This window comes from Eurosta solidaginis, chromosome X (genome assembly GCF_040869045.1).
Source record: "Eurosta solidaginis isolate ZX-2024a chromosome X, ASM4086904v1, whole genome shotgun sequence".
Taxonomy (NCBI): domain Eukaryota; kingdom Metazoa; phylum Arthropoda; class Insecta; order Diptera; family Tephritidae; genus Eurosta; species Eurosta solidaginis.
In genome coordinates, this window is record NC_090324.1 from 133,873,077 (window position 1) to 133,945,165 (window position 72,089).

A 72,089-nucleotide genomic window follows, 5' to 3' on the forward strand; every position below is an offset into this window, starting at 1 on the left:
CATATATTATTAAAATATTTAGAGCATCAAAATCAATATAAAGGTAGAGCGCAAGAGTAGCATGAGACAAAATTTATAGCGACATTACTTTAACAACATGTTGCAAGCCATAAAAAAAATGTGTCACAAGGTGTATGATTATATTATGAAAACTATCACGATACTCTTTTGCTCAGAAATCGTCGCAAGTGGGATAGATTATACGTATAGATGCACGTAGAAATGTGCAGCGAGACTAGGTATACTATAAAAAGAATGTTATGCAAAAACAATTTGAGCACTTACATGGTTTTGGTCTCGATCGATGTCATCAGGCATCTGGTGAGGTAGTCGTGGACGAAGAGAGTGCTTATCTCTCTTAAGCTGTTGAAATTAAATATCACATTCTTTTTGTGTTTTGTTTTTCTCACTAAAACAAGTACTCTAACCCACTCTTACGATGTACATTTGTAAATATTATTTTACGCTATTTCATTTAGATTTTACTCTGAATACCGGTTTGGTTTTACGCCCGCCAGTGGTGTAGTGAAATTTATATATAAGAGGGAAGCATTGAATATTTGTTAGAAAAAAATATGTAAAAATATCTAAAAAGCTTTTAAGGTTTATGCTACATTTACCCTGCAAAAATCGTTGGATCATGTGGTCCACTGGAGTACTTACCATTATACTCCACTGTAATGCAGCAATGCACCAAATCATGTTCCACACGAACATATTGTAAGCTGATCATTGCTCGTTTTTGACGATTGTAATCACTACACGATGTTTATTGGACTGTGGGTACTCCACGGATTACTCTGATGTAATGCTGAGCTGGAGTATATGGTCCAGTCCTAGGACATCGCAATGTTAATTGGACCATATTTTTTGTATGAATTGTGGTTAATTTTGGAGCACTCGCTTGGTCCATAGCGAGTACTCCATACATGCATGCATGGAGTACTCGCGATTTTTGCAGGATATAGCGAAATTGTGAATGAAATGTTTGTTCTCCTTTTTTGTGTACTAATTAAATAAATTTGCTTTTCATTTCATATACCGTTTTGAATCGTTTGAAATTATTTGCTCTCATACATTTTAAGTCAGTGCAAATTGCAATAATTAATTTGACGAAATAAAAAAAAAGTTAAACCGAACCTTCTTATAACTTAGCTTTAAAAATGAAAAATTAGTAATATTTATCAATAATCAAAAAAAAAAAAAAATAAAAATGTCAATTTTATAATCAACAAGTAAGGAAGGCTAAGTTCGGGTGTAACCGAACATAACATACTCAGTTGAGAGCTATGGAGACAAAATAAGGAAAATCAATCTGGGGTAACCCTGGAATGTGGTTGTATAACATGTGTATCAAATGAAAGGTATTAAAGAGTATTTTAAGAGAGAATAGGCCATAGTTCTATGGATGAACGCCATTTAGGGATATCGCCATAAAGGTAGACCAGGGCTGACTCTAGAATTTGTTTGTACGATATGGGTATCAAATGAAAGGTGTTACTGAGCATTTTAAGAGGGAGTGGGCCTTAGGTCTATCGGTGGACGCCTTTTCGAGATGTCCCCATTAAGGTGGACCAGGGGTGATTCTATAATGTGTTTGTACAATATGGGTATCAAATGAAAGCTGTTAATGAGTATTTTGAAAAGGAGTGATCCTTAGTTCCATAGGTGGACGCCGTTTCGAGATATCGCCATAAAGGTGGACCAGGGGTGTCTCTAGAATGTGTTTGTACGATATGGGAATCAAATGAAAGGTGTTACTGAGCATTTTAAGAGGGAGTGGGCATTAGGTCTATAGGTGGACGCCTTTTCGAGATATAGCCATTAGGGTGGGCCAGGGGTGACTCTAGAATGTTTGTACGGTATGGGTATCAAACGAAAGGTGTTACTGAGCATTTTAAGAGGGAGTGGGCATGAGGTCTATAGGTGGACGCCTTTTCGAGATATCGTCATTAGGGTGGGCCAGGGGTGACTCTAGAATGTGTTTGTACGATATGTGCATCAAACGAAAGGTGTTACTGAGCATTTTAAGAGGGAGTGGGCATTAGGTCTATAGGTGGACGCCCTTTCGAGATATCGCCATTAGGGTGGGCCAGGGGTGACTCTAGAATGTTTGTACGATATGGGTATCAAACGAAAGGTGTTACTCAGCATTTTAAGAGGGAGTGGGCATTAGGTCTATAGGTGGACGCCTTTTCGAGATATCGCCATTAGGGTGGGCCAGGGGTGACTCTAGAATGTGTTTGTACGATATGGGTATCAAATGAAAGGTGGTAAGGAGTATTTTAAAAGGGAGTAATCCTTAGTTCTATAGGTGGACGCCTTTTCGAGATATCGCCATAAAGGTGGACCAAGGGTGACTCTAGAATGTTTGTACGATATGGGTATCAAACGAAAGGTGTTACTGAGCATTTTAAGAGGGAGTGGGCATTAGGTCTATAGGTGGACGCCTTTTCGAGATATCGCCATTAGGGTGGGCCAGGGTGACTCTAGAATGTGTTTGTACGATATGGGTATCAAATGAAAGGTGGTAATGAGTATTTTAAAAGGGAGTAATCCTTAGTTCTATAGGTGGACGCCTTTTCGAAATATCGCCATTAGGGTGGGCCAGGTGTGACTCTAGAATGTTTGTACGATATGGGTATCAAACGAAAGCTGTTACTGAGCATTTTAAGAGGGAGTGGGCATTAGGTCTATAGGTGGACGCCTTTTCGAGATATTGCCATTAGGGTGGGCCAGGGGTGACTCTAGAATGTTTGTACGATATGGGTATCAAACGAAAGCTGTTACTGAGCATTTTAAGAGGGAGTGGGCATTAGGTCTATAGGTGGACGCCTTTTCGAGATATCGCCATTAGGGTGGGACAGGGGTGACTCTGGTATGTTTTTGTACGATATGGATATCAAATTAAAGGTATTAATGAGGGTTTTAAAAGCGAGTGGCCCTTAGATGTATATGTGAAGGCGTTCTCGTGATATCCACCAAAATGTGGACCAGGTGATCCAGAAAATCATCTGTCGGGTACTGCTAATTTATTTATATATGCAATACCACTAACAGTATTCCTGCGATGAGTGCTCAGGAACCTACATACCAAATTTCATCAAGATAACTCAAAATTTACTCAAGTTATCGTGTTAACGGACGGACGGACGGACGGACGGACGGACATGGCTCAATCAAATTTTTTTCGATCCTGATTATTTTTATATATGGAAGTCTATATCTATCTCGATTCCTTTATATATGTACAACCAACCGTTATCCAATCAAACTTAATATACTCTGTGAGCTCTGCTCAACTGAGTATAAAAAAAAGATGAAAGAATAGTTTCTGTATAAGCAACCAAATACGCCAAGTAGAAACCAACACCAAATGGGCCAATCATAGATATATCAGCACCAGCCTGCAGCGCTTTCATGAATGCTTTTTGTACCAGATTGGGCAATTGTACCCAAATTGTTGATTAAATAAGTTTTTGTCATACCAATACCAGTATCAATAATGTTTAAAGTGCAAGCAGTTTTATGTGGAATGAGCTTAATGTACAACTATTTACCGCTGTCCAATTTTGTACGATTTGTGAGTGACTCGTAATATATTTTTATCCAAGACGTCGGATGTATTAGAAATCAATTCACGTAGGAAAATTTCTTTGTTCGAGTAGAATGTGTTAGGGATCAACGACATAAGATGAGCAATCCCAGCTTGGAAAATCTTCTGGAATCTTTATTCTTAAATTTTTTTATAAAACTGCACAAAATCCAATAAAAATTTCCTTCTTTTTTAAAACAGCAATCACTTGCAAAAATTTGCAAAATCACTTTGTATGCACTTAACCAGCACAATTAATTTCAAGCGTATTTTATTTCCCTCCAACTGCTTTCCTCCAATTCCAACTTAAAAAGGCAAGCCTCTCCCCAGCGGAAGTTCGAAGTTGTTCTTTCTCGTGCAGGTGGTTTGACATCTCTCCACTGTCAAGTTGACAAACTTCACAACTATTGCAGTGTCGTTATTAGAGTTACCATTAAATGCATAGAATGATACTACGCTTCAGAGTGGACTTTTACGGTTTCATAAGTCGCACTCACAATTTACACTACAGAGGGTTGAGCAGAAGAATAAGTAGGCATTTATCCTGGCATCCTGCTACATGGCCCATACTACGGAGTCACCACCGGTGGAGTGCAAACGGCTGCTACCAAAGGAAGGACGCAAGGAGCGGTTGGTCATACGAGCGGATGCAAATGAGCACCACAGTGATTGGGACGGAGGGGATACTAACGAGAGAGGCGAATCTCTGTTTTGTTACAAACTGCAAACCAATTTGCAGATAGTCAACAGGGAATTGCCCTACATATGTTGGCCCCCTTTCCAGCAATGTTCTTGATATTACATTTGGGACAACCCAGAGAGGTTGCCAAACTGGAAGGGTGAACGACTTCCTAATATAGACGCTTACGACTGCGTATAACAGAGCATGCCCTCTAAGGAGATTCAAAGCCGCCATTGTGGAGCGACCAGCTGAGTTTCCTTAGAAGACAGGTAAAATAAATGTTTAAGCTGGCAAAGGCTGCGGAAAGTAAAGAGTGACGGAACGAATATAGAGATCTGTTAAGGATCTGCAAGCGTGACATTTTCAGGGCGAAGAGAGTCTCATGGAATAATTTCTGTGCGGACATCGACTGCTCCAGCGAAACAGCTGTGGAGCGGCTTAAAATAATTTTCCATGGCTGAGTCATGTGCCGCTCTCTTGGAGAACTACTCGTGTAGATTTCCCACTAAAGGCGGGGAAGATCGGTCATATGTATTCCAAAGGCTACAGGCCCATTATCATATATTTAATATATATTTAATCTTGAAATTGTTACATTTCTTACAGACTAATTACAAATGTAGGCAAATACCAACTAACTTAACTGGTCATTAAGTAGTATTTTAAACCTATTTTCACAAAAGGAGAAATCCAAAACTGAAGAATTCGGAAGCAAATAAAACTCTTTAAGAGCTCTGACAACAGGAGCATTGGCAGCATAATTGGTCCTCGCCAGCCCCACACAAAATGTGGCATGATTTCTTAAACAAATATTAGGAATAAGAAAGAAAATACGTTCAAGTAAAAAGGGCAGTCCACCACCCCAGATATCAAATTAAAAATGAAAGTTAGAGATAAGAAGGTTCTCCTACAATTTAGTGTCTTAAGACCTATAAGCAAACATCTAGACTCATAAGCGGGAACTGGAAGCTCAAAATGGAGGGGTCGCAGAGCATACTTAATAAAGATTTTCTGAACTCTCTCCAATCGACCAATATGACAAGAATAATACGGACGCCAAATAAAAGCAGCATATTCTAGTTTCGAGCGTACCAGTGAAGTAAAGAGTGTCTTTAAAGTATACGGATCAGAGAAATCTGAACTGAAACGTTTGACAAAAGCCAGCATAGAGTACGACTTAGCTATGGTATAGTTAAGATGGCTATGAAAAGTAAACTTGGAATCAAAGATTACCCCAAGATCAGTGATCTTAGAAACAATATCTAGTTGTGAGTCACCAATAAAATATTAAGTAGGGATAAGAGTACGGGACTTGGAATAGGAGAATGGGAGCATTTTTTAATATTTAAGGGAAGCATATTTTTCTGACACCAAGCTACAACATTGTCAAGATCACTCTGAAGTTTCGCCGAGTCAGAGGAACACGTTATATTGCTAAAAATTTTCATGTCATCAGCATACAAGAGAAATTTAGAATATTTAAAACAAGTAGTAATATCATTGATGAACATCACAAAAAGAATCGGACGCAAAATACTTCCCCGAGGAACCCCAGAGGAGGCAATGAAAGAATACGAGGACACCCCATCAACTACAACTTCACAAGATCGATTAGAAAGATACGATTTAATCCAATTTAAAAAATTTGAATGGAAGCCAAAACTTTGAAACTTTGAAAACAAAATACGATGATTAACTTTATCAAACGCTTTCGAAAAATCAGTATACACGGTGTCAACTTGGGTGCGGTTTTGAGACAGTAGAAATTTTAGAAATAGGGCGATAATTTGCAATATAATTTTTATTGCCAGATTTAAAAACTGGCCTGATAAAGGAGATTTTCCATGCATCAATGAAGACGCCTTGCTCAAGGAATTTATTGAAAAGCAGCTAAATCGGGTAAGCGAGAGCTTCGCAGTTTTTAAAAAGGTGAGACGACAACCCATCATCATCAGTCTGTGACGACATTTTGATTTGACGTATCTCAAGTTTAATATCATCTAGAGAGAGTTAAAGAGCCCCAAAGCTTAGTGAAGTACCACTACCATCCAAGCCACTAAAAAAATCACCACTACTCAAGTCAGGGTCAGCCTCAAAATTCGTGCTGAAAAAATCTGCAAAAATATTTGCAACATATAAAGCCGAATCCGCTTGTGTAAAAAAAAAAAAAAATACAGCAGAGAGAATACTAGAACACGATCTCTTTGACTTCACATAACGCCAAAAAGCCTTCGGATTCACTTTAATATCGTCTTGAAATTTACTTATAAAATTCCGCTTCAAAACTTTGCTCAATGACTTAAAGTCTTTCAAATATTTTAAATACAATTCTTTGTAAGCAGGAGGCCTAGATTTTTTAAATTTTTTGAAAAGCTTGTTTCGCAAATTCTTCAGTTTTTTTCAACTCTTTTGTGAACCAAGGAATTTTGTAAACTTTTTTTTTACTCGGAATATGTTCATAACAAATGCAATTTAAATTATTCTTAAAAATATTAAAAAATCCGGTAGCTTCAACCTCAGCGGCATTAACAGCATTAACAGCATCAACATCGTAATTTTTAAAACAAAACTTGGAAAGTGAATCTTCTACGTAAGTATTAAACTCATAAAATTCCAAATGAAGAACAAGCGGTACATGATGGAGACCAGGAGTGAACAAAAGGTCTAGACATTCCTGGAGGCAAAAATTAATATTATCACTTAAAAATATGAGATCTAATATTCTAGTAAGACTGTTATTAAAACTGTTAATCTGACTAAGGTTACATATTAAGAAGCCGTCAATCAAATAGGTTTCAGCAAACGCATTTGAAGACTTAGGAAGAAGCCCCCGACTATTATTAAAAGTAGACCATTCTACATTACTGAGGTTGAAGTCGCCAAAAACGCAACCATTTTCATGACTAGATGCTAAGGCTAAAATACTATCAACATGCTCTTTATGAAGTAAATCGCTACTAGTAGGCGGTACATAAGAAGCACAAATTAAAAGTTTAGAAACTCCATGAACAGAAACGCAATGCATATCTAAAAGAGAATCAGCATTCGGCAATGGCACCAAAGTCTCTCGAAATTTTCGTCGAATCGCAATTAAAACGCCTCCTCTACACAGACAAGTTTTTAATGCATCGCGATCTTTACGAAAAACGCAGAATAAATTTTCATCGAAAAATTCACCATCCATAAAAGTGTCATTTAGCCAAGTCTCGACAATAACAAAGATGTCATAATCCAAGTTTGAACTAATCGTATAGAGTGAATCAGACTAGATTCTTAGGCCTGATAAGTTTTCAAAACAAATTTTAGATCCTTGACACGAATTGGTATAGTGGCTGTATTACAAGGTTCCCTACCCTTTAGAAATCGTGTATCGTTATGTGGGTGACCTCTCTACAATGCCGATTACAATTTCAGAAAAGTATGCCTGAGAGTAATAAACATCCGAATATTGTTCGGATATCGTTTACTTACTCCATTACCAGTAATGATGTAAGTAATCAGTTCTGTCCACAAAGCGGCCATGCTTATGGAAAAGTAATATTGATTGTAATTGATTCTGTATTGCATATTGAATTCGAAGTGTTGGAGAAGTATTGGATAACGTAATGCATACTTTCGCCGCTGGGTATTAACAATATAAGAGCGCGGAATTGGCATTTGCACTTGTGTGGCTTGTTGTTGTTGCAACGAAGACTCGTCTTTCTGAGAGGCAGCACACAAACCACAGATGTATATATTATCAGCATTATTAAGATGATTGAAATTGGCAGGCATGTTACCAACAACACAATTCATATGGTAAATTTCTCTGCAATCTTCGCACTGCACTGAAGTTTGAGCGCGCTCAACTCTGTGGCCACAGAAACAAGGCATAATAAATCAAAAGTTAAATTATGATAAGCACAGAAGAAAGGCAAACAAGAGTCAATGTCGTTGTTTGCTGGGTTGAAGCTTTTTTGGTCGATATGTATAAAAAAAAAAACAAACATTTGCTCACAAACTACACAATACACTTAATCGTTTCTTTACAAAAACAAAAGACAAAATAGGCAAGGAACAACAATGCAATGTAGTGTATAAAATTCAATGCAACGGTAACAACAACAATGCCTGCAATAAATGTTACATTGGCACAACGAAAAGAGCATTGAGAACGAGAATCACGAACATGAAATGGACGCAAAAATCAGAAAAACAAATACCGGGCTTTCTCAACACCTGACTGACAACGACCAAGAATTTTAGATGTTGAGAGAAGATGCAAAAGAAGGATGACAGTGGAAAGTCTCCGCATCCAACAACATATGACGAATGTCATGAATTTTAAAGAAGATATTAACAATACAAATAGCGCTTATACAGCAATAATAAAAAATGATAAAAACAAAAATAGAAAATAAGAAAAATTAATGTATCTATTGTCCTGAACCTGTGATATTATTGTGTTTGTACAACTAATTAAATTATTGTGAGTTATTGTTTTAATGTTGAATTTGAAATGTTTATTGAAAATAATGATTCGTTTTGTATTTTTCATGTTGTTTGTTTGAAAATAAAATAGACTTCCTGATGATGACGCGGATGCGTCGAAATGCATAGAAGACTCTTGGTTTTTTCTTTATACATATCGACCAAAATAACTCCAACCCAGCAAACAATTTCATAAAGAATTTGGTCCAATCAACATATAGAGTCAATGTCTCTAACACAATTTTTGATTGTTCAGAGGCAATAAATAAAAAAGTTAAAAACTCAAAAATTAAATTAAAAATAGAAGAAAAACTCAGAGCACGGAAAAACACAACCGTTCACGGCGACGTACTCGTTGCTGATATGATTAGCTTAACATAATTTCTACTCAAAACTTTTGAGAGGCTTATAGATGTGTACATAAAGTCCAACGTGGATGAAAGATTGCTCTCCACAACACATCATGCGTACACCAAAGGTAGTGTTGCATCTTCCTTTGCTAACTCATCGTCTCTTTCGCTACCTTCTATCCCTTAATGATCGGGAACTCAGTATAGGTATATGGTTTGGCATGCGCGAAGTTTTTCCAATGCTTGTTTGGATTCCCTGACACTTCTTGCTGAAATACTGTGTGAGATTATTAGCTTAACCGCCTGACTGTCAAAATATATATTGACGCGAATGCAGCTTAAGCACGCTTCCTCCAGAATTCCTTTTGCTTTCTACACGGCTATAATATCCGCCTGAAAGGCACTGCAGTAATATGGCAGCCTGTAAACTGTACTTATTTCTGGATAGACACAGTAAACAGCAGACTATATGAAAAACTTGATTGTGGCTCGGCTATTATAAAAGCACATAAACTTTCTTTTCGGCTTTCCCGTATGCCCATCGGTATTCATACCTTCAACCACGCATATATTGAAACATTTTTGCTAATTAACACATAGACCGACACATTCGGGTTGTGTATTGATCGCAATATTGCATGCGGAAACACACTGCATGATGCCAAAGCTACTAAAGGCTAAGGCCTACGCAACATATTGGCCGACACTGCTAACATTAGCAACATCATGACTTGTTGCCATTCTTTTAGAATTTGTAAAAATTTGGTTTCTCACACTGTGTCATGTTTAATAATAACAAACTTATTTGTACTATTTCTATTTTAGGCTTGCGGGAAGTACATATCGGCTACGGGGAATACACAAATTAATCAAAGCAACCAGCCAATGGATGGTACTTGTCTAGTGGAGGCTTCTTTCTAAGGCGGAACCAAGACAAACTACATTTTTGAAATTAAATAAATTAGGACGTTTATTAAGTATTTTACTTGCATAAATATAAACATACCAAGCCTATAGGCAGTAGCGCAACTAAAACCAATTTTTATAATTTGAACATGGTGAAAGTTGAACAAGTAAGGAAGTCTAAGTTCAGGCGAAACCGAACCTTATATACCCAGCTCTGTTCTCCTATATACAAGTTAGCACGCGCCAGTGGCCCTTATTGCAACGTTCTAACGGATGGCCAATACACGTGCACTGAGTCAGCAAATTATATTTCTCACAACATACAGCCATGCATGGCAATCTAACACCCTAATTCAAGGCCATAGTTAGTGACGGCGGATAATACGTATGCTATTTTATTCTCCAGACGCATTGTCAGCATAATTGCATTTCACACGGTTGTGAAATCAAGCCAAGGCACACTGCACCTGTGGGATGCGGCTGGTATGCAGATTCAAAACAACGGGCTGTAAACAGGTTACGCAACAATTGCAGCGCTGTCGTGATCAATGTTATAAAGGGGCGACCACGACATTAAGCGGGCAGTCGAGTTCGGGCCGGAAGAGTATTTCAACCTGTTTAGTTAAAACTAGTGTTTGGTTTTAACTGGTGTTTTAGTGTTAACAGTAATATACAAAATATACTTAGTCTCTACAAAGGTAAATCTTTCTGTTCTATGGTGGCAACATAAGGGAAAATCACCATGTAGGAAAATGAACCTAGGGTAACCCTGGAATGTGTTTGTATGACATGTGTATCAAATGAAAGGCATTAAAGAGTATTTTATGAGGGAGTGGGCCATAGTTCTATAGGTGGACGCCATTTAGGGATATAGCCGTAAAGGTGGATCAGGGTTGACTCTAGAATTTGTTTGTACAATATGGGCATCAAACGAAAGGTGTTCATGAGAGTTTAAAAGGGAGTGGTGGTTGTTGTATAGGTGGTCGTATTTTCGAGATATCGCCATAAAAGTGGACCAGGGGTGACTCTAGAATGTGTTTGTACGATATGGGTATCAAATTAAAGGTATTAATGAGGGTTTTGAAAGGGAGTGGTGGTTGTTGTATAGGTGGACGCCATTTCGAGATATCGCCATAAAGGTGGGCCAGGGGTGACCCTAGAATTTGTTTGTACAATATGGGCATCAAACGAAAGGTGTTAATGAGAGTTTTAAATGGGAGTGGTGGTTGTTGTATAGGTGGTCGTATTTTCGAGATATCGCCATAAAGGTGGACCAGGGGTGACCCTAGAATTTGTTTGTACAATATGGGTATCAAACGAAAGGTGTTAATGAGTATTTTAAAAGGGAGTGGGCCTTAGTTCTATAGGTGGACGCCGTTTCGAAATATCGCCATAAAGGTGGACCAGTGGTGACTCTAGAATGTGTTTGTACTATATGGGTATCAAATTAAAGGTATTAATGAGGGTTTTGAAAGGGAGTGGTGGTTGTTGTATAGGTGGTCGCCTTTTCGAGATATCGCCATAAAGGTGGGCCAGGGGTGACCCTAGAATTTGTTTGTACAATATGGGTATCAAAAGAATGGTGTTCATGAGTATTTTAAAAGTGAGTAATCCTTAGTTCCATAGGCGGACGCCGTTTCGAGATATCGCCATAAAGGTGGACTAGAGGTGACCCTAGAATTTGTTTGTACAATATGGGCATCAAACGAAAGGTGTTAATGAGTATTTTAAAAGGGAGTGGGCCTTAGTTCTATAGGTGGACGCCGTTTCGAAATATCTTCATAAAGGTGGACCAGGGGTGACTCTAGAATGTGTTTGTACGATATGGGTATCAAATTAAAGGTATTAATGAGAGTTTTAATAGGGAGTGGTGGTTGTTGTATAGGTCGCTTTTTCGAGATATCGCCATAAAGGTGGGCCAGGGGTGACTCTAGAATGTGTTTGTACGATATGGGTATCAAATTAAAGGTATTAATGAGGGTTTTGAAAGGGAGTGGTGGTTGTTGTATAGGTGGACGCCATTTCGAGATATCGCCATAAAGGTGGAACAGGGGTGACCGTAGAATTTGTTTGTACAATATGGGCATCAAACGAAAGGTGCTAATGAGTATTTTAAAAGGGAGTGGGCCTTAGTTCTATAGGTGGACGCCGTTTCGAAATATCGCCATAAAGGTGGACCAGGGGTGACTCTAGAATGTGTTTGTACGATATGGGTATCAAATTAAAGGTATTAATGAGAGTTTTAATAGGGAGTAGTGGTTGTTGTATAGGTCGCCTTTTCGAGATATCGCCATAAAGGTGGACCAGGGGTGACTCTAGAATGTGTTTGTACGATATGGGTATCAAATTAAAGGTATTAATGAGAGTTTTAATAGGGAGTAGTGGTTGTTGTATAGGTCGCCTTTTCGAGATATCGCCATAAAGGTGGACCAGGGGTGACCCTAGAATTTGTTTGTACAATATGGGTATCGAAAGAAAGGTGTTAATGAGTATTTTAAAAGTGAGTAATCCTTAGTTCCATAGGCAGACGCCGTTTCGAGATATCGCCATAAAGGTGGACCAGGGGTGACCCTAGAAATTGTTTGTACAATATGGGCATCAAACGAAAGGTGCTAATGAGTATTTTAAAAGGGAGTGGGCCTTAGTTCTATAGGTGGACGCCGTTTCGAAATATCGCCATAAAGGTGGACCAGGGGTGACTCTAGAATGTGTTTGTACGATATGGGTATCAAATTAAAGGTATTAATGGGAGTTTTAATAGGGAGTGGTGGTTGTTGTATAGGTGGTCGCCTTTTCGAGATATCGCCATAAAGGTGGGCCAGGGGTGACTCTAGAATGCGTTTGTACGATATGGGTATCAAATGAAAGGTTATAATGAGTATTTTAAAAGGGAGTAATCCTTAGTTCCATAGGTGGACGCCGTTTCGAGATATGGCCATAAAGGTGGGCCAGGGGTGACCCTAGAATTTGTTTGTACAATATGGGCATCAAACGAAAGGTGTTAATGAGTATTTTAAAAGGGAGTGGGCCTTAGTTCTATAGGTGGACGCCGTTTCGAAATATCGCCATAAAGGTGGACCAGGGGTGACTCTAGAATGTGTTTGTACGATATGGGTATCAAATGAAAGGTTATAATGAGTATTTTAAAAGGGAGTAATCCTTAGTTCCATAGGTGGACGCCGTTTCGAGATATGGCCATAAAGGTGGGCCAGGGGTGACCCTAGAATTTGTTTGTACAATATGGGCATCAAACGAAAGGTGTTAATGAGTATTTTAAAAGGGAGTGGGCCTTAGTTCTATAGGTGGACGCCGTTTCGAAATATCGCCATAAAGGTGGACCAGGGGTGACTCTAGAATGTGTTTGTACGATATGGGTATCAAATTAAAGGTATTAACGAGAGTTTTAAAAGGGAGTTCTGGTTGTTGTATAGGTGGTAGTATTTTCGAGATATCGCCATAAAGGTGGACCAGGGGTGACCCTAGAATTTGTTTGTACAATATGGGTATCAAAAGAAAGGTGTTAATGAGTATTTTAAAAGGGAGTAATCCTTAGTTCCATAGGTGGACGCCGTTTCGAGATATCGCCATAAAGGTGGAGCAGGGGTGGCCCTAGAATTTGTTTGTACAATACGAGTATCAAAATAAAGGTGTTAATGAGTATTTTAAAAGGGAGTAATCCTTAGTTCCATAAGAGGACGCCGTTTCGAGATATCGCCATAAAGGTGGGCCAGGGGTGACTCTAGAATTCGTTTGTGCAATATGGGTATCAAACGAAAGGAGTTAATTAGTATTTTAAAAGGGAGTGGGCCTTAGTTCTATGGGTGGACGCCTTTTCGAGGTATCGCAATAAAGGTGGACCAGGGGGACTCTAGACTTTGTTTGTACGATATGGGTATCAAATGAAAGGTGCTAATGAGTATTTTTAAAAGGGAGTGTGCCTTCGTTCTATAGGTGTTCGCCTTTTCGAGATATCGCCATAAAGGTGGACCAGGGGTGACTTTAGAATATGTTTGTACGATATGGGTATCAAATGAAAGGTGTTAATGAGTATTTTAAAAGGGCGTGGGGCTTAGTTCTATAGGTGGACGCCTTTTCGAGATATCGCCATAAAGGTGGACCAGGGGTGACTCTAGAATGAGTTTGTACGATGTAGGTATCAAATTGAAGGTATTAATGAGAGTTTTAAAAGGGAGTGGTGTGAAGGCGTTTTCCAGATATCGACCAAAATGTAGAACAGGGTGACCCAGAACATCATCTGTTGGATACCGCTAATTTATTTATATATGTAATACCTGCCAAGATTTTAAGGGTTTTTATTTCGCCCTGCAGAACTTTTTCATTTTCTTCTACTTAATATGGTAGGTGTCACAACCATTTTATAAAGTTTTTTCTTAAGTTATATTTCGCGTCAATAAAACAATCCAATTACCTTACCATGTTTCATCCCTTTTTTCGTATTTGGTATAGAATTATGGCATTTTTTTCTTTTTTCGTAATTTTCGATATCGAAAAAGTGGGCGTGGTCATGGTCGGATTTCGTTCATTTTTCATACCAAGATAAAGTGAGTTCAAGTAAGCACGTGAACTAAGTTCATTAAAGATATGTCGATTTTTGCTCAAGTTATCGTGTTAACGGCCATGCGGAAGGACAGACGGTGGACTGTGTATAAAAACTGGGCGTGGCATCAACCGATTTCGCCCATTTTCACAGAAAACAGTTAACGTCATAAAATCTATTTCCCTACCAAATTTCAAAAGGATTGGTTAATTTTTGTTCGACTTATGGCGTTAAAAGTATTCTAGACAAATTAAATGAAAAAGGGCGGAGCCACGCCCATTTTGAAATTTTCTTTTATTTTTGTATTTTGTTGCACCATATCATTACTGGAGTTGAATGTTGACATAATTTACTTATATACTGTAAAGATATTAAATTTTTTGTAAAAATTTTACTTAAAAAATTTTTTTTTTTAAAAGTGGGCGTGATCCTTCTCCGATTTTGCTAATTTTTATTAGGCGTACATATAGTAATAGGGGTAACGTTCCTGCCAAATTTTTATCATGATATCTTCAACGACTGCCAAATTACAGCTTGCAAAACTTTTAAATTACCTTCTTTTAAAAGTGGGCGGTGCCACGCCCATTGTCCAAAATTTTACTAATTTTCTATTCTGAGTCATAAGTTCAACTCATCCACCAAGTTCCGTCGCTTTAGCTGTCTTTTGTAATGAATTATCGCACTTTTTCGGTTTTTCGAAATTTTCGATATCGAAAAAGTTGGCGTGGTTATAGTCCGATATCGTTCATTTTAAATAGCGATCTGAGATGAGTGCTCAGGAACCTACATACCAAATTTCATCAAGATACCTCAAAATTTATTCAAGTTATCGTGTTAACGGACGGACGGACGGACGGACATGGCTCAATCAAATTTTTTTTCGATCCTGATTATTTTTATATATGGAAGTCTATATCTATCTCGATTCCTTTATATATGTACAACCAACCGTTATCCAATCAAACTTAATATACTCTGTGAGCTCTGCTCAACTGAGTATAAAAAAAACTGTGTAAAAATATTTTGAAAAAAGAAAAACTGTGTAAAAAATTTAAGGAAAAATTTTTTTGTCCAAGTTCCTCGGCATTACCTACCGCCATCATTACCTTCTAGTAAAAGTTCTTAAGAGAACCTGGACGCACTGCAACGTAATTCTGGTATAATACGAATGATTTATCTGATCACGTGAGTATTAAATAAAAAATATGAAGGTAAAGGAAAATAAAAATATTTTCCAAAAATATGGAAGATATAAGAACCAGAATGACGTATTTGACTGGAGCCGTAAATGCCCTTCTTCAGAAAATATATACGCTAGAAAGGCCAGTGGCCCGCGTCGATTCCGCTAGGTCCTTTTCTACAGCGGTCACTGCTCCAGTGGTTGAAGATGTGGTGGCTCGGCCACCCACTTCTGAGGTTGAGAGCAAATATATTAGTAGGCTCCGTGACTGTGTCAAGGAGCTACAAGTGTTTGACAGTAACCCCGTCCAGTATATTTCATGGGTTCACTCGGTGGAAGTCATCGTTTCAGACTTTGCGGTAGTGAAGGAAAGCCCACTCGAACACCAACTGCGACAACTAAAACAAAATGAAATGAGAATTGTTGAATTCTACGCCAAGGTGAATCATCAATTCTCTCTTAAGTTAGGTTGAACTGGCCGGTCCATGAGGACCTCACATAGACTGAATGAGTTCGTAGTGTTACCAGAAGTTTGTTTTAATGACCAAACTGAAAACCCTATCAAAAACCAGGACCTATGTTATGAAATGACTCCGTCCTCTTGACAAATACTAGAAGCTTTCTAGGATTTAAGCCACTTGCTGCTTCTAGATCTGACAGCTGTATCACTCCTAATAGCTGGTGTCTTAGCCTGGCAAGCACAGGGCACGAGCACAGAACGTGCTCGATCGTTTCCTCCTCCAACCTGCACTTCCTACATCTGCTATCACTGGCCACGCCTAATTTAAAGGCATGTGACGCCAGAAGGCAGTGTCCAGTCAGAATATCCGTCATGAGTCTACAGTCCTCTCATTTTAATGATAGAAGCAATTTCGTTAGTCTAAGGTTGTAAGACCTACACATAATCTTCGACACTTTACAATTCCGCGCTTGAACCCACGCCTTTCCCGCTTGGTCCATCATGTGCACCTCTCGCCTTCGCTTAATCTCGCCCAGACTAATTGGGACGTCTACGGAGCAAGATTCAAGGGATGCCCCTTTTTAGCTAGTTCATCCGCTTTTTCATTCCCATCTATTCCCATATGCCCTGGGACCCAATATAGATGTATGCTTCTCCCTGTGCCGATTCTCTCCAGATACTTCTTACACTCTAATACACATTTAGATGCTGTGCTCTGCGAGATTATTGCCTCAACTGCTGCTTGACTGTCAATATAAAAGTTAACACGGTTGCAGCTTGAGCTGTTCTCTTCCAGTGTTACTACTGCTTTGGTTACGGCTAATATTTCCGCTTGGAAAACGCTACAGTAATCCGGCAGCCTGTAGGATCTGTTTATTTCCGGATCAGCACAGTACACTGCAATCCCTACTCCTTCCGCTACTTTGGAACCATCTGTGTACACATGTATCGCCTCGTCCGCCATTTGAGCACCCTTGCGCCAACCGTCCACCTCTATTGTGGCCTTAGGATTCTCTCTTATTATTAATAAAAAAAACTGAATCCTACACGGAGGAGACTGTTACAGTTCTGGTAGAAACCTACCGTAATCGTTCCCTGGACGTTTTTATATGTGGGTTTAATGGGGAAATGTCGCGAATGTTTCTCATACGATGTCCTAAAGTGTTGCCAGAGGCATATTCAGCCTGTTTGGAAATCCAAAATGTGAATTTCCGCAATTTTTCTGTTCATGCGAACAATTTCAATAACCGGGTGGTTGTTCCTATTTACAATTTGCCAAGTATCTCCACATTTAGGAATAGGAGCAAGCTCCCCAGTTGCCCCCTAAACCTAGTTGGCGCAACCAGGAAAAGCATCCATATGTAAAGAGTGATCGTCCGTCAGGTCGGTTTGGAAATGCCAGCGCCCCACTACATTCGCCCGTAGAGAAAATGGACGTAGACGTTAACTACAAGAATCACCCAAATCCGTTTAAAAGAAGCGCAAATTCTGATAATCTACTACGAAAGCAACAAAGGCTATTCCATACTACACCTGAGGAGAGTGAGGAGAAAGACGTGGACCTGAAGGAATCATTAAGTGAAGACAACTCGGAGGATTTTCTGTCTTCCGATCATCTAGCTTACCATACCTAGAATATACCTTGCCCGATGGTCGTGTGCTAGATTTTCTTGTAGATACCGGCGCAAATAAGAATTTCATTAAAGATGCTATTGCAACGAAAGCAACTCCTGTTAAAAAATTATTCAATGTAGCTTCGGTAGGGGGTAGCGTGCCAATAAAAGATAGGGTAAAATTAAAATTATTTGAAAGTGTGGGTAACTCCACTGAATTTGGTTTGTTCGTTTTACCGACTCTTAGTGAATTCTGCGGAATCATTGGGGAAGATACTAGGCGTCATAATAGATAATAAGAATAACATCCTTAGTATAGATAATTACAAAATCCCCCTGAAGGGCAGAAAATCTCGCGATGTAAACTTTACATTAGGAAAGGACCTACCTCTTGATATCCATGGAAAGGTCAATTCTTGAAAAAGTACTCTGGACTTCTCGAACCACTTAACGGTTATGAGCTTGCAAACACAAACGTCCGGGCAGAAATACAAACATCAACCGCTGAACGCTGTAACTCTCGCTGATACTTACCGCATTCCCGATATAAACGCGAATATTTGTAGCCTTGGCCAAGCCAACTTCTGTACGACAATTGATTTGACTTCCGGATTTCACCAAATTCCTATGAAGGATTCGGACATCCCAAAGACAGCCCTCAAGAAGTACATCGGACAAATTTGTTACGTCTATACGGCGGCCTCCGTGGTGTGATGGTAGCGTGCTCCGCCTACCACACCGAATGCCCTGGGTTCACACCCCGGGCAAAGCAACATCAAAGTTTTAGAAATAAGGGTTTTCAATTAGAAGAAAATTTTTCTAAGCGGGGTCGCCCCTCGGCAGTGTTTGGCAAACACTCCTAGTGTATTTCTGCCATGAAAATCTCTCAGAGAAAACTCATCTGCCTCGCAGATGCCGTTCGGAGTCGCCATAAAACAAGTAGGTCCCGTCCCGCCAATTTGTAGGAAAAATTAAATTGGAAGAGAAGCTCGGCCTAAAATCTATTCGGAGGTTATCGCGCCTTACATTTATTTTTTTGATTTTTATATTGACGATATCATAGTATTTGGCTAGGATGCAGAGGAACACCTAGTTAATGTTGAGTAGATTTTTGCAACACTTTGGGAGGCAATTCTTAAAGTTAGTTTGGAAAAGCCATGCTTCTTTGAAAAAGAAGTCGAATTTCTTGGCTATGTTATTACTCCCTATGGAGTACGCGCTGAGCCAAAGAAGATGGAAGCTGTTAAAATGATTTCACCCCCGGAAAATTTTAAGGATTTAAATAGTTTCCTTGGTATGACCTCATACTATAGGAAATTCATTAAGGACTACGCCAAGGTCGCCAAGCCACTCACCAACCTCACTCGGGGGGAAAATGAGCAGGTGAAAGCAAACGCGTCAAAGAGAGTTGCAATTGAGGGGATGTGTGGAATAATGGTATAACTCAAGAATCAACCTTTTGAGAAAAGTGAAAAAACTTAACAATGCAGGTAAAAATAAATTTATAATAATCCTGCTTGGTAGGATTTTAGATAGTATGATTCTTTGATAAGTAAAAATAACAAATTTTATATATACATAATTTTATTAGAAAATGGATGATTTCCTTTTTTTTGAGTTATACCGTTATTCCATAGATCGAATATCAAATATTTTGATTGCGATACTTTATTAAAAAAATAGTAGATACATTAATAACCATTGTTAAATACATTATATTCTATTATTTAAATGTGCTTATAACTATTTGTTATTTCCGTTTGTTATTTTTGGCAATTTTTTTTTTACTACTTTTATCATTTTTAAACTTTTTCTATTTTTAACAATGGAGTTCTCTGTCCGCTTTGTCGTTTTTGAAACAACTTCAATTCTTTTATTTTTCAGTCATTTCTGGTCTACTACATTGAATATATTTTCATACCATTTCGATGCTCCACTACTGCAAAATTTTATTAGAGAGTTATACCGTTTTTCCATAAATGAAATTAATATATTTGTTAAATATCACCATTATTTTCTAAGATTAATATGGTATGTGTATGTAATCGTTTTCTTTTTATTTAGTTGATTTATGGAAAAACGGTGTAACTCGACTTATACCATTATTCCACACATCCCCTCAATTAAGCTTGATGAAAATGCTCTTAAAGCCTTCTACGATTTAAAGCAACTTCTGGTGTCTGCGATGTCCTTGCATTTCCAGATCTCAATAAACCTTTTAACCTGACAACAGACGCATCGAACTACGCCGTTGGCGCAGTACTTTCACAGGGAACAATAGGCGAGGATAAGCTACTTCTCGCGGTCCCTGTATAAAGCGGAGGAAAACTATGCAACGAATGAGAAAGAGCTCTTAGCTATCGTTTGGGCACTCGATAATCTACGCTCCAATTTGTAAGGCGCAAAAAAAATTAGAATTTACACTAATCACCAACCTTTAACATTTTCTATGAGTATTTAGACGGGGGACGAGTTTCGAGTGTATAGAAGAGCCTAATAGGGAATATAAAAGATACTTCATTACAATGTCTAGATATGCTAAGTGCCGGAGTTCCTTTACCTCTCCTTAAAAATTATCTTAATCCAAAAGTCATAAACGGGATTAAAATTCCAGAAGATGAGCTGAGTAACCTGCAAATGGTGTATATTAGGGTGGGTCGACTTGTATGAACGAAAGTTAACCGATATCGCGCCATCGATTTTTCGATAGGATTTGAGCTCAGGAAAAAAGTTCCACTACGCATACCCAAAAGAAAAATAATTTTCGAGCCTGTGAAATTTCATTTTTTTGACTTTTTTCAACTTTGGTTTTTAAGGTTTTTTTCATGACCTACTAAAAAAGTTTTCATATGTTTACCCTGTCCGACCCAAAAATGTCCGCTAAAAACGTTGGCGATAACAGTTTAACAAAAAACTATTTTTCATTATTTTACAATCAAATGAAAATTTCTTTAGCAGGTCATGAAAAAAACCTTAAAAATCAAAGTCGAATAAAAGTCGAAAAAATGAAATTTCTCAGGCTCGAAAATTATTTTTTTGGGTATGTGTAGTAGAACTTTTTTCCTGAGCCCAAATCCTATCAAAAAATCGATGGCGCGATATCGGTTAATAAATCGACCCAGTCTAGTGTATATTAATAATTTTAATAGATATAAAATTAGGATTACGCAACGAATTGTAGAGGACGTAACAATCAATGATAGGATTTTCAACATAATAGAACAGGAGCACAAGCGTGCTCATAGGAACGCTCGCGAAAATAGGGAACAATTTCTTTAGAAATTCTATTTTCCTGCAATGTCTAAACAAATAAGAGACATGTAAACTAAAGAAATATGATAGGCACCTAAACCATATGAGCAACCAACTCCTATTCCAAGTTATCCGTGCGAAATCTTGCACATCGATATTTTCGAAATTGAGCGACAAAAATATTTGAGTTGTATCGACAAATTTACTAAATTTGCTAAGCTCTTCCCAACCAAAAATATGTCATCTCCTCATTTGCGAATGAAACTAACGATCGCGCTGCATTATTTTACAATGCCACGAGCTTTGGTCATGGACAACGAACGCGGATTTTTGTCACCACGCCAACGCTGTGAAGTGAGGCCAATGGTCAGGTAGAGAGGCTACACTCTACCTTGATTGAAATATACCACAGCCTTTTCGTTGAATTTCCGAGATTAACACCTGAAGAAAGATTCGCAATAACTGTGAATAGGTACAATAACTCGATACATTCCGTAGTAAAGCGCAAGCCAGCTGATGTTTTTCTGAATAGGACAGCTAGGATAAATTAACAAGATCTAGCAAACTTCAGGGAGCGCACTAACGAGTGCATAAAGTCTCGTCTTCTACGCGAACAAGAAAGTAGAAACTTAAGAAATAATAAAATTCGCACGGAAAAAAAAAGGAAAAACGAAATGAAAAGGTAAAAACACCTGCAACAGAAAACGAGAGAAGTCAATTCTCAAAAATATAACCAAAATATAAGCCCTCTAGGCTTTCAAAAATACAAGAATCAAAGAATCATTTGAGAGAGAAACAATATCTCACAAAGAAAAGGCGCTAAAAGCCACACAAAAAAAAAAAAAAAAAAAAAAGGAAGCATTCCCCGAAATATACTAATACTAACAAAAAACTAAAACTAAGAACTAACTCATGCAAAAAAAAGAAAACAAAGACAACCTAATACCAACTTACTAAATTAATAACTGGAAACTAACTGTCAGAAAAATTCCACCTTTAACATCACTCCTGGTTCCTCGTAAAATCCTGTCAAACCCTTGCCGACCCGAACCCCACTCATTAGTTATAGCAGTAGGATTTAAGAAATACTCTACTTTACACTTGAAATGTTAATTACAATTTTCTTAAATCTAAAAACTACTTAAATTTTAAAATATAAGCAACATTATTAAAATGAAATTTGAAATTTACTTAAGCATATAAAAGTAAAACTTTGAAATGTTAGTTTTTCAATAGCAATAGTTGATTATGTATTTCACTAGTTATAAGAATTATCTGTATTCCGACTCCTAGAATCTGTGCATCCGCACAAGCCTATATGGTATTCGATCTCGAATCGCCCGTGGTAACCGTACGTGATGGGTACGGCTGGATAATCAATGGTTACTTCAAATTAATTCATGTGATAAACCTAGCCCGCTATGATGAAATAGCAAACCGCCTGCAATTTGATGTCAAGAAACTGGACGAAATCAAAGATTTCACAGATGTCCTTTTTTCACTAGGGTAAAATCCAAACCCAGCTCGAGGAGTTAAAAGGCCCAAGGGACAAGAGAGTTGAACGATAAACCAACTGGATAGGATCGACTTGGAAATGGATTGGTGGTTTTCCCCGACGCTTCCGATTGGGATGAGCTCCTACGAGCCCCAGGCCCGCTAGTGACCAGCAACAACCAACAATACAAGGTAAACTCTGAAATATTAAAAAAAACTTATGAGTTATTGCAGTTGTCAACGGCATCGTAACCCCCACAAATGACATAATTGGGCAGAATCACCTCATAAGGCTGTCATAAGAAATCTTTCAGAAAGTCATGATCCTGAAGGATGACATGAATGAACTGGTGCAGGCCTGCCAGATGGCTAAGACAGGTATTGTCAGCAGCAACCTACCAGATAAAGAAGAGATCAATGATCTTATAAGCGAAGTTGACGTCCTTCCATACAGAAATGTGATCGAAGCACTAGAAATCAGCGAACCTTTAATCTACACCAACGGCACGATGATACTCTGCGTCTTGTGGCCCAAACGATATTTAACCATCTTATCACCGGAGCGATTGTAAAGGACGGATAGCATAGACCTGAAGTACAGAACAATCTTAATCAACAAAGAGCAAACGTATGGCATCAATGATAGCTGCACCCACCTTACAAGCGCAATAGTATGCAAACAAAAAGCGCTGGACCTACTTCGAGAAGACGAAAGTTTGCCACGTCTGCTCAAAGGTGGTCGAGGTGATCAAGAAAGACACGATTCTCTTAGACAATTTCAATAACACTGTGTGGTCAGGCGATGCTCCCAATCACTTGAGCGGCTCTTACATCCTTCAACTGGACAATGAAACGATTCGTATTGGCGATAGACCCTACTGGAGTATGAGTAGTTCAGGCGTTCAAATACTTCACCCTCTGTGCTATCTACTATTGCGAATAAAAGCCTGGCAGTTAAGCTTAATCTTATTCATGAGATGACAATCGGCAATGTTAAGCTCTTGAGGTACCTAAGGGACAAAACAAATTGGCTCACAGCGTTGGAAACTTATATTTCTCACAACATACGGCCACGCATGGCAACTTAACCCCCTAATTCAAGGCTATAGTTAGTGACGGCGGACAATGCGTATGCTATTTCATTCTCCAGAGGCATTTTCACCATAATTGCATTTCAAACGGTTGTGAAATCAAGCCAAGGCAGTATGCACCTGTGGGAAGTGGCTGGCATGCTGATTCACAACAACGGGCTGTAAACAGGTTACGCAGCAATTGCAGCGCTGCCGTAATCAATGTTATAAAGTGGCGACCACGGTATTAAGCTGGCAATCGAGTTCGGGACGGAAGAGTATTTCAACCTGTTTAGTTTTAACTAGTGTTTGATTTTAACCGGTGTTTTAGTGTTAACAGTAAAATACAAAATATACTTAGTCCCTACAAAGTTAAATCTTTCTGTTTGTATTTATTTATTGGGCGAGTTGGCCCGACAAAATAACTTTTTTATTCATCAAGAACTATTGTCCTTTAACATACATATATAATAAAGACACATTTAAAGGAAATATCAACAAAGAATAAATGGTTAGAAAGCGAAATATACGTAAGAAGTTATAAAACAGTTAAAGTCATAGGAATAATGTTCTTACCATATCTTGTCAAAATTGGTCGCTTATTGCTCGACTAGGGTATTAAATGTTACGTACACTCAATACATATGTATGTACATTTCAGCTATTGACTGATCGATCACTTGCTGTTACTCTTGGACGTTTAGTATATTATTGATTTATGATAATCAGCAGCCGAAATCAGTCCAAGAAAGAAACCTATGACAAAAAAATAATTTGAGAGTTAAATAAACATTCTGAGGAAAAAAAAACCAAAAACGGTTTATTATGGGTGCTAATCAAAAATCATATGTAAACAAAAAGATCTTAAAACTCAAAATTTTAGAGTTTCGAGTTAGCCGCGGGACTAACAAGAAATCTTTGGAAAGGGTTTCCGATAAAACGATATTGTGACGCTGGTAATAAGCCCACCGACTCCTATGCCCATCTCCTAGCTTCTCATTTTACTAGCGAATTTTTCACCCTTTTATACCAATTCCGCGCCCAGTCGGACTGCTATTTCCCAAAAACAATTCATTTTCAACAATTTTTCCTTTACAAAATTCTATAGAGATGCGCCACAGTAGGCACTTTGGTCCATTTGGACCAAAAATGGTCCTTTCCAACCCTATTTGGTCCGCTGGTGCCTCTTTTTCAGTGTTGGTCCTTTTTAGGCAGTAGCCACGATTTTCGCAGTTTTCTTTCTTTTTCACTGATGCGAAAATTCAAAATATTTCTCATTAAATTTGCCACACATTCTTGTTTTACTGGTTAGATCTTTCCGTCGGTTATCAAACACTTTTCGTGATAGAGTTTGTCACTAGTAGAGCTAAAGGAACATATTTCAAATAAACAGGAATCTGTAAGAAATATGACAAAGAACTGAAAACTAGGTAAAAGAATAAAACTAAGTAAAAGAATGAAACTAAGTTGTTTAACATTAAGTGTACTTGCCATTGGAGGGTGGGGCCGTGTGTAGAAGTCCACGAAAGTGGGGAAAGCTTCTGACCGCCATTCACCTGGGAATGGCCAGAGCGATTCTTTTGCATGCGGTTCAAGCAGCTCACTACTGCCGGTCGCTTGCGGCCAAGTATCCTCTGGGTAGCCGCTAAACACCCGTTTAGCGGTGAGCTAATGTGAGAAGGCGACAACCTGGCTAGGCCACTCTGACATAATCGGTTTAAGGGCTAGCCGGGGGAGATTTCATCGGCAGCGTCTGTACACCTCTAGGTGCGGCTGCAAGCGGGCGTCTGCCTTGGAGCAAGCGGCTCGCTATATAAACGTGCCAAGTAATATTTTCACCCCCGCTGAGCGGGTTGTGCGCTGGGCTTGGGACCAGCCACGTAAAACCATACTCCAATGAAATATAACAACAAGCCTCGGATAAATACACTCTCTATTGATGACGACCATGGCAAACGTTTGAAGGACAATGAATTGAGGGCATGCACCTGGAACGTCCGCTCCCTGAATGGGATTGGTGCAGATGCCCGGCTGGTTGATGTCCTCGTCAAAGCAAAATCTGACATCACCGCCATCCAAGAAATGCGTTGGACGAAGCAAGGAAGAAAGAAGATCAAAAATTGTGACATATATTGGAGTGGCCATGCGAATAAGCGCAGTTTCGGCGTCGGATTCGTGGTGGGAGAGAGACTTTGTCGCCAAGTGCTGGCGTTCACGCCTGTGGACGAGCGTCTCGCCGCTATTCGAATAAAAGCAAAATGTTTAATATATCATTCATCTGCGCCCATGCGCCGACAGAGGAGAAAGACGATGAGGTGAAAGACACTTTTTATGAACAATTAGAATGCACATACGAGCGCTGCCCCCGTCATGATATAAAAGTCATGCTTGGCGATTTTAACGCCAGGGTGGGCAAAGAAGGTGTTTTTGGCCCTACAGTCGGAAAGTTCAGCCTACACAATGAAACTTCTCCTAACGGACTGAGGCTGATTGACTTTGCCGGTGCTCGAAACATGGTCATATCAAGCACGAGGTTCATGCATAAAAAGATACATCAAGCTACATGGCTGTCTCCTGATCGAAATACTCGAAATCAGATCGATCACGTTGTGATAGACGGACGGCATGCCTCCAGTGTTTTAGATGTGCGAACGATCCGAGGACCTAACATCGATTCGGACCATTATCTCGTTGCAGCCAAAATACGCACCCGCCTCAACGCGGCTAAAAACAAGGAACAAAAAACACAAGGAAAGCTAGACGTCGAAAAGCTTCAATCACAACAGACTGCCAATGATTTCGCAACTCGACTCTCACACCTGCTCTCTGAGGGCACAACTCATCCTGAAGGAATACAGGAGCAGTGGGAGCATATCTCCAAAGCACTTCATACTGCCGCCGAGGAAAAAATTGGTTACCGGCGGCCACGAAAAAACAGCTGGTATGATGAAGGATGCCGCGTTGCAACCGAAAGAAAAGACGCTGCCTACAGGGTTACGTTAAAAGCGATCGCGACAAGAGGAGTGTGAAAGGCGTGAGTGCGAGGAGCTTGAGCTGCTAGCCACCAGGAATAACGCCCGAAAATTCTACCAAAAAATACGGCGACAGACGGAAGGTTTTAAGACCGGGGCAAACTCCTCTAGGAATGAAAACGGCGACCTTGTAACTGATGTCCAGAGAGTGCTTAGATTATGGAGGGAACACTTCTCTGCTCTCCTAAATAGAGGCAGCAATTCACCGCGCAGAGACGAAGAACCCGATCCCGCAATCGATGATGATGGAATATATGTCCCCCCGCCCGATTATGACGAAGTTAGAATAGCAATAACCAGATTGAAAAACAACAAGGCCGTGGGCGCTGATTGATTGCCTGCGGAGCTATTCAAGTTCGGCGGCGAGGAGTTGGTAAGGCGCATGCAGCAGCTTCTTAGCAAAATATGGGCGGACGAAAGCATGCCCGACGGTTGGAATCTAAGTGTTCTTTGCCCAGTCCACAAGAAGGGGGATACTGCAAAATGCACCAACTATCGTGGAATCAGCCTTCTTAATATCGCATATAAGGTCCTTTCAAGTGTATTGTGCGAAAGATTGAAGCCCACCGTGAACCGGCTGATTGGACCTTATCAGTGCGGCTTCAGACCTGGTAAATCTACCATCGAACAGATTTTCACAATGCGCCAAGTCTTGGAAAAAACCCGTGAAAAGAGAATCGACACACATCACCTCTTCGTCGACTTTAAAGCCGCCTTCGACAGCACGAAAAGGAGCTGCCTATATGCCGCTATGTCTGAATTTGGTTTCCCCGCAAAACTTATACGGCTGTGCAAAATTACGTTGAGCAACACCATCAGCTCAGTCAGAATTGGGAAGGACCTCTCCGAGCCGTTCGAAACTAAACGAGGTTTCAGACAGGGTGACCCCCTATCGTGCGATTTCTTTAATTTGATGCTGGAGAAAATTATACTAGCTGCAGAACTTAACCGCACTGGAACAATATACTATAAAAGCGTGCAATTACTGGCATATGCTGATGACATTGATATCATCGGCCTAAACACCCGCGCTGTTAGTTCTGCTTACTCCAAGCTGGAAAAAGAAGCGGTAAAGATGGGTTTGATGGTGAATGAGGACAAAACGAAGTACCTGCTGTCATCGAGCAAAGAGTCAGCGCATATGCGCCTTGGAAACCACGCTACTGTTGACAGCCATAATTTCGAATTAGTAAAAGACTTCGTTTATTTGGGAACCAGCATCAACATTAGCAACAACATCAGCACTGAAATCCAGCGAAGAATCAATCTTGCCAATAAATGCTACTTTGGACTAGGTAGGCAATTGAAAAGTAAAGTCCTCTCTCGGCGAACGAAAATCATACTCTACAAGTCACTTATCGTACCCGTCCTGCTATATGGGGCAGAAGCATGGACCATGACAACAGCAGATGAAGCGGCTTTGGGAGTGTTCGAGAGAAAAGTTCTTCGAAAGATTTATGGACCTCTACGCGTTGGCGATGGCGAGTACCGAAGAAGATTTAATGATGAGCTGTACGAGCTATACGCAGACATCAACATAGTCCAGCGAATTAAAACGCAGCGGCTGCGCTGGCTAGGCCATGTTATGCGAATGAAAGATGATGCTCCGGCCAAGAAAGTGTTTCTATCGGAACCCGCCTATGGAAGCAGAGGTAGAGGGCGGCCCCCACTCCGTTGGAAGGACCAGGTGGAAAACGATTTAAACTCCCTTGGTGTGACCAATTGGCGCCGGTTGGCGGAGCGAAGGAGCGACTGGCGCGCCTTGTTGGACGGCCATAACCGTTTAGACGGTTAAGCGCCAATTAAGTAAGTAAGTAAGTAAGTACTTGCCATTCACTTAATTTATGTTCAAGCATACCGAGAGATATTGAGAGTTTGTAAAGGACAACGTGCCAAACAAAGATGAATACTTTTAAAATTATTGACAACAAAAATTCTATGCAAAAATTTTTAAAGCGATAGTTTTCGTTTGGAAAGTCGATATTTAAATCTTGCTCATCCAGCTCAAATGAGCTCAATTATTTCAAGGAATTCCAGGACTGTTGTGGTGTTAAAGACACTTAGGTCTTGGCACAAGAAATACTTTTACTGGAAGTAAGACAGAAATAATTTTGGAAAGCGATAACTTTATAAACGTAGAACGAATTGCGGTTAAAAAATGTATTTTTTTATTCAACTTTTGAAGCAAATGCAAACGAGATTTCTAGATTCATTCTAGAAGTGTTTTGTGTAAAAATATTTCCCGTGGGTTCTTGCAGAATCCCATAAACTTCAATAACAACACTGTTTACTAGTTTCTATTACCTAATTACATATAATCCAGTTCTGTTATTGCACAGTTGAAACTTTTAAGACGCTTGATTTTTAATCTGAGGCCTCGGGCTAGATTCAGTAAATGTGAGTTCAAAACTTACACATACTGAATTTAGGCTCCGGTATGAAGTTTAAATGTTTAAGGAAAAACTTAGCATCTATAAAAATAGCATTAACATAATTAGTTACTTTTGCGATTTGCTGAGTTTGCCACAACGCAATTTTTTGAACCGTTCCTTACTAAGACCTAACAGCGCTATACCTACATTTTATTTTATTGCAATCAAGTAAAACGTTTGGTGAAAGATATAGACTTATCCTAGAAATGTAAAAATATTATACCTAAATAATTAATGTAGTATTTGTATGTTTCCAATAATTCTTTTCTATTTATTGAAGTATTACACTCAGCTGATGATATCTATTCTGTAGGTCAGCAGTTTTTGATTTCGACGCAAATGGCACATATCAATTTGGTTTTGTTTTCTGAACTAGCTTTTTTTCAGTCACAAAATAGTGACACCGTGCTCGTTTCTTGGGCGGCTTCGGGCACTGTAGTTGTGAGCTCCTGGACTGTGGGTCAGCATTATTCATGTCCAGGTCATTCAATCCACTTGGAGTGATTTCTCCTGTACCATGCTTCCGAGAGGCCATGTACGGTTTTGCAAAATCAAGCGCAAGGTCGCGTAAAAATATCTTACGTCGACTCTTTTTTTGGGCATCCACCCAATCCTCATTTATACTCATCCATTTTATTAAGGCATTTAAGGCCGAAATATCGACTATATTGGAAAACACAGCCATTGGCCAACGATTAGTTTTTCTTTTACAGCTGTAAGAGGTCGCCTTTAGTTTTGTTGTAGTACTCGTTTACTTCCGGCAATTTTTTAGGTAGATTTCCCGTATTGATAGTGTGATGCATTGTGCTCCGTACAACAGTGCATTTGTCTTTTCATCCAACATATGAAACTAACGTAGTATTCTGCGTGAAAGCGAAGTTAGATGTATATAAACGGAAGTTTTTTGCAGAAATACTACGTTTGTTCTTCCGCATTGTTCCTACCATTGTTAAATTTTTATGAAGAAGTTTCTGGCCAAGCTCAAATGAGCTAAAAAAATTGTCAATTGTAACATTGTGATCTTTCAATCCAGTTACAAGGTCCAGTACAACGCGCTGTCCTTGATTCCTCTCCGGCTGATTTCCTGGCAGTTTGCCCAAGCGTGGTTGCATGTTCCATACAGAGCAAGATTTTGAACATGCTAGCATCCTAAATTTGATACCATACCTTTCCAGCTTGTCGGCATATACTGAGGAAAACTGCATCTTCCATGGAATCCTAAAAGCTGCTAATCGATGGTAACACATTCGCTGGGATTATAATACATTGGCAGCAACTCTATCCATTTGTCCCACAAGTTGCGAATTGGCGTAAATTTGTCGGAGAGGTTTCGACGGGAAGTTGGGTCATCAAACCGTATTTATTTATTTATTTATTATTTAAAGTCGACGACAAACTTGAAATGGTCGACTGCATATTATAAAAGATGTGTAAATATACAACTCAAAATTTAAGATATATCGAGATTTCAACAATGTTATATTACAAACAAAGATATATTATTGAACATTACAGTTTAATTTCAGAATATAATTATAAGAAATATGAGCAGAAATAAAATCTTATACCGAGATTTTATACTGGCGGAATGCATCAGATTCCGCTCAGCATGATTTCGAAATGCAGTGGATTCCAATCTTGCCGTTGGAATGCAACAAGATTCCAATCTGTATGTCATGGGAATCCGCCAGAATCAAGAGTAGTGTAATGAGGATACGCCATCACAGGGCATAAAAAAGTAACATGACTTGCGTTGTTGGAATGCACCGGATTCCAATCCTGATCCATAAGATTATACTGCCGGAATGCATACGATTCCGGTCAGTGACTCATGAAAAGGCATGTTTTTAACTTTGTTGGAATGCACTAGATTCCAATCAACACAGTACTGTCTTGTTCCTTCTTAATGATACACGTTGATAAATGTTCCTCCATCCTTATACGAAATCGCGGAAGAAATAAATGCCGGCATATTAAATTAGCTTGTATCTCTTAGATTAGATAGGCAAGTATTGCATTACGTAAAGTGGCAAAAGTGCATTCAAGACTGATACAGCTATACATGTAGTGCGGGCACCAGATAAGAAGAGGATTATTTTTAGCAAAGTTTCGACGAAAAAGGGGTAAATAAAAAGGAACAAAGTGTCTGGATACTCTAGGGGGAACCGCAAAAAACAAGCGGCTGAGAAGGTCCGAAAAAACCATTTTTTCCAATAATGAGCTTATGGATGAAGAATACCCTCAGTAATATTGTCCGATTTTCCAGAGTGGGTAAGTTAATAAGAAGTCTACTTCTGTATGGAGGAAGGTGGAGACTTGAGTCCCAATTAAGGCCGCGCAATGCGAATATCAAAAATTGCTTTTGAATTGACTCAAGGCGCTTTATATGCTTTTGAGAAACAGGGCAATAAACGCTTGAGCAATACTCGAGTATTGGACGAACCAGCGATGTGTAAAGAACCTTAGTGAGGTACGGATCATCGAACTCTTTAGCCCATCTTTTAACAAATCCAAGTACACCCAACGCTTTGTTGGCAATAGATGAAATATGCATGTTAAAATTCGGATCAAAAAGGACACCTATATCATTTGCAATAGATATACGCTCCAAAGGCGTACCATCTATTACATAAGTTGTCAATACTGGCTTCACTCGGTGAAATGTCATATGCTGACATTTAGAGCAATTTAAAGCTAGTAAATTTGTTGGGCACCAACATTGGAACGAGTCCAGTTCGGCCTGAAGAAGATCCAATGAACTCAAATCGGTAGGAAAGTAAGTGTAGCAAAGTTTTACATCATCCGCATACATTATTGTATGGGAATATAATATTGTCTGTGGCAAGTCATTAAGGAAAAGGTAAAGAGCAAAGGCCCTAGATGACTTCCTTGGGGTACACCGGAGGAAACTCCGAACGATTCCGACAGATTGTACTTGAACAGGACTTTTTGGGTCCGGTTAGGAAGATAGCTTTTCAGCCACATTAATAGGTGAAAGGGAAAGCCCAGTAAATCAAGCTTATGAATAAGTAACTCGTGGTTGACGGTATCAAATGCTTTGCTGAAGTAAGTGTAGATGACATCCGTTTGCTTGTTCGCTACAAATCCTTCCATAACTATAGAGGTGAATACAATCTATCTGGTTGACCTTTGACGAATGAAACCGTGTTGGCATGTAGGTAAAAGACTGGAGCACTGATATTGGAGTTGACTGGTAACAATCTGTTCAAAGACTTTAAGAATGGCTGAAAGTTTAGCAATACCCCTATAGTTTTCAACTTTTGACCTACTACCTTTTTTAAGCAGGGGTATAATGAAATACTGTTTTCAAACTGGCGGGAATGACGCAGATCCCAGAGATAGCTCAAATAATTTTAAAATAGGCTTATACATGTTTTCAGCGCAGTACTTAAGCACGCAACTAGGGGCACCGTCTTGTCCCGGAGAAAAGGTGGGCTTCAAAGATTGAAGACTCTGAAGAACAATATCACTATCAATAGGAGAATTAATAATGGAATTCGAGTTATATAAGCGATATGGATATTGACCTGAATGAAAACCGCTGGAGGAATAGGTGGACCTAACGAACTCTGAAAATAGCTCTGCAACATTGTCATCAGTGCAAGCTTTTTACATCCAAAGGTAAATGAGGAAGGATACCCAGAAGTTTTCCGCTTTGAATTTACGAAACTGTAAAAATTTTTTGGATTTTTAAAAAATTGGGCTTTACAAAAACTTAAGTAATTTTTATAACAAAGCTGATTAAGACGATGAAAGTTAGAGCGAGCTATTGGATATTTAGAGAGGTGTGCAGATGCTCCAGATTTCTTGAATCTCTTACAAAGCCTAGATTTAATGTTATTAAGTCTGATAAGTTGCCTTGAAAACCAAGGGGGCTTATTCGAACATAGGGTATAGCGAGTAGGAATACAGGTATCAAAGAAGCCATCAAGCGTACTGTAAAATATATGCCAAATCGACATCAGTGCAGGCATAGAGATCCGACCAATCCTGGGAAGCCAACAGATCATTGAGCATAATGAAATTCGCTTTGTAGAAGCATCTAGATCGGGGACGAGACTGTACTTGAATCCTACGGGGTAGGCTGATATCAAGTGATATCTCTAGCGTAGGGTAAAGAGGGTAGGAAGGGATAAAGGTGGGATTGGCGTAAGGGCAGTACCCACCGAGCCATCCACAAATACTAAATCCAGCATTTTATTTCCACTATTTCGAACATTGTTAATCTGTAAAAGAGATGAGTCTAACAAGCAATTGAGAAACTCATGTTGAGCAGTTGGAGGTAAGAAGTTTGAATCACTTATATTAACCCAATTAACTGTTGGCCAGTTTAAGTCACCAACAACAATAAGTCGATCGTTATCTCCTAACTATGAATGCAAATCGCAGGTGGCCGGGATATGACTAGCATAAACATCTATATCCGAACGAGGTGGTGTGTACGAACAGCAAACAATTACGCTATAGCTACCGAATGAAAGCCTAACTGCAATGAATTCGATATGAGAGATATTTTCCAGCGAAATCAACTCAGATGATAGGTTAAAATCAACAGCAATAAGGACACATCCCGCTCTAGGAACGCGGTTACGCCGATAAACAGCATATTTATTTAAAACAAGTAAAGAAGGTTAATTTCGGGTGTAACCGAACATTACATACTCAGTTGAGAGCTATGGTGACAACATAAGGGAAAATAACCATGTAGGAAAATGAACCGAGGGAAACCCTGGAATGTGTTTGTATGGCATGTCTATCAAATGAAAGGCACTAAAGAGTATTTTATGAGGGAGTGGGCCATAGTTCTATAGGTGGACGCCATTTAGGGATATCGCCATAAAGATGGATTAGGGTTGACTCTAGAATTTGTTAGCACGATATGGGTATCAAATTAAAGGTATTAATGAGGGTTTAAAAAGGGAGTGGTGGTAGTTGTATAGGACACATCCCGCTCTAGGAATGCGGTCACGCCGATAAACAGCATATTTATTTGAAACAAGTAAAGAAGGTTAAGTTCGGGTGTAACCGAACATTACATACTCAGTTGAGAGCTATGGTGACAACATAAGGGAAAATAACCATGTTGGAAAATGAACCGAGGGAAACCCTGGAATGTGTCTGTATGACATGTCTATCAAATGAAAGGCACTAAAGAGTATTTTATGAGGGAGTGGGCCATAGTTCTATAGGTGGACGCCATTTAGGGATATCGCCATAAAGGTGGACCAGGGGTGACTCTAGAATGCGTTTGTACAATATGGGTATCAAACGAAGGGTGTTAATGAGTATTTTAAAAGGGAGTAATCCTTAGTTCCATAGGTGGACGCCGTTTCGAGATATCGCCATAAAGGTGGGCCATGGGTGACCCTAGAATTTGTTTGTACAATATGGGTTTCAAAAGAAAGGTGTTAATGAGTATTTTAAAAGGGAGTAATCCTTAGTTCCATAGGTGGACACCGTTTCGAGATATCGCCATTAAGGTGGACCAGGGGTGACCCTAGAATTTGTTTGTACGATATGGGTATCAAATTAAAGGTATTAATGAAGGTTTTAAAAGGGAGTGGTGGTAGTTGGGTTTTTTATTTCGCACTGCAGAACTTTTTCATTTTCTTCTACTTAATATGGTAGGTGTCACAATCATTTTACAAAGTTTTTTCTAAAGTTATATTTCGCGTCAATAAACAATCCAATTACCATGTTTCATACCTTTTTTCGTATTTGGTATAGAATTATGGGATTTTTTCGTAATTTTCGATATCGAAACAGTGGGCGTGGTCATAGTCGGATTTCGTTAATTTTTTATACGAAGATAAAGTGAGTTCAGATAAGTACGTGAACTAAGTTCAGTAAAGATATGTCGATTTTTGCTCAAGTTATCGTGTTAAGGGCCATGCGGAAGGACAGACGGACGACTGTGTATAAAAACTGGGTGTGGCTTCAACCGATTTCGCCCATTTTCACAAAAAAGAGTTAACGTCATAAAATCTATTCCCCTACCAAATTTCAAAAGGATTGGTAAATTTTTGTTCGACTTATGGCATTAAAGTATCCTAGACAAATTAAATGAAGAAGGGCGGAGCCACGCCCATTTTCACATTTTCTTTTATTTTTGTATTTTGTTGCATCATATCATTACTGGAGTTGAGCGTTGACATAATTTACTTATCTACTGTAAAGATATTAAATTTTTTGTTAAAATTTTAGTTAAAAAAATTTTTTTTTAAAGTGGGCGTGGTCCTTCTCCGATTTCGCTAATTTTTATTAAGCGTACATATAGTAATAGGAGTAACGTTCCTGCCAAATTTCATCATGATATCTTCAACGGCTGCCAAAGTACAGTTTGCAAAACTTCTAAATTACCTTCTTTTAAAATGGGGTGGTGCCACGCCCATTGTCCAAAAATTTAAAAATTTTCTATTCTGCGTCATACGTTCAACTCACCTACCAAGTTTCATCGCTTTATCCGTCTTTGGTAATGAATTATCGCACTTTTTCAATTTATCGAAATTTTCGATATCGAAAAAGTGGGCGTGGTCATTGTCGGATTTCGGCCATTTTTTATACCAATACAAAGTGAGTTCAGATAATTACGTGAGCTGAGTTTAGAAAAGATATATCGATTTTTGCTCAAGTTATCGTGTTAGCGGCCGAGCGGAAGGACAGACGGTCGACCGTGTATAAAAACTGGGCGTGGCTTCAACCGATTTCGCCCTTTTTCACAGAAAACCGTTATCGCCCTAGAATCCTAGTCCCTCCCAAATTTCACAAGGATTGGTAAATTTTTGTTCGACTTATGGCATTAAAAGTATCCTAGTCAAATTAAATTAAAAAAGAGCGGAGCCACCCCCATTTTGAAAATTTCTTTTATTTTTGTATTTTGTTGCACCCTATCATTACTGAAGTTGAATGTTGACATAGTTTACTTATATACTGTAAAAGTATTAACTTTATTTTACATTTGACTTAAAAAAATTTTTTTTTTTAAGTGGGCGTGGTCATTCTCCGACTTTGCTAATTTTTATTAAACATACATATAGAAATAGCGGTAACGTTCCTGCCAAATTTCATCATGATATATTCAACGACTGCCAAAGTACAGTTTGCAAAAGTTTTAAATTACCTTCTTTTAAAAGTGGGCGGTGCCAGTCCCATTGTCCAAAATTTTACTAATTTTTTATTCTGCGTTATAAGTTCAACTCACCTACCAAGTTTCATCGCTTTATCCTTCTTTGTTAATGAATTATCGCACTTTTTCGGTTTTTCGAAGTTTTCGATATCGAAAAAGTGGGCGTGGTTATAGTCCGATATCGTTAATTTTAAATAGCGATCTGAGATGTGTCCTCAGGAACTACATACCTAATTTCATCAAGATACCTCAAAGTTTACTCAAGTTATCGTGTTAACGGACGGACGGACGGACGGATATATATTCACTGTCGCTTTCAGAGGAATCGGTCAGACGAACATGAAGATTACCTTCTTCAGGGTCATACTCTGTATCACTTTGACTAAATACCTCATCATTATCGCTTTGATCATTGTCACTATTTAGAAAACTCGCAATTTGTTCCGCAGTAAGACGCAAAATTTTTATACTCACTTGAGCAGAGCTCACAGAGTATATTAACTTTGATTGGATAACGGTTGGTTGTACAGGTATAAAGGAATCGAGATAGATATAGACTTCCATATATCAAAATCATCAGAATCGAAAAAAAATTTGATTGAGCCATGTCCGTCCGTTAACACGATAACTTGAATACATTTTGAGGTATCTTGATGAAATTTGGTATGCAGGTTCCTGAGGACTCATCTCAGATCGCTATTTAAAATTAACGATATCGCACTATAACCACGCCCACTTTTTCGATATCGAAAATTTCGAAAAACCGAAAAAGTGCGATAATTCATTAACAAAGACGGATAAAGCGATGAAACTTGGTAGGTGAGTTGAACTTATGACGCAGAATAGAAAATTAGTAAAATTTTGGACAATGGGCGTGGCACCGCCCACTTTTAAAAGAAGGTAATTTAAAATTTTGCAAGCTGTAATTTCGCAGTCGTTGGAGATATCATGATCAAATTTGGCAGGAACGTTACCCCTATTACTATATGAATGCTTAAAAAAATTAGCAGAATTAAAACCAAATTTTAACAAAAAATTTAATATCTTTACAGTATATAAGTAACTTATGTCAAGATTTAACTCCAGTAATGATATGGTGCAACAAAGTACAAAAATAAAAGAAAATTTCAAAATGGGCGTGGCTCCGCCCTTTTTCATTTAATTTGCCTAGGATACTTTTAATGCCATAATTCGAACAAAAATTTACCAATCCTTGTGAAATTTGGTAAGGGCTGAGATTCTAGGACGATAACTTATTTCTATGAAATCGGCGAAATCGGTAAAAGCCACGCCCACTTTTTATACACAGTCGACCGTCTTGAGCAAAAATCGATATATCTTTACTAAACTCAATTTATATGAACTCAATTTGTATTGGTATAAAAAATGGACGAAATCCGACTATAACCACGCCCACTTTTTCGATATCGAAATTACGAAAAATGAAAAAAATGCCATAATTCTATACCAAATACGAAAAAAAGGGATGCAACATGGTAAATGGATTGGTTTATTGACGTAAAATATAACTTTTGAAAAAAACTTTGTAAAATGGGTGTGACACCTACCATATTAAGTAGAAGAAAATGAAAAAGTTCTGCAGGGCGAAATAAAAAAACATTGAAACCTTGGCAAGAATACTGTTCGTGGTATTACATATACAAATAAATTAGCGGTATCCGGCAGATGATGTTCTGGGTCACCCCGGTCCACATATCGGTCGATATCTGGAAAACGCCTTCGCATATACAACTACCACCACTCCCTTTTAAAACCCTCATTAATACCTTTAATTTGATACCCATATCGTACAAAGACATTATAGAGTCACCCATGGTCCACCTTTATGGCGATATCTGGAAAAGGTGTCCACCTATAGAACTAAGGCCCACTCCCTTTTGAAATACTCATTAACTCTTTTCGTTTGATACCCATATTGTACAAACGCATAGTAGAGTCACCCCTGGTCCACCTTTATGGCGATATCTCGAAAAGGCGTCGGCCTATAGAACTAAGCCACACGCCCTTTTAAAATACTCATTAACACCTTTCATTTGATACCCATATCGTACAAACATATTCTAGAGTCACCCCTGGTCCACCCTTATGGCGATATCTCGAAAAGGCGACAACCTATAGAACTAAGGCCCACTCCCTTTTAAAAAGACTCATTAACACCTTTCGTTTGATACCCATATCGTACAAACAAAGTCTAGAGTCACCCCTGGTCCACCTTTATGGCTATATCTCGAAAAGGCGTCCACCTATAGAACTAAGCCCCACGCTCTTTTAAAATACTCATTAACACCTTTCATTTGATACCCATATCGTACAAACATATTCTAGAGTCACCCCTGGTCCACCTTTATGGCGATATCTCGAAAAGACGACCACCTATAGAACTAAGGCCCACTCCCTTTTAAAAAGACTCATTAACACCTTTCATTTGATACCCATATTGTACAAACGCATTCTAGAGTCACCCCTGGTCCACCTTTATGGCGATATCTCGAAAAGGCGACCACCTATACAACTACCACCACTCCCTTTTGAAACCCTCATTAATACCTTTAATTTGATACTCATATCGTACAAACACATTCTAGAGTCACCGCTGGTCCACCTTTATGGCGATATCTCGAAAAGGCGTCCACCTATAGAACTAAGCCCCACGCACTTTTAAAATACCCATTAAAACCTTTCGTTTGATACCCATATTGTACAAACGCATTCTAGAGTCACCCCTGGTTCATCTTTATGGCGATATCTCGAAAAGACGTCCACCTATAGAACTAAGGCCCACTCCCTTTTCATTTGATACCCATATCGTACAAACAAATTCTAGGGTCACCCCTGGTCCACCTTTATGGTGATATCTGGAAACGGCGTCCACCTATAGAACTAAGCCCACGCCCTTTTAAAATACTCGTTACCACTTTTCATTTGATACCCATATCGTACAAACAAATTCTAGAGTCAGCCCTGGTCCACCTTTATGGCGATATCCCTTAATGGCCTCCACTTATAGGACTATGGCCCACTCCCTCAAAAAATACTCTTTAATACCTTCCATTTGATACACATGTTATACAAACACATTCCAGGGTTACCCTCGGTTCATTTTCCTACATGGTTATTTTCCCTTATGTTGTCACCATAGCTCTCAACAGAGTATGTAATGTTCGGTTACACCCAAACTTAACCTTCCTTACTTGTTATTTTTCTTTTATAAAATCTTTCGAAATTTCATGTTTTATCAATTGGCATTGAATGTCAGCTGTTCATAGAATCAGCTGATTTCATTAGAGTTACCAACAGTTCCTAAAAAATGTGTCTTCAATTGGGAATTTTCGTAAAAATAATAGTCTTTATTCAATGCTGAATAGATCGGAATGCAAATTTAGTACTGGTCGAAAATGACCCGAAGCGTAGAATTTTTAAGTATTTTTCTCAGGGCCACACCATTATGACTATCAATTCTATTTTTTATTAATTTCATTCATTTCAAATAATAATTAAAAGTCAAGAACTCTCAGGCTTCTAATTTTACAACTTATTGAGTTATAGCCACGTAAAGCAGCGTTTCGTGTCGTTTTCGACCCGAACGTAGGTCTACGGTTAATAAGCATACAAAAGGTGTGTAAATAATAAAGCTAAAACATTTGATGTACCAACATTCAAAAAATTAAGTGTTTGTGCATACAAATAAACATAAAAGTATAATTTTCAAATGGTATTGTGTTAAAATATATTTTGCTTGTTCAGTCCTACATATGTATATAACAGTGAAAACAGAAAATTAAAGGAGGAGTGCGATAAATGCCACAAATAAATAAAAGAGGAGCCAGGTATAGGTTTAGAGGATGTGTGTGGTAGAGTATACCATAAAACAATTGCATGTGCATCCATGGATGAATATAGGATAAACTGCTAGCAAGGCTGCCAATTTTTAAGATTTATCTGCGATGGGTATATGGACATATACATATTTCCAATGTAGATGATGCCCTTAGAGAAATACTTTCCATTTCCGAAGTTAATAAGGTAAATTTAAGGGAGCAAAATGGTGAATTCGAAAAAATTTTGAGTAAACACAAAAGAGTAAAGGTATGCGCATGCGTAAAGCATAGCGAAAGAGAGATGAAAAGAATTGTGGGTAATATAAACAGGGTGAACACGGAAAAATTTGAGTTGATATAAAATGTAGTCTTCTCAAAGCAAATAAAAAAATTCTTAATAAGATCAACACCCCAAAGAAAGCGTTAAATAAGCAAACGGAGGAGATTATAAAAGAGGTTAAAAAGGTTCAAAACTAAAAGAAAGCCCAAGTTTAAACAAGCCTTAGAGAAAACAAAAAACGGAATTGAATAAAATAGATCCAACCAATTTGATTATAGGTAGGGTAAAAAATAGAAACAATGGTACAATAATTATTATTGCGATGTCAGCTAGCGATAAGGATAAACTTAAGGATACACTAACAGAAAGGCTAGATAAAAGTAAACGCAACATAGCTGAACCGAAAATATATTTTCCACAGATCATGGTGACTAACATTAGTACTGAGCATGCTGAAGAGGAAATTGTTGGTAAGATCACCAACCGAAATGAGCGTTTACGAGATACTTATTATGTAATGAAACGTGTAAGAGTTATTTAATAAATTAAGGAAAACAGAGTTTCTTATGCCAATGCAGTTGTTGAGATTGAGAACAAATACTATGACGACGTAATGAAATGCAAGAAAATGAATAAAGGTTGGGACCACTGTCCAGTATACGAGGCTGAAACGGTAAAAACCATATAGCAGCTGCTTGTACACTTAAACAGAGGTGTAGTAAATGCATCGGGGAACATACATTCGACGACTATACAGAGTGTGTACGGTTAGGTTTAAATATTAATACAGAGCACAACATCATGAGTCATGAAAGTCCAGCTTATTTAAGGAAACTTAGAACTTAGATACCAAAACTGATCGGGGGATAAAAGCGTTTAATTTACATTGAATTTACCTAATATTTGTAGTTTTTTAGCCAACAAAGCAACGAAAGAAAATATCTACAATAGTACTAATAATGAATAATGAAAGTAAACAAGTAAGGAAGGCTAAGTTCGGGTGTAACCGAACATTACATACTCAGTTGAGAGCTATGGAGACAAAATAAGGAAAATCACCATGAAGGAAAATGAACCTAGGGAAACCCTGGAATGTGGTTGTATGACATGTGTATCAAATGGAAGGTATTAAAGAGTATTTTAAGAGAGAGTAGGCCATAGTTCTATGGATGGACGCCATTTAGGGATATCGCCATAAAGGTGGACCAGGGCTGACTCCAGAATTTGTTTGTACGATATGGGTATCGAATGAAAGGTGTTACTGAGCATTTTAAGAAGGAGTGGGCCTTAGGTCTATCGGTGAACGCCTATTCGAGATATCGCTATAAAGGTGGACCAGGGGCGACTCTAGAATATGTTTGTACGATATGGGTATCAAATGAAAGGCGTTAATGAGTATTTTAAAAGGGATTGATCCTTAGTTCCATAGGTGGACGCCGTTTCGAGATATCGCCATAAAGGTGGACCAGGGGTGACTCTAGAATGTGTTTGTACGATATGGGAATCAAATGAAAGGTGTTACTGAGCATTTTAAGAGGGAGCGGGCATTAGGTCTGTAGGTGGACGCCTTTTAGAAATATCGCCATTAGGGTGGGCCAGGGGTGACTCTAGGTTGTGTTTGTACGATGTGGGTATCAAATGAAAGGTGGTAATGAGTATTTTAAAACGGAGTAATCCTTAGTTCTATAGGTGGACGCCTTTTCGAGATGTCGCCATAAAGGTGGACCAGGGGTGACTCTAGAATGTGTTTGTACGATATGGGAATCAAATGAAAGGTGTTACTGAGCATTTTAAGAGGGAGCGGGCATTAGGTTTATAGGTGGACGCCTTTTCGAGATATCGCTATTAGGGTGACCCAGGGGTGACTCTAGAATGTGTTTGTACGATATGGGTATCAAACGAAAGTAATACTGAGCATTTTAAGAGGGAGTGGGCATTAGGTCTATAGGTGGACGCCTTTTCGAGATATCGCCATTAGGGTAGGCCAGGGGTGACTCTAGAATGTGTTTGTACGATATGGGTATCAAATGAAAGGTGGTAATGTGTATTTTAAAAGGGTGTAATCCCTAGTTCTATAGGTGGACGCCTTTTCTAGATATCGCCATAAAGGTGGACCAAGGGTGACTCTAGAATGTTTGCACGATATGGGTTTCAAACGAAAGGTGTTACTGAGCATTTTAAGAGGGAGTGGACATTAGGTCTACAGGTGGACGCGTTTTCGAGATATCGCCATTAGGGTGGGCCAGAAGTGACTCTAGAATGTGTTTGTACGATAAGGATATCAAATTAAAGGTATTAATGGGGGTTTTAAAAGCGAGTGGCCCTTAGATGTATATGGGAAGGCGTTTTCGCGGTATCGACCAAAATGTGGACCAGGGTGATCCAGAAAATCATATGGCGAGTACTGCTTATTTATTTATATACGCAATACCACGGACAGTATTCCTGCCAAGATTCCAAGGGCTGTTGATTTCGCCTTGTAGAACTTTTTCATTTTCTTCTACTTAATATGGTAGGTGTCACACCCATTTTACAAAGTTTTTTCTAAAGTTATATTTTGTGTCAATAAACCAATCCAATTACCATGTTTCATCCCTTTTTTCGTATTTTGTATAGAATTATGGCATTTTTTTCATTTTTCGTAATTTTCGATATCGATAAAGTGGGCGTGGTTATAGTCAGATTTCGGCCATTTTTATACCAAGATAAAGTGAGTTCAGGTAAGTACGTGGACTAAGTTTAATAAAGATATATCGGTTTTTGCTCAAGTTATCGTGTTAACGGCCGAGCGGAAGGACAGAATGTGGACTGTGTATAAAAACTGGGCGTGGCTTCCACCGATTTCGCCCATTTTCACAGAAAACAGTTATCGTCATAGAATCTATGCCCCTACCAAATTTAAGAAGGATTGGGAAATTTTTGTTCGACTTATGGCATTAAAAGTATTCTAGACAAACTAAACGCCCATTTTAAAATTTTCTTTTATTTTGGTATTTTGTTGCATCATATCATTACTGGAGTTGAATTTTGACTTAATTTACTTATATACAGTAAAGATATTAAATTTTTTGTTAAAATTTGACTTTTAAAAATTTTTTTTTAAAATGTGGACGTGTTCTTCATCCGATGTTGCTAATTTTTATTAAGCACATATATAGTAATAGTAGTAACGTTCCTGCCAAATTTCATCATGATATCTTCAACGACTGCCAAATTACAGCTTGCAAAACTTTTAAATTACCTTCTTGTAAAAGTGGGCGGTGCCACGCCCATTGTCCAAAATCTTACTAATTTTCTATTCTGCGTCATAACGTCAATCCACGTACCAAGTTTCATCGCTTTATCCGCCTTTGGCAATGAATTATCGAATTTTTTCGGTTTTTCGAAATTTTCGATATCGAAAAAGTGGGCGTGGTTATAGTCCGATATCGTTCATTTTAAAAGGCGATCTGAGATGAGTACCCAGGAATCTATGTACCAAATTTCATAAAGATACCTCAAAATTTACTCAAGTTATCGTGTTAACGGACAGACGGACGGACGGACGGACGGACGGACATGGCTCAATCAAATTTTTTTTCGGTCCTGATGATTTTGATATATGGAAGTCTATATCTATCTCGATTCCTTTATACCTGTACAACCAACCGTTATCCAATCAAAGTTAATATACTCTGTGAGCTCTGCTCAACTGAGTATAAAAATTCAATAGTGGCAAAAGATCTTAGACCGATCAATACGTTGCCGAATATCGAAAAAATTCTAGAAACAGTTAAAAAATCAGCTCGTGAGTTACTTGGAAATAAATAAAATACTAATTAAAGAACAATCCAGTTTCAGAGAAGGGCACTCTTACGAAATTGCTTTAAATTACGTAATATCGAGTTGGAAAGAAGAACTAAATCAAAAGGGAAGTATATAAGCGGTTTTACCGACTTAAAGAGAGCATTTGAAACAGAAATATAATGATTACAAAATTATAAAAGACTGGAATTAGGAGCAACGAGCTGCAGTGGTTTCGGAACTGTTTAGGTAACCGAAGACAAAAAATAGCCACTGAGTCGGTTGTCTCGGATGAGGTAAGGACAGAAATTGGATTGCCACAAGGATGGTTTTGTCTCCGGTTCTATTTAACAATATCAATTGAGAGATACAATTCATATGGCAACACTATGCACTTTTACTTACTCTAAATAAATACTTTTGCTTCAACAGATTATGGGACTTACATATTCTGCAAAAATATAAGTAATATTTTATAAACAAAGAAGTGCTGCTGCGTATTTTAGTGTTTTCTACGGAAATATTTTTACGATTTGAGGTTAAATTTGTAATGGGTATTGACAAAATAGAAAAGCTGAAGGGACGAGAAAATTACGATTCATGGAAATTTGCTGCAAAATCCCATCTTGTGCTTAAGGGTTACTGGCCATGCGTTGAGGGATCGGAGGGAGACTCCACTAAAAATCTGCATGCAATTTTAGCAATTGGGTTGCTAATCGAAGCATGCAATTATTCATATGTGCAAAATTGTACGACGGCAAAAGTAGCGTGGGATGCATTAGAAGCTGCATTTGAAGATAATGGCGTTTTACGGAGAATGGATCTACTATAACATATAATGCGTTTAGAATTGAAAGATTGTACATCAATGGAGGATTACGTCAACAAGGTGACTTGCACTCAGCAAAAGTTGGAAAAATCTGGCACAAAAATACCTGATGTTATTGTTGCCCATATTATGTTGAGTGGCTGGCCAGACGAATACAGCCCAATGTTTATGGCGCTTGCAAACAGTGGAAAAGAACTAACTACGGATTTGGTACGTACAAATTTCCTTCAAGAAATTAGACATGAACCAGCTGGCGGTGAAGCCATAGCACTTATTTCAAAGAAACAAAAACATTTATCGCAAAAGTCAAATTAAAAGCGAACAGTTGTCTGTTTTGAATACAATGTAAAAGGGCATTATGCTAATAAATATCCGAAAAAATCTAAAAAAAATAACAGAAAAACTCATTATTGGCTTCAACTTCCCTTGTGGCAAAAACCAAAAAAAAACGAGTGGCTAATAAATTCCGTCGCTTCGTCAATTATGACTATAAATTCAGATTATTTAACCGATATAAATTTACCAAAAACAAATAAAGTTGTTCTGGGAAATAATGGACGTTTAAAAGTGGAGTGTGCTGGTGATGTTAATATGGCAATTTCTACTGACGGAAAGTCAAAAATGAAGCACGTCACTGTTAAAGATGTTTCATACATACCAAATATTTGCGCAAACCTTATTTCTGTAATCCAGATGACCAAACAAGGTAAGACCAAAGACTCTCTAAATATAAGATGGTACATTGTAGAGTTCTAAAGCTTTGTGGAAATTGTGGGACGGCTGTACGAGGAATTCACCATACTTTTTGCTATGCTGTCCGCCTCAACATAGCTGATTTTTTAAGGCTGTTTAACTCTGGAATCTTTGCTGTAACCTATTTTGCTTTTGGAAAAATGACCTATTTGAAATAAGCTGGCTGAAAAATATTGGCATAACAGCTTAAGTTAAATCAACAATAGAAAATCTTGGAAAATTTGAGCAAACGTGGCAATTAAGCGCATTCGTTGAACGAAATTTTGACAATCTATTGATCATCACTAGGAAATTAGTTACATTCCATCAACTAAGCAGCACTTTAGCAATACTACTGTTTTTATTTGGCTGCTCAAACACACCCATATTAATTGGGGAATAAAACTAAAATATAAAACTCAAAAATGACTCTGGTTGTTATGTCCGCAGCATTTATTTATTTCAAAGTCACAGCAATAATAGCCAAAGCCATAATAATTTACACGGGTCATCAATTCTTTTCCTGATTCAAAAGCTGAAATACCAGCGCTACCGTCATCAGCTCAGTATCACCATTGCCAGTAGCGCCAATAACACCAAACTCGTGCCTGACACACAAAAATCGTTTCACTCAATAGCGCAAGTGAAATGTACTAAGCACTCATTAGGCTTTTTCGTATGCGACAAAAAAATTCTATATTGTACATAATTATATATTTAACATTAAAACTTTACACCTAAATTATTAAATCTTACAGTTTATATCTCAGTCCTAATTGTTCTAATAAAAGCGTGTGATAGCAAGAAAAGAAGGTCCTAAATGTTCTTAGTTATACCATTAAAATTTAACACGCTTTTTATTAGAACAATTAGGACTGTGATATAAACTTTAAGATTTAATAATTTAGGTGTAAAGTTTTAATGTTAAATATATAATTATGTACAATATAGAATTTTTTTGTCGCAGAAAAAAAGCCTAATTATCGTTAAAGGTTACAATGAACTTATAATGTGTTATATTTCTTTACAGTCAATTTATTTTTTACTTTTTAGTCAATTTTATTAACCAATAATAAAAGCTTATTTTTAAAAAAGTTTTTTTTCTTTAATTTTTAATATATATGTATTCACTTTAACAGTTTTTATACCCTGTCCATTTGTATGGCATAGTTAATCAAAAGGATTCTCTGGTTTCATGTTTTATAGTTCATTGCCAGTTTATTTAATAAAAAATGTTAGCAAATATGAATGTTGTTTACAAATTATTAGAAAAAAAATTGGTTTGATGTTTCTTATTTTCTACCGCATTCAATACAGCCTTTTCGCGCAGTGATTGTATCACATTAACTTTCCTCGGGCTAATTTTTTCAGCAGTTGCTCATGCTATAGCTTTGTTGAAAATTGTTACGGCTTCGGATGAACTTATGCGTTCTTGTTCATTTCCACTTGTAGCTTCAACTTCATCTTCGGAATCGTTTTCTTCTATAGCTTCAATATGATCCTCTTCAATCAAGTCGTCGTTTTTCCAGTCTCTTATTTCTTCTTCTGTGAAAGTAGCCTAATAAATATTTATTATTGTTATCGTATGCTTTTTTATTCACATCAAAACCATAACTACCTCAGGATTTAAGAGTTTCGGCAGCTTCTTTTTGCATACTTTTAGCTTCAGGTTCCATTTGGTTTTTCAAGAAACTAAGTGGAATGTCATCGTCGTCATCGTCTTTCAGGTTTGCAAAGTTTAAAATATTTGTCTAGCATTTCGCCAACTCTCCTGTCTCAATTTATTCCAAGCTCTATCCAAAAATGTTACAGCATCTCTCAAGCTACTTTTGTTTTTAATGATTCGATCAAATCGCAATCATCGGAAAAAATAGCTGCAAGAGAGAATTTCGGTAATGTAGCTTTGTTATTCTTATTGCGTTTTGATCCATTGGTTAAATCAAAGGAGTTACATTCGGCGGCATAAACATCACTCTAATTAAACCATCTTTGGATCTCAACGTGACCTCGTTTGGATGCGAAGGTGCATTGTCAAGCAAAAGTAACGCCTTTTGAGGTAGTCCTATATTTTTTAAATAAGTTTTCACCTATGTAATAAAAAAATTGGTTTTTTAAAGGGTGTTTAGTTTGTAGTCAAATATGAACTTGCGTGTGGTAGAAACGAAAAGTGAAACCAATTTTGGAACAGAGTTGATGTCATCCAGGCTGATTTTGAGCTTCGGTACTCCACTGGGCAGTTAAAGTGCCTAAATGCACGCGGATTTTTGGCTTTTCCAATGACAAGCATTTTAACCTTGTGTTTCCCAGTAGCATCCGCATACGCCAGAAATGCGATGCGCTGTTTTTCAGATTTGTTTCCCGATGCCTGCTTTTCCATTCTAGAAACCTATGATTTTCCCGGAAGGAGCTTCCAATATAACCCGGATTCATCTGCGTTGTAAATTTGTTCTGGGCATAGTTCAAGCTCCTGAATTTTAGCTTGTAACTGAGTTTTGAAAGGCTCCACTATCTCTGGTCGCGAGGATAGTTTTTCCCCTGAGATTTAAATCAATCTTATGCCATGCCGTTTTTTTTTTAAATTTTGTAGCCATCCATCGCTGGCAAAGAAGGTTGAGCCATTCTCGCTATATTTGGCATGTAACTCCTTAGCTTTCTTTTTCAAAATTAATCCATTTATAGGATAATCCTTGCTACGTTGTAATAAAAACCACTTGTAAAGCTTTTTTTTCAATTTTGGCAATTCTGAAGCGCGAAGCGTTTTACGTTTTCTAGGGCCCGATAGCGTGTTATTAACGCATTGCAAAATTTTGTTTTCATTTTTCACAATTCCACAAATTGTGGACTTGGCAGTGTTATATTTTTTGGATAGAGCTGTGATACTAACGCCATTCTTGGCCTCGTTAATTATTTCAGCCTTTTTTGCTAAACTCAAAACATTTAGTTTTCGTCCCATTATAAAACGCAAATAAATTTAATCTTAACTGCAAAATCCCGTGTACATATCACTGACAAATATCAATCAATTTAAAAGAAAAGTTCCGTAATTAGCAAGAAACCTAGCCAGTGCGGCGCCTTAGAATGAAACAAAAGACGCAAATAATGACAAAATATCGGCCGTTACAGCACATGCAAAACGACAGTTTCTCACATGTTTTTCCATGAAAAAAGAAAATAATTGTTCAAGTTTTAGATTAGCTACATTTTGTTCGAGTTTTAAATTAGTCAATGAAGAAAAAAAAATGTTGAAGTTTCCGAATGTTCGAGTTATCGGGTGTTCGAGATTTCGACATTTCGCGAGTACTTTGTTTTGCAAAGGCCAACTGCAAACAAATCATTATGACGCAGACATCGTGATTGAACATTAAGTTTTATGCAATTTAATAAATATTGACAGCCGATAGCTCCATTTGAAACATCATGAAGAACTACTAAGCCGCAAATCAATCTTCTACTGGAAAGAGTATGCAAACTAATCAATTTGCAAAGAGAAACATAAGATGGAATAGGTAAATCGAACCTAATACCGGACAAGGCGAATTGCGAGTTTACGATCGCTTGCTTTGCTGATCTTCGTGTAAACAATTGTTGTTGTACCTATAAAATTCACCGTGCTTGAATTCTTTGCATGCTTGTCCTTCTTTTTAGTTCTTTGACTTCAGTGTACTTATGTCTCTCACTAGTCCTTAAATCAATGCCATATGGGGGTGTACCTGATTTCTATACTCAGCTGATCAGAGCTCACAGAGCATATTAACTTTGTTCGCATAACGGCAATCCGTAACGGCATAAACTAATCGAGATAGATATAGACTTCTATATATCAAAATGATCTGGGCGAAAAAAGAAATTCATTTAGCCATGTCCGTCCGTCCGTAAACACGATAACTTGAGTAAATTCTGAGGTATCTTGAAGAAATTTGGTATGTGGGTTCCTAGGAGCTCATATCAGATCGCTATTTAAAATGAACGAAATCGAACTGCAACCCCGCCCACTTTTTCGATATCGAAAATTTCGAAAAACAGAAAAAGTGCGATAATTCATTACCAAAGACGGATAAAGCGATGAAACTTGGTAGGTGGGTTGAGCTTATGACGCAGAATGGAAAATTAGTAAAATTTTGGACAATGGGCGTGGCACCGCCCACTTTTAAAATAATTAATTTAAAGATTTTGCAAGCTGTAATTTGGCAGTCGTTGAAGATATCATGATGAAATTTGGCAGAAACGTTACTCATATTACTATTTGTGTGCTAAATAAAAATCATCAAAATCGGATGGCGAACACGCCCACTTTAAAAAATAATTTTTTTTAAATCAAATTTACAGTATATAAGTAAATTATGCCAACATTCAACTCCAGTAATGATATGGTGCAACAAAATACAAAGATAAAAGGAATTTTGAAAATGGGCGTGCTCCGCCCTTTTTCATTTAATTCATTTTTAATACTTTTAATGCCATAAGTCGAACAAAAATTTACCAATCCCTGTGAAATTTGGTAGGGGCATAGATTCTATGACGATAACTGTTTTATGTGAAAATGGGCGAAATCGGTTTGAAGCCACGCCCAGTTTTTATACACAGTCGACCGCCTGTCCTTCCGCTTGGCCGTTAACATGACAACTTGAGCAAAAATCGATATATCTTTATTAAACTTAGTTCACGTACTTATCTGAACTCACTTTATCTTGATATCAAAAATGGACGCAATCGGAATATAACCACTCCCACTTTTTCGATATCGAAAATTACGAAAAATGAAAACAAAATGCCATAATTCTATATAAAATATTGTAACGAATTTGCAACCCTCTGCTAAGTTCGTATCGCTAAACTGTTGAATAAATAACTCCAATATTGAATAATGGAAAAATGGCCTTTATTAAAGTACTTCACAATAACACTTATACTTTGCTACTCGCTGGCTTAATAACCAAACTGATTGATAACTCAAATGAAACTCTACAATTGGCTGCCAGATCGCGTGCTTAATCAATAACTGATTGATAGCTCAACTCAAACTGAATTATTTTTACTCGCTTGTGCCGCTTTTATAGTTTACGCTGCATACATCTAGGCTCTTCTATTTCCAGAACTTACCAATTATTTCGAGTGCTTATAGTTCTCATATAGTTTCTACTTGTTTACAATTTTCTACTTTTCAGCGTCTCTCAGATGTATGTGAGTTTGTAGTTTACAGTCTCTCGCACACACATAGGCGTATAAGTAAATGCATCTGTGTGTGACATCTCTCGGCTGCCTTATATATGTGTATACATGATTTGATTATTGACGTAAACACCGCTTAGCATGGCCTTAGCATCGCCTTAGTGATGGTATAGCTTAGTGATGCTAATATCCGTGACAATATGAAAAAAGGGATGAAACATGGTAATTGGATTGGTTTATTGACGCAAAATATAACTTTAGAAAAAAATTTGTAAAATGGGTGTCACACATACCATATTAAGTAGAAGATAATGAAAAAGTTATGCAGGGCGAAATCAAAACCCCTTGGAATCTTGGCAAGGATACTGTTCGTGGTATTACATATATAAATAAATTAGCGGTACCCATCAGATGATGTTCTGGGTCACCCTAGTCCACATTTTGGTCGATATCTCGAAAACGCCTTAACATATACATCTAAGGGCCACTCCCTTTTAGACCCCCATTAATACCTTTAATTTGATACCCATAACGTACAAACACCTTCTAGAGTCACCCCTGGTCGCCCTTAATGGTGATATCTCGAAAAGGCGTCCACCTATAGAATTAAGGCCCACTACGTTTTAAATAATCATTAACACCTTTTATTTGATACCCATATCGTACAAACGCATTCTAGTCACCCCTGGTCCACCTTTATGGCGATATCTCGAAAAGGCGCCCAGCTATAGAACTAAGGCCAATCCCTTTTAAAATACTCATTAACACCTTTCATTTGATACCCATATCGTACAAACACATTCTAGAGTCACCTCTGGTCCACCTTTATGGCGATATCTCGAAAAGGCGTCCATCTATAGAACTAAGGCCCACTCCCTTTTAAAATACTCATTAACACCTTTCAATTGATACCCATATAGTACAAAGAGATTCCAGAGTAACCCCTGGTCCACCTTTATGGCGATATCTCGAAATGGCGTCCACCTATAGAACTATGGCCCACTCCCTTTTAAAATGCTTTGTAATACCTTTCATTTGATACCCATGTCATACAAACACATTCCAGGGTTACTCTAGGCATTTTCCTAAATGGTGATATCCCCTTATTTTGTCTCCAAAACTCTCAGCTGAGTATGTAATGTTCGGTTACACCCGAACTTAGCCTTCCTTACTTGTTTAATTTAACACAGATACGCCCGTGCGCCTTCCAGAAGGATGTAAAACACCTTTTGCTAAGTTAAATTTTTTTATTTGTTTTAACAGGCTATGCATTTTTTTAAAAAAAAGATGATACCAAAAATAATTTATCTGCCTTTATTTTTGAGTATTTACATTTGGTAAGTGAGCAGTTAACATTTAAATTGTGCTTATATTCGTTATGGCTGAATTGCTAGACCGTTTGGTTGACGGGTAAGTTTAATTCTTTTTTATAATAATTTCCAGATATCAAACTGTGGTTTTATACTGGAGAAATGTTCAATAGAAGTGCTTATTCGATTACTAAAAACTTTGTGGTTAACATTTGACCACAGCGGCTTCGAAAAAACTTACATCCTTCCAGAAGGATTGTGAGAGAATCCAACTACATTTAAGAACATTTTTTTATAGAAGGAGGATTACACTAAATGAGTTGTTGGACATCATTGAGACCGCAGACGACGATGATATTCCTGATAACAGAATAGATGTGGCTGTTTTACCACCGATAAATTGTATTGAAGATGTTACTGACGTAGATCAACTACCTCCTCAAGTCCCATTCAGGATATACTTCGACAACCTGTTCACAAGTTTCGATCTACTAATTGATCTGAAAGAGAGAAACATTGAGGCGACTGGGACGATTAGTGCGAATCGAATTGATAAGAGCTGCACTTTAACCAATATTGATGTCATGAAAAAGACGGAAAGGGGATCTTACGAGTATGCCATCGACCAAAACTCAGGAATAGCACTAAAAAAATGGAACGACAATAGCATAGTCACGATCGCAACAAATTTTGATTCCGTTCATCGGGTAAAAAATGTCAGGAGATTTCCTAGAGCCAAAAAGGGCAACAGCTTAGTAGCTCAACCAAAAGTTTTACATAACTATAATCAAAGTTAACACGGTCAGCCACTGCCCATTCATACCATTCCCACGTTCGATCAACACACGCGCCGCAACGTCAGCACATTTTGTTTCCCATCGATAGTTGCATGCGCATCATGAAATGCAATACCAATAATTTCATAACGCAACGCTAGTGTGAAATCGAGGCCACGGTTATTCTCACCTGCATTCTAACACACTTGCGTAAGGGTTGCGCCGCTGCCGCCGGCGCTGAGGTTTCTTTGGTAAACCGCCAAGAACGTTTGGGCAGTTGCTGTGGGGGATTCGTACGACTAAGTCGATTTGCTAGTTATATACAACCATTTTTGAGTAAAGTAGATTTTGTTAACTTTAAATTTGAGTGCTTACTAATTTCAACTTCTTAGTTTGTTGGGAGCGAGTTGGCTCCTTAATTTTTTTCAGTGAAAGGATCTGAGATCCTTAAGTGGCGTCCGAGCAGGAACCGCTTGTGAAAGTGAATATCCTTTAAGGATCAAGTAGGAAAAAAGCTGTGAAGTGAGAAAGAAGCTTACATTGAAATAAGAAAATAAAAATATAATACAAAAAAATTTAAAAACTGAAAAGCTATAACGGGTAAAGAACCTCATATTACAAAAAGCAAACAAGCAACCAAAAATATGTAGAAGCTAGCTCTTCTTAGGAACAAACAGTGTACACGATATAACACCATTTATGAACCTAGTGGTGCTGTAAGTATAGAACTTAACCAATAATTAAATATACCTTTTTTCCAACGGTAACAAAGACTTAAAGTGAACGTAACCAATTTAACAGGTGCCGTTAATGCCCTGCTGGAGAAGATGAAAACTTTAGAGAGACGTGTGACGGAGTTGGACCGGACCAATAATACCTTCAGTGGTCCTCCGCGTAGCGAGGCAACAGAGGAAGTGGTGGCACAAGCCCCCATGACTGAGGCCGAAATTCGCGAAATATGTCGTCTGCCTGATTGCGTATAAGAGCTTCAAATTTTTTATGGAAGCCCTATACACTTCGTGTCCTGGGTACACTCCGTAGAAACCATCCTTGCTGACTTCTCAGTCATCAAGGGAAAACCCTTATACCGTGCTATATTACAGCACATTCGACAAAAAGTCCGCGGTAGGGCGGATAACGCTCTGATTTCCTACAATATTTTTGACAACAATTGGTCCAAAAGAAAGGAGTGCCTGGCTCTGCATTACGCAGATAAGCGGGATGTTGCATCAATTGTAACAGAAAGGTGGCACTGTCGACGAGTTCTACGCTCGAGTGAACCACCTATACAACTTGATTCTTAATAAGTTACAAACCGAATCGTACACTGACGAAACCACGAAGGTCCTTATTGACACCTCCAGAGAAAGGCGTTGGATGTATTCATCCGCGGTCTAAATGGGGAGCTCTCAAGGATGCTCCTCGTTCAACGCCCCAAGACTCTTCCAGAGGCTTATTCAGCTTGCCTGGAGTTGCAGAATGTCAACTTCAGAAACGTATCGCTTCACCCATCTCCCGGTAATAATCGTATAGTGGTCCCTATTAACAATTTTAGATTAAACCTTCCTTCGAAAGGAGACCACCTGTAATTCCACCGAAGCCTACCTGGCGTCAACAGGATCGCAGGGCTCCGTTCGATAGGAGGGAGCGTTTTTCAAGTAACGAATCCTCCCGTCGAAAAAATTTATGTGCACCGCTCTACCCAATCACGAGCTGTAAATTATATCAATCGCCCTAATCCATTCAAACGTGAAGCAAGATCGGAAAACCTCCCGAGGAAACAACAAAGGCTTTTCCATTCAACGACCGGAACTGATGAGGATAACACCAAGGAAGAAAAATCGACCAAGAACGAGGAAGAAGGGGATTTTCTATCGGAGGGCCATCTAGCGTACTTAGAGTACACACTCTCAGATGGCCGCACCCTCGACTTCCTGATTGACACAGGGGCCAACAAAAATTTCATTAGCGAAGAAATTGCAGCTGGAGGTGATCCCGTTGAGAAAGTTTTTAATGTCCACTCATCTAGAGGAGAGGTGCAAATGAGTAAAAAGATAGGTTTAAAATTGTTCAGGAGTGTGGGCTTCCCTTCAAAAATAGCATTCTTTGTCCTTCTGGGACTGAAATCCTTCGCCGGTGTTATCGGCGATGGTACGTTGAGAATGTTAGGGGCAGTAGTCGACAGGAAGAAACATTTCTTAAGGATAAATAATTCCAATTTGCCACTAAAGGCCAAAATCTCGAATCAGGTTAATTACTCAATGGGAAAGGACGTATCCGCTGATATAAAACAGCACGTTGATGAAGTACTGGAAAAATACTCCGAACTTTTCCTCCCTCTTAATGGCAGTGAGCTCGTGGATACAAATGTGCGAGCCGAAATACGGACCACCACCCCTGAACCTATATATAGTAAAAGCTACCCTTATCCGGTATGTATGAGGGAAGAAGTAGACAGGCAAATAACCGAATTGCTTAATGAGGGAGTTATTAGACCTTCCAAAAGTCCTTACAACTCCCCAATATGGGTGGTGCCCAAAAAACCAAAGCCAAATGGGGAAAAACAATATAGAATGGTGATTGACTATAAGTGATTAAATGCTGTCACTATCGCCGATACGTACCCTATCCCAGACATAAACTCCACCTTGCCCAGTTTAGGGCAGACCAATTTCTTCACAACTATTGACTTAACGTCTGGCTTTCACCAGATACCTATGAAAGCGTCGGATATACCCAAGACAGCGTTCTCAACAAGTAATGGGAAATACGAATTCCTACGCTTACCCTTTGGTTTAAAAAATGCTCCCGCCATTTTCCAAAGGATGATTGACGACGTCCTCAAGCAATATATAGGGAAAATTTGTTATGTCTACATTGACGACATAATTGTTTTTGGAAAGGACCCGAAAGAACACTTACTGAATATCGAAAAGATAATTGCAAAGCTTCGCGAAGCAAACCTTAAGGTAAATCTGGAGAAGACCTGCTTCTTCGAAAACGAAGTAGAATTCCTTGGGTACAACATCACTCCCGATGGCGTTCGCGCTGACTCAAGCAAAGTCGAAGCGATTAAACTTATTTCACCACCAGAAAATCTTAAGGATTTGAAAAGCTTTTTAGGTATGACTTGCTATTAGCGGAAGCTTATAAAAAGGGAGTAATCCTTAGTTCCATAGGTGGACGCCGTTTCGAGATATCGCCATAAAGGTGGACCAGGGGTGACTCTAGAATGCGTTTGTACAATATGGGTATCAAACGAAGGGTGTTAATGAGTATTTTAAAAGGGAGTAATCCTTAGTTCCATAGGTGGACACCGTTTCGAGATATCGCCATTAAGGTGGACCAGGGGTGACCCTAGAATTTGTTTGTACGATATGGGTATCAAATTAAAGGTATTAATGAAGGTTTTAAAAGGGAGTGGTGGTAGTTGGGTTTTTTATTTCGCACTGCAGAACTTTTTCATTTTCTTCTACTTAATATGGTAGGTGTCACAATCATTTTACAAAGTTTTTTCTAAAGTTATATTTCGCGTCAATAAACAATCCAATTACCATGTTTCATACCTTTTTTCGTATTTGGTATAGAATTATGGGATTTTTTCGTAATTTTCGATATCGAAACAGTGGGCGTGGTCATAGTCGGATTTCGTTAATTTTTTATACGAAGATAAAGTGAGTTCAGATAAGTACGTGAACTAAGTTCAGTAAAGATATGTCGATTTTTGCTCAAGTTATCGTGTTAAGGGCCATGCGGAAGGACAGACGGACGACTGTGTATAAAAACTGGGTGTGGCTTCAACCGATTTCGCCCATTTTCACAAAAAAGAGTTAACGTCATAAAATCTATTCCCCTACCAAATTTCAAAAGGATTGGTAAATTTTTGTTCGACTTATGGCATTAAAGTATCCTAGACAAATTAAATGAAGAAGGGCGGAGCCACGCCCATTTTGACATTTTCTTTTATTTTTGTATTTTGTTGCATCATATCATTACTGGAGTTGAGCGTTGACATAATTTACTTATCTACTGTAAAGATATTAAATTTTTTGTTAAAATTTTAGTTAAAAAAATTTTTTTTTTAAAGTGGGCGTGGTCCTTCTCCGATTTTGCTAATTTTTATTAAGCGTACATATAGTAATAGGAGTAACGTTCCTGCCAAATTTCATCATGATATCTTCAACGGCTGCCAAAGTACAGTTTGCAAAACTTCTAAATTACCTTCTTTTAAAATAGGGTAGTGCCACGCCCATTGTCCAAAAATTTAAAAATTTTCTATTCTGCGTCATACGTTCAACTCACCTACCAAGTTTCATCGCTTTATCCGTCTTTGGTAATGAATTATCGCACTTTTTCAATTTATCGAAATTTTCGATATCGAAAAAGTGGGCGTGGTCATTGTCGGATTTCGGCCATTTTTTATACCAATACAAAGTGAGTTCAGATAATTACGTGAGCTGAGTTTAGAAAAGATATATCGATTTTTGCTCAAGTTATCGTGTTAGCGGCCGAGCGGAAGGACAGACGGTCGACCGTGTATAAAAACTGGGCGTGGCTTCAACCGATTTCGCCCTTTTTCACAGAAAACCGTTATCGCCCTAGAATCCTAGTCCCTCCCAAATTTCACAAGGATTGGTAAATTTTTGTTCGACTTATGGCATTAAAAGTATCCTAGTCAAATTAAATTAAAAAAGAGCGGAGCCACCCCCATTTTGAAAATTTCTTTTATTTTTGTATTTTGTTGCACCCTATCATTACTGAAGTTGAATGTTGACATAGTTTACTTATATACTGTAAAAGTATTAACTTTATTTTACATTTGACTTAAAAAAATTTTTTTTTTTAAGTGGGCGTGGTCATTCTCCGACTTTGCTAATTTTTATTAAACATACATATAGAAATAGCGGTAACGTTCCTGCCAAATTTCATCATGATATATTCAACGACTGCCAAAGTACAGTTTGCAAAAGTTTTAAATTACCTTCTTTTAAAAGTGGGCGGTGCCAGTCCCATTGTCCAAAATTTTACTAATTTTTTATTCTGCGTTATAAGTTCAACTCACCTACCAAGTTTCATCGCTTTATCCTTCTTTGTTAATGAATTATCGCACTTTTTCGGTTTTTCGAAGTTTTCGATATCGAAAAAGTGGGCGTGGTTATAGTCCGATATCGTTAATTTTAAATAGCGATCTGAGATGTGTCCTCAGGAACCTACATACCTAATTTCATCAAGATACCTCAAAGTTTACTCAAGTTATCGTGTTAACGGACGGACGGACGGACGGATATATATTCACTGTCGCTTTCAGAGGAATCGGTCAGACGAACATGAAGATTACCTTCTTCAGGGTCATACTCTGTATCACTTTGACTAAATACCTCATCATTATCGCTTTGATCATTGTCACTATTTAGAAAACTCGCAATTTGTTCCGCAGTAAGACGCAAAATTTTTATACTCACTTGAGCAGAGCTCACAGAGTATATTAACTTTGATTGGATAACGGTTGGTTGTACAGGTATAAAGGAATCGAGATAGATATAGACTTCCATATATCAAAATCATCAGAATCGAAAAAAAATTTGATTGAGCCATGTCCGTCCGTTAACACGATAACTTGAATACATTTTGAGGTATCTTGATGAAATTTGGTATGCAGGTTCCTGAGGACTCATCTCAGATCGCTATTTAAAATTAACGATATCGCACTATAACCACGCCCACTTTTTCGATATCGAAAATTTCGAAAAACCGAAAAAGTGCGATAATTCATTAACAAAGACGGATAAAGCGATGAAACTTGGTAGGTGAGTTGAACTTATGACGCAGAATAGAAAATTAGTAAAATTTTGGACAATGGGCGTGGCACCGCCCACTTTTAAAAGAAGGTAATTTAAAATTTTGCAAGCTGTAATTTCGCAGTCGTTGGAGATATCATGATCAAATTTGGCAGGAACGTTACCCCTATTACTATATGAATGCTTAAAAAAATTAGCAGAATTAAAACCAAATTTTAACAAAAAATTTAATATCTTTACAGTATATAAGTAACTTATGTCAAGATTTAACTCCAGTAATGATATGGTGCAACAAAGTACAAAAATAAAAGAAAATTTCAAAATTGGCGTGGCTCCGCCCTTTTTCATTTAATTTGCCTAGGATACTTTTAATGCCATAATTCGAACAAAAATTTACCAATCCTTGTGAAATTTGGTAAGGGCTGAGATTCTAGGACGATAACTTATTTCTATGAAATCGGCGAAATCGGTAAAAGCCACGCCCACTTTTTATACACAGTCGACCGTCTTGAGCAAAAATCGATATATCTTTACTAAACTCAATTTATATGAACTCAATTTGTATTGGTATAAAAAATGGACGAAATCCGACTATAACCACGCCCACTTTTTCGATATCGAAATTACGAAAAATGAAAAAAATGCCATAATTCTATACCAAATACGAAAAAAAGGGATGCAACATGGTAAATGGATTGGTTTATTGACGTAAAATATAACTTTTGAAAAAAACTTTGTAAAATGGGTGTGACACCTACCATATTAAGTAGAAGAAAATGAAAAAGTTCTGCAGGGCGAAATAAAAAAACATTGAAACCTTGGCAAGAATACTGTTCGTGGTATTACATATACAAATAAATTAGCGGTATCCGACAGATGATGTTCTGGGTCACCCCGGTCCACATATCGGTCGATATCTGGAAAACGCCTTCGCATATACAACTACCACCACTCCCTTTTAAAACCCTCATTAATACCTTTAATTTGATACCCATATCGTACAAAGACATTATAGAGTCACCCATGGTCCACCTTTATGGCGATATCTGGAAAAGGTGTCCACCTATAGAACTAAGGCCCACTCCCTTTTGAAATACTCATTAACACTTTTCGTTTGATACCCATATTGTACAAACGCATAGTAGAGTCACCCCTGGTCCACCTTTATGGCGATATCTCGAAAAGGCGTCCGCCTATAGAACTAAGCCACACGCCCTTTTAAAATACTCATTAACACCTTTCATTTGATACCCATATCGTACAAACATATTCTAGAGTCACTCCTGGTCCACCCTTATGGCGATATCTCGAAAAGGCGACAACCTATAGAACTAAGGCCCACTCCCTTTTAAAAAGACTCATTAACACCTTTCGTTTGATACCCATATCGTACAAACAAAGTCTAGAGTCACCCCTGGTCCACCTTTATGGCTATATCTCGAAAAGGCGTCCACCTATAGAACTAAGCCCCACGCTCTTTTAAAATACTCATTAACACCTTTCATTTGATACCCATATCGTACAAACATATTCTAGAGTCACCCCTGGTCCACCTTTATGGCGATATCTCGAAAAGGCGACCACCTATAGAACTAAGGCCCACTCCCTTTTAAAAAGACTCATTAACACCTTTCATTTGATACCCATATTGTACAAACGCATTCTAGAGTCACCCCTGGTCCACCTTTATGGCGATATCTCGAAAAGGCGACCACCTATACAACTACCACCACTCCCTTTTGAAACCCTCATTAATACCTTTAATTTGATACTCATATCGTACAAACACATTCTAGAGTCACCGCTGGTCCACCTTTATGGCGATATCTCGAAAAGGCGTCCACCTATAGAACTAAGCCCCACGCACTTTTAAAATACCCATTAAAACCTTTCGTTTGATACCCATATTGTACAAACGCATTCTAGAGTCACCCCTGGTCCATCTTTATGGCGATATCTCGAAAAGACGTCCACCTATAGAACTAAGGCCCACTCCCTTTTAAAATACTCATTAACCCCTTTCATTTGATACCCATATCGTACAAACAAATTCTAGGGTCACCCCTGGTCCACCTTTATGGTGATATCTGGAAACGGCGTCCACCTATAGAACTAAGCCCACGCCCTTTTAAAATACTCGTTACCACTTTTCATTTGATACCCATATCGTACAAACAAATTCTAGAGTCAGCCCTGGTCCACCTTTATGGCGATATCCCTTAATGGCCTCCACTTATAGGACTATGGCCCACTCCCTCAAAAAATACTCTTTAATACCTTCCATTTGATACACATGTTATACAAACACATTCCAGGGTTACCCTCGGTTCATTTTCCTACATGGTTATTTTCCCTTATGTTGTCACCATAGCTCTCAACAGAGTATGTAATGTTCGGTTACACCCAAACTTAACCTTCCTTACTTGTTATTTTTCTTTTATAAAATCTTTCGAAATTTCATGTTTTATCAATTGGCATTGAATGTCAGCTGTTCATAGAATCAGCTGATTTCATTAGAGTTACCAACAGTTCCTAAAAAATGTGTCTTCAATTGGGAATTTTCGTAAAAATAATAGTCTTTATTCAATGCTGAATAGATCGGAATGCAAATTTAGTACTGGTCGAAAATGACCCGAAGCGTAGAATTTTTAAGTATTTTTCTCAGGGCCACACCATTATGACTATCAATTCTATTTTTTATTAATTTCATTCATTTCAAATAATAATTAAAAGTCAAGAACTCTCAGGCTTCTAATTTTACAACTTATTGAGTTATAGCCACGTAAAGCAGCGTTTCGTGTCGTTTTCGACCCGAACGTAGGTCTACGGTTAATAAGCATACAAAAGGTGTGTAAATAATAAAGCTAAAACATTTGATGTACCAACATTCAAAAAATTAAGTGTTTGTGCATACAAATAAACATAAAAGTATAATTTTCAAATGGTATTGTGTTAAAATATATTTTGCTTGTTCAGTCCTACATATGTATATAACAGTGAAAACAGAAAATTAAAGGAGGAGTGCGATAAATGCCACAAATAAATAAAAGAGGAGCCAGGTATAGGTTTAGAGGATGTGTGTGGTAGAGTATACCATAAAACAATTGCATGTGCATCCATGGATGAATATAGGATAAACTGCTAGCAAGGCTGCCAATTTTTAAGATTTATCTGCGATGGGTATATGGACATATACATATTTCCAATGTAGATGATGCCCTTAGAGAAATACTTTCCATTTCCGAAGTTAATAAGGTAAATTTAAGGGAGCAAAATGGTGAATTCGAAAAAATTTTGAGTAAACACAAAAGAGTAAAGGTATGCGCATGCGTAAAGCATAGCGAAAGAGAGATGAAAAGAATTGTGGGTAATATAAACAGGGTGAACACGGAAAAATTTGAGTTGATATAAAATGTAGTCTTCTCAAAGCAAATAAAAAAATTCTTAATAAGATCAACACCCCAAAGAAAGCGTTAAATAAGCAAACGGAGGAGATTATAAAAGAGGTTAAAAAGGTTCAAAACTAAAAGAAAGCCCAAGTTTAAACAAGCCTTAGAGAAAACAAAAAACGGAATTGAATAAAATAGATCCAACCAATTTGATTATAGGTAGGGTAAAAAATAGAAACAATGGTACAATAATTATTATTGCGATGTCAGCTAGCGATAAGGATAAACTTAAGGATACACTAACAGAAAGGCTAGATAAAAGTAAACGCAACATAGCTGAACCGAAAATATATTTTCCACAGATCATGGTGACTAACATTAGTACTGAGCATGCTGAAGAGGAAATTGTTGGTAAGATCACCAACCGAAATGAGCGTTTACGAGATACTTATTATGTAATGAAACGTGTAAGAGTTATTTAATAAATTAAGGAAAACAGAGTTTCTTATGCCAATGCAGTTGTTGAGATTGAGAACAAATACTATGACGACGTAATGAAATGCAAGAAAATGAATAAAGGTTGGGACCACTGTCCAGTATACGAGGCTGAAACGGTAAAAACCATATAGCAGCTGCTTGTACACTTAAACAGAGGTGTAGTAAATGCATCGGGGAACATACATTCGACGACTATACAGAGTGTGTACGGTTAGGTTTAAATATTAATACAGAGCACAACATCATGAGTCATGAAAGTCCAGCTTATTTAAGGAAACTTAGAACTTAGATACCAAAACTGATCGGGGGATAAAAGCGTTTAATTTACATTGAATTTACCTAATATTTGTAGTTTTTTAGCCAACAAAGCAACGAAAGAAAATATCTACAATAGTACTAATAATGAATAATGAAAGTAAACAAGTAAGGAAGGCTAAGTTCGGGTGTAACCGAACATTACATACTCAGTTGAGAGCTATGGAGACAAAATAAGGAAAATCACCATGAAGGAAAATGAACCTAGGGAAACCCTGGAATGTGGTTGTATGACATGTGTATCAAATGGAAGGTATTAAAGAGTATTTTAAGAGAGAGTAGGCCATAGTTCTATGGATGGACGCCATTTAGGGATATCGCCATAAAGGTGGACCAGGGCTGACTCCAGAATTTGTTTGTACGATATGGGTATCGAATGAAAGGTGTTACTGAGCATTTTAAGAAGGAGTGGGCCTTAGGTCTATCGGTGAACGCCTATTCGAGATATCGCTATAAAGGTGGACCAGGGGCGACTCTAGAATATGTTTGTACGATATGGGTATCAAATGAAAGGCGTTAATGAGTATTTTAAAAGGGATTGATCCTTAGTTCCATAGGTGGACGCCGTTTCGAGATATCGCCATAAAGGTGGACCAGGGGTGACTCTAGAATGTGTTTGTACGATATGGGAATCAAATGAAAGGTGTTACTGAGCATTTTAAGAGGGAGCGGGCATTAGGTCTGTAGGTGGACGCCTTTTAGAAATATCGCCATTAGGGTGGGCCAGGGGTGACTCTAGGTTGTGTTTGTACGATGTGGGTATCAAATGAAAGGTGGTAATGAGTATTTTAAAACGGAGTAATCCTTAGTTCTATAGGTGGACGCCTTTTCGAGATGTCGCCATAAAGGTGGACCAGGGGTGACTCTAGAATGTGTTTGTACGATATGGGAATCAAATGAAAGGTGTTACTGAGCATTTTAAGAGGGAGCGGGCATTAGGTTTATAGGTGGACGCCTTTTCGAGATATCGCTATTAGGGTGACCCAGGGGTGACTCTAGAATGTGTTTGTACGATATGGGTATCAAACGAAAGTAATACTGAGCATTTTAAGAGGGAGTGGGCATTAGGTCTATAGGTGGACGCCTTTTCGAGATATCGCCATTAGGGTAGGCCAGGGGTGACTCTAGAATGTGTTTGTACGATATGGGTATCAAATGAAAGGTGGTAATGTGTATTTTAAAAGGGTGTAATCCCTAGTTCTATAGGTGGACGCCTTTTCTAGATATCGCCATAAAGGTGGACCAAGGGTGACTCTAGAATGTTTGCACGATATGGGTTTCAAACGAAAGGTGTTACTGAGCATTTTAAGAGGGAGTGGACATTAGGTCTACAGGTGGACGCGTTTTCGAGATATCGCCATTAGGGTGGGCCAGAAGTGACTCTAGAATGTGTTTGTACGATAAGGATATCAAATTAAAGGTATTAATGGGGGTTTTAAAAGCGAGTGGCCCTTAGATGTATATGTGAAGGCGTTTTCGCGGTATCGACCAAAATGTGGACCAGGGTGATCCAGAAAATCATATGGCGAGTACTGCTTATTTATTTATATACGCAATACCACGGACAGTATTCCTGCCAAGATTCCAAGGGCTGTTGATTTCGCCTTGTAGAACTTTTTCATTTTCTTCTACTTAATATGGTAGGTGTCACACCCATTTTACAAAGTTTTTTCTAAAGTTATATTTTGTGTCAATAAACCAATCCAATTACCATGTTTCATCCCTTTTTTCGTATTTTGTATAGAATTATGGCATTTTTTTCATTTTTCGTAATTTTCGATATCGATAAAGTGGGCGTGGTTATAGTCAGATTTCGGCCATTTTTATACCAAGATAAAGTGAGTTCAGGTAAGTACGTGGACTAAGTTTAATAAAGATATATCGGTTTTTGCTCAAGTTATCGTGTTAACGGCCGAGCGGAAGGACAGAATGTGGACTGTGTATAAAAACTGGGCGTGGCTTCCACCGATTTCGCCCATTTTCACAGAAAACAGTTATCGTCATAGAATCTATGCCCCTACCAAATTTAAGAAGGATTGGGAAATTTTTGTTCGACTTATGGCATTAAAAGTATTCTAGACAAACTAAATGAAAATGGGCGGAGCCACGCCCATTTTAAAATTTTCTTTTATTTTGGTATTTTGTTGCATCATATCATTACTGGAGTTGAATTTTGACTTAATTTACTTATATACAGTAAAGATATTAAATTTTTTGTTAAAATTTGACTTTTAAAAATTTTTTTTTAAAATGTGGACGTGTTCTTCATCCGATGTTGCTAATTTTTATTAAGCACATATATAGTAATAGTAGTAACGTTCCTGCCAAATTTCATCATGATATCTTCAACGACTGCCAAATTACAGCTTGCAAAACTTTTAAATTACCTTCTTGTAAAAGTGGGCGGTGCCACGCCCATTGTCCAAAATCTTACTAATTTTCTATTCTGCGTCATAACGTCAATCCACGTACCAAGTTTCATCGCTTTATCCGCCTTTGGCAATGAATTATCGAATTTTTTCGGTTTTTCGAAATTTTCGATATCGAAAAAGTGGGCGTGGTTATAGTCCGATATCGTTCATTTTAAAAGGCGATCTGAGATGAGTACCCAGGAATCTATGTACCAAATTTCATAAAGATACCTCAAAATTTACTCAAGTTATCGTGTTAACGGACAGACGGACGGACGGACGGACGGACGGACATGGCTCAATCAAATTTTTTTTCGGTCCTGATGATTTTGATATATGGAAGTCTATATCTATCTCGATTCCTTTATACCTGTACAACCAACCGTTATCCAATCAAAGTTAATATACTCTGTGAGCTCTGCTCAACTGAGTATAAAAATTCAATAGTGGCAAAAGATCTTAGACCGATCAATACGTTGCCGAATATCGAAAAAATTCTAGAAACAGTTAAAAAATCAGCTCGTGAGTTACTTGGAAATAAATAAAATACTAATTAAAGAACAATCCAGTTTCAGAGAAGGGCACTCTTACGAAATTGCTTTAAATTACGTAATATCGAGTTGGAAAGAAGAACTAAATCAAAAGGGAAGTATATAAGCGGTTTTACCGACTTAAAGAGAGCATTTGAAACAGAAATATAATGATTACAAAATTATAAAAGACTGGAATTAGGAGCAACGAGCTGCAGTGGTTTCGGAACTGTTTAGGTAACCGAAGACAAAAAATAGCCACTGAGTCGGTTGTCTCGGATGAGGTAAGGACAGAAATTGGATTGCCACAAGGATGGTTTTGTCTCCGGTTCTATTTAACAATATCAATTGAGAGATACAATTCATATGGCAACACTATGCACTTTTACTTACTCTAAATAAATACTTTTGCTTCAACAGATTATGGGACTTACATATTCTGCAAAAATATAAGTAATATTTTATAAACAAAGAAGTGCTGCTGCGTATTTTAGTGTTTTCTACGGAAATATTTTTACGATTTGAGGTTAAATTTGTAATGGGTATTGACAAAATAGAAAAGCTGAAGGGACGAGAAAATTACGATTCATGGAAATTTGCTGCAAAATCCCATCTTGTGCTTAAGGGTTACTGGCCATGCGTTGAGGGATCGGAGGGAGACTCCACTAAAAATCTGCATGCAATTTTAGCAATTGGGTTGCTAATCGAAGCATGCAATTATTCATATGTGCAAAATTGTACGACGGCAAAAGTAGCGTGGGATGCATTAGAAGCTGCATTTGAAGATAATGGCGTTTTACGGAGAATGGATCTACTATAACATATAATGCGTTTAGAATTGAAAGATTGTACATCAATGGAGGATTACGTCAACAAGGTGACTTGCACTCAGCAAAAGTTGGAAAAATCTGGCACAAAAATACCTGATGTTATTGTTGCCCATATTATGTTGAGTGGCTGGCCAGACGAATACAGCCCAATGTTTATGGCGCTTGCAAACAGTGGAAAAGAACTAACTACGGATTTGGTACGTACAAATTTCCTTCAAGAAATTAGACATGAACCAGCTGGCGGTGAAGCCATAGCACTTATTTCAAAGAAACAAAAACATTTATCGCAAAAGTCAAATTAAAAGCGAACAGTTGTCTGTTTTGAATACAATGTAAAAGGGCATTATGCTAATAAATATCCGAAAAAATCTAAAAAAAATAACAGAAAAACTCATTATTGGCTTCAACTTCCCTTGTGGCAAAAACCAAAAAAAAACGAGTGGCTAATAAATTCCGTCGCTTCGTCAATTATGACTATAAATTCAGATTATTTAACCGATATAAATTTACCAAAAACAAATAAAGTTGTTCTGGGAAATAATGGACGTTTAAAAGTGGAGTGTGCTGGTGATGTTAATATGGCAATTTCTACTGACGGAAAGTCAAAAATGAAGCACGTCACTGTTAAAGATGTTTCATACATACCAAATATTTGCGCAAACCTTATTTCTGTAATCCAGATGACCAAACAAGGTAAGACCAAAGACTCTCTAAATATAAGATGGTACATTGTAGAGTTCTAAAGCTTTGTGGAAATTGTGGGACGGCTGTACGAGGAATTCACCATACTTTTTGCTATGCTGTCCGCCTCAACATAGCTGATTTTTTAAGGCTGTTTAACTCTGGAATCTTTGCTGTAACCTATTTTGCTTTTGGAAAAATGACCTATTTGAAATAAGCTGGCTGAAAAATATTGGCATAACAGCTTAAGTTAAATCAACAATAGAAAATCTTGGAAAATTTGAGCAAACGTGGCAATTAAGCGCATTCGTTGAACGAAATGTTGACAATCTATTGATCATCACTAGGAAATTAGTTACATTCCATCAACTAAGCAGCACTTTAGCAATACTACTGTTTTTATTTGGCTGCTCAAACACACCCATATTAATTGGGGAATAAAACTAAAATATAAAACTCAAAAATGACTCTGGTTGTTATGTCCGCAGCATTTATTTATTTCAAAGTCACAGCAATAATAGCCAAAGCCATAATAATTTACACGGGTCATCAATTCTTTTCCTGATTCAAAAGCTGAAATACCAGCGCTACCGTCATCAGCTCAGTATCACCATTGCCAGTAGCGCCAATAACACCAAACTCGTGCCTGACACACAAAAATCGTTTCACTCAATAGCGCAAGTGAAATGTACTAAGCACTCATTAGGCTTTTTCGTATGCGACAAAAAAATTCTATATTGTACATAATTATATATTTAACATTAAAACTTTACACCTAAATTATTAAATCTTACAGTTTATATCTCAGTCCTAATTGTTCTAATAAAAGCGTGTGATAGCAAGAAAAGAAGGTCCTAAATGTTCTTAGTTATACCATTAAAATTTAACACGCTTTTTATTAGAACAATTAGGACTGTGATATAAACTGTAAGATTTAATAATTTAGGTGTAAAGTTTTAATGTTAAATATATAATTATGTACAATATAGAATTTTTTTGTCGCAGAAAAAAAGCCTAATTATCGTTAAAGGTTACAATGAACTTATAATGTGTTATATTTCTTTACAGTCAATTTATTTTTTACTTTTTAGTCAATTTTATTAACCAATAATAAAAGCTTATTTTTAAAAAAGTTTTTTTTCTTTAATTTTTAATATATATGTATTCACTTTAACAGTTTTTATACCCTGTCCATTTGTATGGCATAGTTAATCAAAAGGATTCTCTGGTTTCATGTTTTATAGTTCATTGCCAGTTTATTTAATAAAAAATGTTAGCAAATATGAATGTTGTTTACAAATTATTAGAAAAAAAATTGGTTTGATGTTTCTTATTTTCTACCGCATTCAATACAGCCTTTTCGCGCAGTGATTGTATCACATTAACTTTCCTCGGGCTAATTTTTTCAGCAGTTGCTCATGCTATAGCTTTGTTGAAAATTGTTACGGCTTCGGATGAACTTATGCGTTCTTGTTCATTTCCACTTGTAGCTTCAACTTCATCTTCGGAATCGCTTTCTTCTATAGCTTCAATATGATCCTCTTCAATCAAGTCGTCGTTTTTCCAGTCTCTTATTTCTTCTTCTGTGAAAGTAGCCTAATAAATATTTATTATTGTTATCGTATGCTTTTTTATTCACATCAAAACCATAACTACCTCAGGATTTAAGAGTTTCGGCAGCTTCTTTTTGCATACTTTTAGCTTCAGGTTCCATTTGGTTTTTCAAGAAACTAAGTGGAATGTCATCGTCGTCATCGTCTTTCAGGTTTGCAAAGTTTAAAATATTTGTCTAGATTTCGCCAACTCTCCTGTCTCAATTTATTCCAAGCTCTATCCAAAAATGTTACAGCATCTCTCAAGCTACTTTTGTTTTTAATGATTCGATCAAATCGCAATCATCGGAAAAAATAGCTGCAAGAGAGAATTTCGGTAATGTAGCTTTGTTATTCTTATTGCGTTTTGATCCATTGGTTAAATCAAAGGAGTTACATTCGGCGGCATAAACATCACTCTAATTAAACCATCTTTGGATCTCAACGTGACCTCGTTTGGATGCGAAGGTGCATTGTCAAGCAAAAGTAACGCCTTTTGAGGTAGTCCTATATTTTTTAAATAAGTTTTCACCTATGTAATAAAAAAATTGGTTTTTTAAAGGGTGTTTAGTTTGTAGTCAAATATGAACTTGCGTGTGGTAGAAACGAAAAGTGAAACCAATTTTGGAACAGAGTTGATGTCATCCAGGCTGATTTTGAGCTTCGGTACTCCACTGGGCAGTTAAAGTGCCTAAATGCACGCGGATTTTTGGCTTTTCCAATGACAAGCATTTTAACCTTGTGTTTCCCAGTAGCATCCGCACACGCCAGAAATGTGATGCGCTGTTTTTCAGATTTGTTTCCCGATGCCTGCTTTTCCATTCTAGAAACCTATGATTTTCCCGGAAGGAGCTTCCAATATAACCCGGATTCATCTGCGTTGTAAATTTGTTCTGGGCATAGTTCAAGCTCCTGAATTTTAGCTTGTAACTGAGTTTTGAAAGGCTCCACTATCTCTGGTCGCGAGGATAGTTTTTCCCCTGAGATTTAAATCAATCTTATGCCATGCCGTTTTTTTTTAAATTTTGTAGCCATCCATCGCTGGCAAAGAAGGTTGAGCCATTCTCGCTATATTTGGCATGTAACTCCTTAGCTTTCTTTTTCAAAATTAATCCATTTATAGGATAATCCTTGCTACGTTGTAATAAAAACCACTTGTAAAGCTTTTTTTCAATTTTGGCAATTCTGAAGCGCGAAGCGTTTTACGTTTTCTAGGGCCCGATAGCGTGTTATTAACGCATTGCAAAATTTTGTTTTCATTTTTCACAATTCCACAAATTGTGGACTTGGCAGTGTTATATTTTTTGGATAGAGCTGTGATACTAACGCCATTCTTGGCCTCGTTAATTATTTCAGCCTTTTTTGCTAAACTCAAAACATTTAGTTTTCGTCCCATTATAAAACGCAAATAAATTTAATCTTAACTGCAAAATCCCGTGTACATATCACTGACAAATATCAATCAATTTAAAAGAAAAATTCCGTAATTAGCAAGAAACCTAGCCAGTGCGGCGCCTTAGAATGAAACAAAAGACGCAAATAATGACAAAATATCGGCCGTTACAGCACATGCAAAACGACAGTTTCTCACATGTTTTTCCATGAAAAAAGAAAATAATTGTTCAAGTTTTAGATTAGCTACATTTTGTTCGAGTTTTAAATTAGTCAATGAAGAAAAAAAAATGTTGAAGTTTCCGAATGTTCGAGTTATCGGGTGTTCGAGATTTCGACATTTCGCGAGTACTTTGTTTTGCAAAGGCCAACTGCAAACAAATCATTATGACGCAGACATCGTGATTGAACATTAAGTTTTATGCAATTTAATAAATATGGACAGCCGATAGCTCCATTTGAAACATCATGAAGAACTACTAAGCCGCAAATCAATCTTCTACTGGAAAGAGTATGCAAACTAATCAATTTGCAAAGAGAAACATAAGATGGAATAGGTAAATCGAACCTAATACCGGACAAGGCGAATTGCGAGTTTACGATCGCTTGCTTTGCTGATCTTCGTGTAAACAATTGTTGTTGTACCTATAAAATTCACCGTGCTTGAATTCTTTGCATGCTTGTCCTTCTTTTTAGTTCTTTGACTTCAGTGTACTTATGTCTCTCACTACTCCTTAAATCAATGCCATATGGGGGTGTACCTGATTTCTATACTCAGCTGATCAGAGCTCACAGAGCATATTAACTTTGTTCGCATAACGGCAATCCGTAACGGCATAAACTAATCGAGATAGATATAGACTTCTATATATCAAAATGATCTGGGCGAAAAAAGAAATTCATTTAGCCATGTCCGTCCGTCCGTAAACACGATAACTTGAGTAAATTCTGAGGTATCTTGAAGAAATTTGGTATGTGGGTTCCTAGGAGCTCATATCAGATCGCTATTTAAAATGAACGAAATCGAACTGCAACCCCGCCCACTTTTTCGATATCGAAAATTTCGAAAAACAGAAAAAGTGCGATAATTCATTACCAAAGACGGATAAAGCGATGAAACTTGGTAGGTGGGTTGAGCTTATGACGCAGAATGGAAAATTAGTAAAATTTTGGACAATGGGCGTGGCACCGCCCACTTTTAAAATAATTAATTTAAAGATTTTGCAAGCTGTAATTTGGCAGTCGTTGAAGATATCATGATGAAATTTGGCAGAAACGTTACTCATATTACTATTTGTGTGCTAAATAAAAATCATCAAAATCGGATGGCGAACACGCCCACTTTAAAAAATAATTTTTTTTAAATCAAATTTACAGTATATAAGTAAATTATGCCAACATTCAACTCCAGTAATGATATGGTGCAACAAAATACAAAGATAAAAGGAATTTTGAAAATGGGCGTGCTCCGCCCTTTTTCATTTAATTCATTTTTAATACTTTTAATGCCATAAGTCGAACAAAAATTTACCAATCCCTGTGAAATTTGGTAGGGGCATAGATTCTATGACGATAACTGTTTTATGTGAAAATGGGCGAAATCGGTTTGAAGCCACGCCCAGTTTTTATACACAGTCGACCGCCTGTCCTTCCTCTTGGCCGTTAACATGACAACTTGAGCAAAAATCGATATA